Source organism: Phodopus roborovskii, unplaced genomic scaffold (assembly GCF_943737965.1).
Source record: "Phodopus roborovskii unplaced genomic scaffold, PHOROB, whole genome shotgun sequence".
Classification (NCBI taxonomy): domain Eukaryota; kingdom Metazoa; phylum Chordata; class Mammalia; order Rodentia; family Cricetidae; genus Phodopus; species Phodopus roborovskii.
Genome location: NW_026126470.1, coordinates 17,697,222 through 17,769,310, shown reverse-complemented (window position 1 = coordinate 17,769,310; position 72,089 = coordinate 17,697,222).

Below are 72,089 nucleotides of genomic sequence, written 5' to 3'. Positions count from 1 at the left end.
CCAGGTACATATGAACATACAAGATGTTTATTATTTATTTGGTAAATTTTTCTTCACTTTTACTTCTACTAAGTTAAATGTTGACAGGTCCCATCTACATAATTTCTTAACAAATAAAAGAGTAATGAAGTAAATAGTGTGATAACTCCTGGGTTAGAAAGTTTGCCTTAAAGTAGTTTCCACTGTGTGTGTTAGATAGACGATATTAATTTAACAATTATTGTACTTTAGTGTCTCAAGACACTTTTGTGTGTTCTAATGTATTTTCTTTTCTTTTTGGTTTGTGGCCTAGAAAAGACCATCTTTCTGTAATTTATTCCCAAATTCTGTATCTCTTTGTTTAACCATGCTTCTGCGCTGTAGACAAACATCTCCCTTCTTATTTTCTTGCACAATATTTCAGCATATACGACAAGTTTATAATCTATGATAATTTACCATCTAAATTACTAATTTAAATTGTATTTCTCAAAGTTAAGGAAGCATATTATTTCAGGAAAATTACTTGCTTTGCTTTGATATTTTGACACATTTAAAATATATACTAATATTGCACTGAGAATCATTATTGTGTTTCTCTATATGGCACCAAGAGGAAAAAAAAAACAATTAAAATGGCTTCAAAGCATCAATAATTCATGAGGGAAAAGTGTATTCCTACTAGATTACATCTTAAAAAAATCTAAGTGAGACAGGAGGGAGCCCACTGAACCTTTCCCAGGGGAGCGTTGTCGTCTTAGGGAATTCATGCTGCCCTTGGAGCTCGGTATCTTCCATAGGTCTTCAAATACCTTCTCCAGCAATTTAAATGTAGGAATGAGGAGTTCACGAGAAGTCACTTATCAGACACACTCTGCACCTTTCTGATTAGCCCCCACTGCACCTTGCTGGATTCCTTCACACAGAAGGATTCAGCACATCCACTTTCAGATGTCCCAGCCACACCGACTGTTCAGACATTTCAATCCCTCCAGCTTTGCTTCTTAACTCTCCCACCCGCTTGAACCCCGGGGTTTCCTAAATGATTTCCAGGCCTGCTGCCATATCCGATTTTTAATAGGAACCTCTAAAGCGAACTATAATTTGAAAGTACGCAATCAAGGACACTGTGGGATACTCAGCTTTAGGCAATATGTTCTTTCGGGTAGAAGAAAGCCCTGGCAAACGGCGGACCCAGATCCTTGCACCAGCTGTGCCTGGGGCTTTTTTCTAAAATTCCAGTGAAGTCACTCAAGCCTCCATTGTGTGTCTGCTTGACTGTGGAATCTACAGAAGTCCTGCCTGCTGGACTCCTCAACGCCGATCACGTGAGGATTAGTGAGATGAAGGCTGGACAGACAGCTCCCCTTTGGGGAAAGGCACTCTGAAAAGAAAGATTTTAGAGAAAAGCTGCGCTGATGGCTTCCAAGAAGGCAGACTCCCCAGTCTCATGTTGTATGCATGTTTTCTGGGAATTAGGTCATTGTTTCCTTTTCTCTTTGAAATAAAAACAATTTTTAAAAAGTCTTCGTTTGAAATTGAACAAAGCAAGCAAGCTTTTCTTTTGTTTCTTTCATGTACAACGTAATGTTTTCCTTTTTCTTTTTTCTTTCTTTCTTTCTTTCTTTTTTTTTTTTTTGTGTGTAAGCATATTGCATTATAGTACAAATTGGCAGCTTTATCCCCAAATACATTCCCATCTGCTAACTGGACCTCAATCGAACATGCCCAATTGCACATTGTTTAATTGCCCAGCTCAGTTAGTAGCATGAATATATTATAATTTACAAGTGTCTTCGTATTTGCTTCTTTGCACATATAAACATGTGAGTTCTTCCATTGCAAATTAAAAATCATGATCCTATCTATGTATTTTAGCAGTAATAACCATCACAGTTTCTGTTTAAAATCATGCCCTGAGGCATAGACTAACTGCTATGGATTCACCTTCCTGTACTCCAAAAAATGCACACATGTTTGCCATGGGGGAATCGGGGAGCTAGAGAGAAGGGTTAGGAAGGAGATCCCTTGTGGGTTTGAAATGGCCACTGTGTGTTCTTCAGCATCTAAACATTCAGTGCTTTCATACAGTTCTTCAAATTAAAGCGTTGGTTTTGATTGTATTTTATCACGGGCTGATTCGAAAGTAATCACCAAAGACCCCACTCATACTTTTCTCTCATCCATCAATTGTTCTCTCTCAAGCAAAAGGAAAACGTGCTCTTAACTCCACATTAAGGCTGAAGAAAGCTTTTGAAGTTGCAATGTAATGAAAAATAGGATTTAGTGTGAAAAAAATCTTTCCAAACAAACCATCGAATTGTTCTCTGTGGTGATCTGAGATGTGGAAGCCTGTTGGCCATGTGGTTTTCTCAAGAGAGATTCCAATGTCTGCCTCTAAGTTGGGAGAGCTAATTGCTTCAACAACACTCATAAACTCTCAAGCTTAATTGACATAGTAAAATCTCACAAATAAAATCTGTATATAAGAATTCTGTTCCCTTGCAACACCGAGAACAACAAGCAAAGACTGACAGTTTTGAAATCTATAGTAATTCATTACCCTGTAGGGACCCATGCATGACTGATAAAACAGATGCAGCTTATTTGTTTCTGGGATATATTTTCCTGGGGAGAAATACTTAGTTTTCCTCTTTCATCATTTAAAGATTGAAGGTTCAGAAAATGATATTTGCTTTCAGATTGTGATGTATGTTATATTTCAATATTAAATAAGTTTACAGAAGATGTTTATAACACTATAACACAAGTAAGGTATACTTACATAGGAACATTTTTGCAACCCACATTATGATTTTAACACTTGTTGCTATTGTAAAGTTTATTTATTTATCTAGTTTTTTGAGACAGGGTTTCTCTGTATTGCTTTGGAGCCTGTGCTGGAACTAGCTCTGTAGACCAGGCTGGTCTCGATGTCACAGAGATCTGCCTGCTTCTGCCTCACGAGTGCTGGGATTAAAGTTGTGCCCGACTTTGTTTGTAAAGTATTATTGAAAGCTAAAGAGTTGTAATGAAAAATTGCCTCTGAAAAATTAATTGCCTGTGTGCACTCAAAATACCAAAAAGTAGACAATACACCCAAGTATCTGGACAGCTCATTGTTGTTCATAGTCTATGAAATGAATTTAGTTTCTTACTTATCACAAGTCTTTTAGCATTTTTAATACATTGAAAATGGAATTACATAAATTATGTTTCCAAATGAAATTAGGCCAAGTGTACATACTAAAATAGAGTATAGATGATTTACAATGTTTATGTTTATTTTATTCATAGGACATCATGAATCTAGGAGATGACAAATGTAAAAGTAATTTTTTTAATTGCATAAACATTCAGTGGTTTATTTTATGTAACAGTTCCTAAGTTTTGTGATCTACTATTTATCTACTATTTGTTGTATGATGCCAATGAATTGGTAAAGGGTGAGAAGCATTGTGGTGGAAATAAGTCAGTTGTATCAAAGACAATAACACGATTTATCTCAAAGGCAATGAAAACCAGGAATATTTCATTTTAGAAACCTATAAAGAAAATGTGTCATATTCTCTCAGAGTTTGTATTAGTCTGTTGTAGTTGCACAGGCAGTGTTAGATGTTAGGGGCTGGAAAACACCACATAATCTCCCTCTCAAGGATATTACAGAAAATATGACTGGTAATAATTTCTTTAAGTTTCAAAGATTACTATATTTATATCTACATGTCTTCTCATTGTAAAACAGTGTCAAGTTGTTAAATGAGTTTCACAATTTCCTCCAAGAAGATACAGTCTTAGTAGAATTTATACTCCGGGTGGAGTATAGTTTACTGTGGAAAAGGAAGACAATATTTAGGATTTCAATTGTAGAAATCAAACCTCACAATGAGAAGATTAAAAAAAAAAAAAAACAAACTTCCAACTGTCATGTCAGTTCTTAAAACTTTTCACATCCTGTGTTGTTTTCAACACACACACACACACACACACACACACACACACACACACACACGTTGTGAAAAAGTGTCCTTCAATGTGCAGACTTCCACTGGAGCTCGGTTGACTCATCCGATGCTACATTCTTAGACAAAATGACCCATCGTCTCCCAGCAGCTAATATTAACTTATAGTTCTCAGCTAGAGGTGCAAGTGTGTGCCAACTTTTCAATCTATGCAGGCATTGGTCAGGTTGGGCTTGCAGAGGCCATAAGCTTTTTATCCTTTCCAGATAAATTGATCTATATTTCTGGGCTCTGATTTCATGACTTTATTATACTTATTGGTTCACTATTCTTTCTAGTAGGGGAGTGATTAACCCTTGGGAATTTTAGAACTGTGAGAGTTGCATTGTTCTGATGTGCTAAAACATCTGCTCCTGTCTTCTGATCTTCCTGTGTTTCACACATGTTGCATTTTGGGACTATATAGGACTTTATGGATTCTTTGACAGTGTATATGTGAAGGTATGATAATTATGGATTGGAAAAGAAGGCATTTAGTACATTTTTTTTTCAGATCTAGCACATTTCCATCAATCAGATTCCCTTTAAAATATTGTTTGGTACCCTAGTCTATGATATGTTTTGTTTGATTGATTTTGCTGTTGACTGGAATAATTACACTTGTTTCATGTTCTATGGGCCCTTTCACATTAGTGACTTGTTTCGTGCACTCAGTAGCAACATATAAAATAATTCATATTTTAATTGAGTTAGCTTATAAACCTCATGAAAGTGTTATTTATGAATTTTATGAAAATAAATCATGGGTTTCTCTGACATACATTCAATATTAAAGGACTATTTTCCTGTGATCTACTGTTTTCTTTTTTGGTGCTGTTTGGATTTATCCAGTTATTATTTACTGCAGAGTACTGACATTTATATTTTCTTTGTTCCTGAATCATCTTTTTATATCTCATAATAACCAAATGATTCTAGTATTTTCTTACTTCTTTCTCATCTACAGGAAAATTGCTTAAAATACATTTACCATTTGTTGTTTGTAATTAGTAGATAAAAGCTAGTTAGCTGACATTTGATGTATTTTCACACAGTGCCCTGCGTTTAACTTTGTGGATGTCTTTGTGTCCATAACAGAACCTTAATACAGTCATACACATTTGCATGTGTCCAGCCCAAAAAGGGAGGGATAAACAAAAGAAAGTTGCAGGATGGCAACCTCACAGACACGGCCATATCAGATAGTTTGCCAGTGTCATGGGGCTTATGGAAAACAGAAAATCATGCCCAAGTCACATTATCAGTCCTAAAATACTGACAGGTAACTCGTGGTAGAATGAGTAGAAAGAAAAGTTCGGAGTGAATTTTGAAAGTAAATCTTATAGGACACACAAGTCGCTACTATTTGATTACAGATGTTACATTTAGAAACCAAATTCAGTGTGAATTTTGCCAGGATGAATGACAGTGTCAGCCAGCAACCCAGATAAATATTTACTGTGAGAAAAAATATTAAAATCTCATCAATCACCATATTTTATGTCATTTTTGTTAACTGCCACATTTTCTATTTTCTATTCAGTCTTAACTTAAAGAAGAATCTATCTTGTCAGCACCATTAGGTATAGAATTAGTATATGCTTTAACATACCTTATTTAAAAATTGAAAATTAAGAATGGCAGGAATTATTTTCTTGAATTATTTTATCCATATGATGCTGACTTTTACTATATAAAATGTGGGATTATACACACACACACCCCTAAACCTTTTAAGAAATATCTGCTCTGAAAAGTTCCCCTGTAGTCTGCTAGAGAAATCGCCCTACTCTAGGATAATTACAACAACAGATCAAAGCTTTGGCTTTGACACAGCGGCCATCACTCTGTGACATTACTTAACCTCTTCAAGTTTCAGCTTCATCACCTGGACAAAGGAAAACTAAATGGTTGGCTTGCTAGGTGCCATCATTGTGTGTTAGTGAGAGCTTGAGCGCTTTCACATCTGTAGCCATGAGATCATGGGATGGTCCTGTAACACTAAGAAAAAATGAAGATGAAAAAAGTTCAAGAAGAAAATCCATTGAGTAAAAGTACAAAGATAAAAAGGTTGGTCTGTTCTGAAGGAAATGTTACAGCTTCCTGGGTGCCTTGGCCATGGTTTGATTTAGTGATTTTTTTTTTCTAGGCAAATTGTGGATACACACTCCCAAAACTTTTTGATACTTTAGCTTATTGAAATAAAATTATAAAGTGAGAGGCTCCATGGCACAAGCTGGTAATCCATCTCCTCAAACGATTGAGATGAGTGACTGCAAAGTCAGTGTGCATCGGAATGGTAGAGAAGATTCAAGGCCAGTGTGAGACAATCAGCAAGACTTCGTCAAGATACAAAGCAGTAGTAGAAAGTTCCCTAGAAATGGTGATGCCTCAGGTTCAATCCCTGGACGCAAGCAAGCAATAACCAAAAGATCATTCCCTGAAAATCTGATGTCACAGTGTCTGTGACTTTAATGAAAATGTTCAAAAAGATCGGAATCACTGATTTGGGTAACAATATGGATCTCGCCATTACAGTGAAGCTAAATGATCATCAAGAGAAAGCAATGATTCCTGAGGTGTGTGCTTCAGCTTTAATTTCTTTTAAAACTCTTTATCAGGCACAGCACATTGCTTATCTTCATGCCAAGGGTGCTCTCAGTTGGCGCAAGCACTTTTCTTCTTTTAATTTCATTCTTTCAAATTTCATTTTGCATTCCAACCACAATTCTCCCTTCAGCCCCCCTCCTCCAGCCCCTCTTCCCTCCCCCCCAACCCACCCCCAGTCCATTCCTCAAGGGAGGTCAAGATCATGATGGAGAAATCTACAGAGATGGCTCAAGCACTTTTCAACTACAAAGGCCAAGACTTACTCTAGGATAGTTGAGATCTAAAGTTATATTTGCATGTAGCTGCTACAGGAGGAACTCAAAGGATGCTTTGGCTGTTTTCATGCAGAAGAAAACCCTGTATTCCCCCTAAGCCTAAACATGTTTTCTCTAAATGTGCCCTCATGGTTGGTGAGTTTTTGATCTAGCATTGTATTGGAAGCGGAGACTTTGTTTAGACATAGCCTCATGTCCTACTGACCGTTGTTATAAAAATGATGCTTAATCTCTCCACAGTTTCCATTAAAATCTGGTGTTTAGTGCAACACAATTTCATATTGTGCAACATGATAGCCTGAAAGACAGATCAACACAGGCAGCTCAATGGAAACCAGAATTCTGATAATTCCAACAGTCAAAACATTGGCCAAACACCACCAAGAGAGATATGACACTCAGGTAGATGCTGCCGACTTCCCAGGACTCTAAGTCATTTGGTGAATTTCTTTAGTCAATCTGTATATATTGTTTTACTATGGCTGTTGTTGTTGGTATTGTTTGCCTGTGTTTCTGTTACCCATACTGTCCTGGAAGAGACTTCACCATCTGGATGTGGGTTTTGTTTCTGGGAGAGATAAATTTGGTGTCATTGACATATCCCTTGTATAAACATATTCAAAAAAGGAGAAAGAACACAGATCAAGATGATCTAGATTTCCAGGCTAGACAGAAAGAGACAAGTTATTAGACAATTATAGCCAAGCATGAAAGCATGGAAAGCATGTTAATGACAAGAAATATTCCTGGGCAGTTCTAACATAAGCTGACAATACGTTTGGGACAGTCATGTGGCTTCCAGGCAACATGGACATCTGAAAGTTCAAAGAGAGCATGAGTCTCTGCACAGGGTAAACTTGTAAGAATTTTATAGTTGCAGTTCCAAAAAGCTTGAGATGCTTGTTCCATTATGAAGGCAGCTGTGAGTTTAAGGCAGGAAGCTGAAACTTGCAGCAAACTCCATGGCAAACTACAAAGTGACCTACCTACATGATAACTGTTGGCCACCATGTGAAATTTCCCTTCCTCTGCATTTCTTTTGGCATATTTTGTCTTTTTTTATTTAAATTTGAAACAAGCTTGTTTTATATGTCAATCCCTGTTCTCCGACCCTCCCATCCTCCCCTGTTCCCCCCAGCAACTCCCATCCTATCCCATTTCTGTTCCCCAGGGAGGGTGAGGCCTTCCATAGGAGTCTTCAAAGTCTATCACATCATTTGGAGAAGGGCCTAAGCCCTCCCCCCATGTGTCTAGGCTGAGGGAGCATCCCTCTATGTGGAATGGGCTCCCAAAGTCCATTCATATACTAGGGATAAATACTGATCCACTAGGTCCCATAGACTGCCCAGTCCTCCTAACAAACACCCACATTCAGGGAGTTAGAGTCAGTCCTATGCTGGTTTCCCAGCTATCAGACTGGGGTGCATGAGCTCTCTCTTGTTCAAGTCATAGTATTTTCAGTGTCTTATTGAGCAGCAAATCTTGTTTTCTTTTGTGTTCCCATGCTAGTTTATTTTTGTCATCTTGACAGAAACCAGTCTCTTAGGAGAAGTCAACCTTAATTGCCTCTGTTGGATTGGACTGTGAACACATCTGTGGGCCATTTTCTTAGTTGATGAATGATGGGGGATGGTCTAGGATGCCACAGGGGACTATGCCCTGGCAAAGTGGTTCTGGGTTATCTGAGAAAGCAAGCTCAACAAGTCATGGTAACAGGCCAGTAAGTAGTGTTCTCTGGTCTCTGCCTCACTCCCTACTTTCAGGTTGTGTCTTGAGTTTCTGCCTTGGCTTCCCTTTATGATAGACTGTAACCTGTCACCAAATGATCATTTCTTCTTCCAACTTAGAAGTCTATAGTCTTTATTAGAACAATAGGAAAATAACTTATACAGACCTAAACTGAAAGTTAAACAACAAATGAAGTAGATTCTTATCTCATTCAAATGCTCCACACTGATACTTTAATGGAAATGTATACTTTGTCTTATTTAATGAGTGAAATAGAGGCAAGTATCTGGTGTCAACTAAGGTCTTATTTCTTTATCTTTTTTTAAAAAATGGAGGTAAATTACAGTTTCTCTCAGATTTGTACATTATGATTGAAGTTTCAGAAACGATTGGAATTGGGCAACAATCAATGACTACCAGTCTTCCTGCTTTTAAGGCTGGTTCTTTTTTTGTGTTGTTCTTGAGATACAATGCCTTCCTTTCTTTTCTATGAAGATGCCACTAGAATTTGTCCTTGCCATGTGTCTGTGAATGAGACTGTATCTAAAGAGTTGTTGTTGAACACTTTAAGATAACAGAGAGCTATTATTCAGTCAGGGATGATACATAAATAATATTTTTAGTAAACCTTTTAACTGTATAGAATGTTCTATGTCAAATAATATTACATAAAATCTAGTAAATGCATACTGAAAAATTCTTGCAAACATCTTATTTTCAAGGTTATGTATACTTAGAGTCTTTTAAAACTCTACATTGAATTAATGAAATCCTAGTTAGTTCTGTCCTCAAGTGTTGCATCTCTGTTAGCACAGTACCAGACCTTGGAGACTAGGAAGAAAACCAGGTGCTTTGTAGCAGAGGGAGAATCTAGTCTAATCAATGTGCTTGATCACCTGGTCTGGGTAAATAGTCTGCTTATATGATATGCCAGGCACTTTGGAAGTGAAAGCAGATGCTATAATTAGGGTTTATGTGAACTCTACAGGATGAGCAATTAAAAAAAAATGAGTTAGGGAAAAGAGGTTATGTTCCAAGTTCTATAGTCCAAACATCAATATTAGGTATTTGTCATTGGCCTCTTTAAAAGCTACTGCTTTTAAAATATCAGTGGTGATGGATGACTTAAATCCAGATAATAACAGCCCTTAAAAGCAAGATTAACCACAAAGAATTACTTCCTTTCACTTTAAGAAATCTTGGACCTCTTAACAAATCAGTAGATGATATATTGTAATGATTTTTATATTAATATGCTATATCTACCATTAAACTGGTTGCGTTATCCATAAACTAAACAGACAAATAGATTTCTCTAAAGGCAGGTTGTTCAATAGCCTGTTGTTAATGGGGAGTGAGCAGGTCTTCAGGGAAGCGAATGCCACCCAGGGAATGCTCAGGGTCAAACACTGTCTTAACCAGATGTGTTACATATAAATGATGTAATTCACAATAAGACAATACAATTAAAAGCCACTCTAAATTTAGGCCATTTTATTACACATAATCTGTTACTGTGAACATTTGTGCTCTTCTTTAGGAAGCTCTGTTATAACTCATCAGGGCAATTATTACTTAAGCATTGCTGGCTGATATTTTTGTGATGTCATTCTTACACTAGTGGCACAAGGAAATTTTGCATTATAAAAAATATTATGACAGACTTTGAAAACTCCACATGGAAGGCCTCACCCTCCCTGGGGAGCAGAAAGGGGATGGGATGGGGGTTGGTGAGGGAACAAAGGGAGGACAGAAGGGTTTGGGAACTGGGATTAACATGTAAAACAAGCTTATTTCAAATTTAAATGAGAAAAATTATAAAAAAATCCCCAAAACAAAACAAAACAAAAAAATCCCAAACTCAGAAAAGAAGGGTAATACACCTTTAGGGTCAAATAAGTAGGTTATCATAGCATTTTAAAGGAGCATGCCATGTGCTGTGGTTATAATCAACATCTATGTATCTAGAGATGCTATGAGGAATTATATATCTTACTTTTCAAAGTGGCCCTTCTGTCCTTAGACACGTTATGCACAGCAACTTCTATGTCAAAAGAATTTCCAATCTGGATGTTGGACCATATCATAAGAGTTCTTAGTGCAGTAATTACTGTCCTGTGTACAACTATTTTAAAATAATGATAGAAAGTAGTAGGTAGTTGAAGTGAAAAAAGGCAAAGGACCACTTCAGCAATGTGACCCAAGGGAAGAAGAAAGGCCCCCATGCTTTAGGTGTGAATAAGCAGGAAATAAACGGAAGAGATCCGGAACTTCGGGTTGGTATTTGAATTATTTTAAGGAATATAGTCCTTCTATATAGTGGGTTGTATTAGACAGAAGCCCAGTCTGAAGGATTTATAAACAACAGATCTTTTCTTGACGTCAAATATCTAACTATTGACAATGAACACTGTTGTTTAGAGACTCTAAGATAAATATGCATAATACCAGTGACAGAAATAAAACTCTAAGATAATATCATTCACTTTTTCTGTTTCAGTATCTGCCATGTGAGCAAGGAATAGATCTTTCATTGCCTCCAGTCACTTTATTACCTTTCCTGTCTGTTAGTGTAATTATTCACATGTAGACTTTTCTTCAGGCACTGCCTGTTCTGTTCTACACAGTTTGATACATGGTGTGTTGTGTACCACCGTGGTGATGAAGTGGGAAGTAGATAATCAATGGGTGTGCTTCCAGTACTAGACACAGTTTACTATACTTTATAGGTGGGGACTCAGAAAGATTATGAATAAGGTCGAAAAGGTATCTTAGTTTAGAGTCTAAGGATTCTTTCCATGTTGGTCAGGGTCAAAAAAGACATAATAATGATAATTATTATATTCTGCTAGCAGTGTGTCAAAGTGTTTCTTTAAACTTTAGATTTGTGGCAAACTGGTAGGTTAAGAAGTATATAGCTGTATTTTGTAATTATTGTGTGAAAATGGTATCGAGTAACATTTCATGTTTAAAATAATATTTCCTTTGTTTCGTGAATCTTTGTAAGTTTTGTACATTTTCTACTGAATGGTTGAAATTCTTGCTTAGAGTGTTGTAGTACGTTCTTCTATTAATATTTAATCTGATGACGTTCTTTGTGGTGTATTTTCCTGTACACATTTTTAAAAAAGCAAACATAAGTCATATTTTCTTTGACTTATTTGAGACTTTTATTTATTTTTTATTTATTATTTATTTTATATAACCAAGTCCACTTAAATGAAAACAAACATTCATAGACACTATCTGGGGATTTGAGCGTCGTTCTTTCCAAATTACTTCCTGCTGGTAAGGGGTGCTGTCATGGGGGATTCTAAGAAGATGCAAAAATCCTGGCTGTAGTCTGTAAGGCTGCTTTGTCCAGCTGTTTTGAATGTAGGATCACCTGGTACTCTGTTTCAGGTGGTCTGGCTTGATCAAACCACATTAGTCTGGAAGGAATCCACAGCTTTTCATTTTCTGTAGAAACAAAAATAGAAATCCTTTTCCCCAGTAACTTGTCCTTGAACTTAAATTTTGGAGTCAAAGCATTTTTTAAATTTAATTTATTATTTTACATGTCGATCCCTGTTCACTCTCCCTCCCTCCCTCCCTCCTTTCCCGTTTCCCTCCCTCCCTTGCTCCCTCTCTTTTACCCTCTCTGACCTCTCACATGCACCCTAACCACCCTCCCCTTCCCATCCCCCCACCCCAATTACATGATTTATCAGATCTACATGACCCCAACTGGATGACTTTTACTTATTTTATTTCATGTCAGACTTTGAAAAGCTGCTGGCACTTCAGAAATACTGGTTAATGCAAAAAATAAAAACAAAAAACAAAAAATAAAGGGATATTGTAGTGAGATAGTCCTTCTGTGGCACTGACCACGCCCATTGGGGGGTGGAGCCATGGGTGGAAGTGACCTGTAGAAGGAGGTCGGAGAGAGAGCTGGGAAAACTCTCTTGCTGGGGTGACTCGGACAGGAGAGCATCGGGTGGAATTCCCTGGTGTTCATCTGTTTAGGTTGTAAGCTATTTCTCCCTGAATAAACATCTATTCGGCCTATTTGTTTATCCTGATCCTTATTTAACCGCAATAGGATATATTAAAATTCAACAGTTTAGATGAGATTGTAAATTTATTGTCCCATTTGCTGATATTTGCTGATACTAATCATTTATACTTGTTGATTTCTGAAAATATTCAGAAAAACATATAAAATCAATACAACAGAAGCTAAATAAAACATATAGAAGTGAATACGAATAAGCTCAATAAAAAAATTTAAAACACTTTTCAATGAGAGTGTGGGAAGTAAGACATGTCTTAGAGAAAGACATTACACCTATGTGCTTTTAGAGCAAGCCTCAATGTCATAGAGGACTACATCCTGAAACCAATCAAGAAATCTAAAATAATTCCTCTAAACTACTTGATATTGAAATTTTGATTTAAAAGCTTACATTGGAAAAAAGTAATGGGAAGGGTGATTCAAAAATAGAAATATCTGTTAAGTTATAAATTATTTTTATATACTTAACTTGACATAACACTGAGAAAAATGCAATAAAAGTAACAATGTTGTTAAAATTTAAGAGGACAAATGGGAAGGAATTTAAACTGTAAAAAATAGAGCCCCTTCTATGTTAAAATATAATAAACTGTAGTTTCTAGTTAACTTATACCACCAGTGTATCAGTGCTTGTCCAAATCCTTACCTGCATTTGTTGTTTGGTTTTTCAAGGATAGCCCTTCTGAGTAGGATAATATGGGCTCTCAAGTATTGACTCTAATATTTTACTAAACAGACTTCAAAATGTTGAAATAATTAAATTTATGTATACAAACCATAAACGTTCTTGGGGAAAAATCTCTTTAGAATATCAATAAAATAGTAGAGTATGGAAGTAGCAATTTCTAAGAAGCAATAGTATATTTCAGCTTCCATAGGAAGTTGTGCTGAATGATAATCACACAACAGAAAGTGAAAATTCACATTAAAATTTGAAAAATTATACTTGGAATTAGTTGGTATTTTATTAAGAATGAAGAAAAATCCCAACTTCCAGGTTTAAAACAAGCGAGTAAAGATCATGAACAGAAAATTCAGATGGTTTGTAAGTATGACTACAATCTAGCAGTGATTGTCACATGAGAGCTAGAAAATAAATATCATTTGTTGTATCAGAGGAATGTGCTAAAAGTCTCAGCCTTTATTATTTGCTTTGTTGTCACAGAATTAAAAAAAAAGTAGTTCCCATATTATTTGTGTGCTGAGAGCCTTTAATATCTATTATAGAAGTAGCGATGTTTCTAACTAGTTACTAGCAATCTCATTTCTAGACTTTTTGTTACATAAATGTGTAGATTATATAGATTAAAATAGTCTTCCATATTTAGTGAATGACGTTTTGGTAAGCTCCATGAGATTGTGCAGAAAAGAAGTCTCAGCTCCTGGGGAGGCAGAGGCAAGGGAATAAGATAAGAGTGCAGTCTGGGCATCACACTGAGAAACTGACTCAAAAGCAAGCAACAATAATGAAACTTTGAACAGCATACACTCACCGTAAATAGAGCTAAAAGCATTAGTCAGGAAAACATATAAAGCAATAAGACTTACTTTGTTTTTTTTTTTTTTTTTTTTTTTTTTTTGCTATTTTCTTTCCTGTCATTTTATTTTTAAAGTATTTTAGAAGAGACCAGTAGAACTGACAGGGAAATCAGTATGTATGCAATTTTATTTTTATTTTATTTTTCTTATTTTACATATTGATCCCAGTTACCTCTCCCTCCCTCCTTCCCTCCCTTCCTCCCATGTCCCCTAACTACCCTCTGTCCCATTCCCTCACCCCACTCCACTGGTAGGGTGATGCCTTCCAGAAGGGATCATCAAAATCTATCAAGTCATTTGGAGTAAGGACTAGGTCCTCCCTCCTGCTTCTAGGTTAAGGGAGTATCCCTTCATGGGGAATGTGCTCCCAAAGTAGGACTTACTTTGTATACTGATAAAAGCAACATGGTCCATTATGAAATAAGAATGCAACAGAATGAATGGAGTATTTTATTATTTTATCATATTTGTAGAAGTTTTTTTTTTGTTGTTGTTGTTTTAAAGGCGGTGCCTGCAGAGCACTCATCTAACACCCGCAGTCCCCAGTGCTATTGACTAAACCCTCTAAAATATGTGAAGTTCAACTCACAGTTCGAGGTCATAGTTCACAAGCCAGGGAAAGTCAGGACAGCAGTAATGGAAAACAACCAGTCACATCACATTCACAGTCAAGAGCAGAGGGAAACGAATGATTGCATGTTCATTTGGTTGCTTGTTAGTGGTCAGTTTGATTTTATTATTCTTCCATAGTTTCTTTGACTTGGGGATAGTGCTGCCCACAGCAGGATAGGTATTCTTACATCAATTAACTTAAGACAGTTCCCTGCAGATACACCCCAAGCCCATATAATGTAGCAAATAGCACATTAAGACTCTCTTGGACATTGTAGGTTATGTCAAGCTGAGAATTACAGCTAAGCTTTAGAGACTCCAAACTCATATACTTTCCCTCCTCTTCCAAATCCAGACTCTCTACTCACTGAGGCTCAGAGACATTCAGAGATGTTGTGCACCCAACATTTATTTGATTTGCTTATGACATGGCATGAGATGGAATGCAGCTTTAAATTGGCATTATGTATGGGTTTATTGACCAGTCACTCATTTCTTACTTACAAGTAAACACTTCTTCTTTCGTTCTTAGTAATTTTTCGAATATATTGTATATGCATGTTTGTGCATGTATGTATACGGATGTGTGTGGGTGACAGAAGATGATATTCGGTTCCCCTCGGTCCAGTGTGGGTGCTGGGAACTGGATTGATGTTTTACACAAAGCAGCAAATACCTTCTCTCTGGCCCCTTAGGAATATTGTTTTTAAAGAGGAGCTTAAAACATCACTGTCATTCTTTGTTAGGAAAAATTGTTTAAGAATTGTCTATCCCACTGAACAAAGTGCCATTTGAGAATATAATTCTATTCCTTTAGTTCTAGGTCCTGTAACATTTATTAGTTTTTTTGGAAGGTTATCAGTAGTCATAATAGAAGTAGGATATCAATAACTAGTTACCTTCCAGTTCCTCTAGTCTAAGTTTCAGAAGTGTTTCCTCCTCTAATCTATCCATATTTTCATATGCCAGCTCTTTCTGTCAGGTGTTCAGATCTAGACAGATAGGCCAACCTTATATTTTTCTTATTTTTTCCAATTAATTTTCTGATTAGTTTGAAGCCTGTTAGGGAAAAAAAAAAAGAAAGAAAAATGAAACACTTGAAACTATGTCTGATTCAAGCCTTTTAAATACTGAAATATTTATTGTTGTCAACTAAGGATGTAAGAAAAGTCTGTCTTAAAATAGAAAATTGAATGCAGGTAGACGGTATGTACAGCATGCAAGCCTTAAGCAGGGAAGCATAATGCGATTGTGTTGAACCCTTCCAAATGATATACTATTACTTTGAAATGTTATGTATTTCCAAGATACCTCCATGAATAAATACAAAAGAAATCCCCACACTTCAACACTAAATACAAATTATTGCTATTATACACTTTAATTGTCAATAAACTGCAGTAAACTATGTATTATGAAATAATAGGCATATGAACTGCTTTATCTGAAAGCTTATATTATGCCTTAATGTGATCTACAAGTGCTAATTATGTTTTTGCAGTAATAATTAAAATTGTTGTCACCGCAGTCTGTGCTTCAGCATTTATTGAGTTTGTTTTTTTTTTCTTCAGTCTTTTCCCAGGAGCTTTTCTCCTAGAGCAGAAACACTTTTCGAAAAGTTGTCTTGGTAGCATTGATGTAAAAACACTGATATCCAATTCACATGTTCACACATAAACATGTAAAGGCACACTTGAAGATACATTCAAAAGAGAATAAATCGCTGGAGATATGCAGAAAAAAAAAAAAAAGAGTGACATAGCTCCAAAATGAGGAAAATTCATGTGTAAGGTAAAATTTGAGTTATGTTTTGAGAAAGTGATAAATAGAAAACGGGCAAATGAAGGTAGATAGTCAAGACAACAGGGTAAATGATAATAAATCTAGGAATTGGAAGAACATTAATGAGATATGGAATTTGGACTTACCTGAAATGAGACTGTAAAAGGAAACTCTCTTCTTTTCAGGGGATGACAGCTTAATCTGGTCAAAAGTAGTCAGGCATGCTACTGAATACTAAATTTATCCAAAGTTTCTCTGAAGTTCAGTTTCCACTGAATCTTCAGTACAGCTTCATAAAACCTAGTGACATTTACCTTTCCCCTATTATACCTTTCTATACTTACCCTCTACTTAAATTCTGTTTTGTGTTTTAATCACAAGTTAAATAATGGTATATACATTTTAGTTTTTTAAAATTGGAAAGCAGTAAGTCATGAAAATGGTTTTCATTTTAAAAGTTAACATTTATCCTATTTTGGTGCCACGAAAAAAAAAAAATCAAGCAATTTTTACATAATTATGACCAAATAAATAATATTTGATAGCTCAAGTTTTATTTTCAGAATGAAAAGGCCCAGGAAATTAGAGAATACAAAGGGACTGAAATAATACGGAATTATAGAGGATGACCAAAATCCAAAAATACAGTGTTAGGTCTGACTTTGTTCAAAGCCTTGTCTCTTTTTGAATGATGTGGCTATGTGTACATGAGTATGTGAGATTTATAGCTGTGAAACCTGCCTTTCTGAACATTCCACTACTTATAAATTTGTTTAATTTCATGGCTCAAGTTAATAAGGTTGATTTGATTTTTTTTTTTTTTAGTATGAAGACTTTGGATAGTGTGGGATTTTTGTTTATAAACAGTAGAATATTTAGAAAGTGTGGTGAAGTTGACACTCTTACATGTCTTAAAGAAAATTGCCTCTGGATGAATGACACATATCATCATGTACCTGGTGATTCTTCTGTCATTAACCAGTTCAGAGCCAGCTCTGTGTTCCAGTACCCCTTTCAGTGTCTCTATGCAGTGTCACCAGGGACTTATATGCTCCTTAGTTAGCATAGTCCTTTTACACATATTTGTTTTAGTCTAGTAAATTCAAACGTGGGTTAACTGACCCTAGTGTCCTATCTGAAATCAGAGAGGCACACTCTTTACAATTGCTCTTCATTGGGTTCTGTTGTTAAGCATCCTCTCTACGACATGGAAGAAAGGAGAAAACCAGATGAGCCCTATGTGGGCTACTTACGAAAAGCATAAAATTTACACCTTTTAAATAAACTGACCATTTACCTTGAGATATTTAAGGTAAACCAATAAGGAAGGAGGAGGTATTAAATACTTTTGAATGTGGTTTTATTGTTATTTCTCTTTTGCAAAAATAATTACAACCCCAGTTGGACAATGCAGCAGGTCAATCTAGTGAAACTTTTTAGTTTTCTAGGAATATAGACTCAGGCTTTTGTATAAAACCTTAGGGTTTTCACAAACCTGGTATGATTCTCCAGTGCGAGATAAAACACTTTCCTTTGAAATGTCTTCCAAAAATAAGATTCCACAACATCTCAAAATAGTACTACCAGTTAGGGGTTAGTTGTTCAAACACATGAGCTTGTGGGATTGTTCACATTCAGATCATAGTATTCCATTATTGGCTCCCAAAAGTTAATGGCAATCCCATAATGTAAATACATTCAATACAACTTTAATAGTTCTTATAATCTTAACAGTCTCAACATTGTTTAAAAACATATGTTTCATCTCTTCAAGCAATCTAGTAAATATGGTCTTGTATGAAAAAAAATCAAAAGTCAGGTTACATAGCCTCAATAAACAAAGTCACAGAATTAATATTTCCACCACAGAATGATGAAGAGGAATGAAAAGAGCATGTAAAGATGAGACCAAACCCATCAAGATGAACCTCAAACACAGAAGTATCTGGGGGAGGAAGTCACTTGATGTGGTCCGGGGGAGGCTTGGTTCTTCCTGCCTTGCTGTCTATATTACATATTTTACTCTCTTAGGAGTTTTGTAGCTGTTGTTACAGCTTTCCTCATGAAGTGTTCACTTTCCCCATCATTTCTAATATCCTGGGTTCTCTACTTCAACAAAATATTAGACAACAGAGGTTTCTCAGGGCTGCTTAGATTTTTTTTTTTTCCTGGGAATTTGGTGTAAGCCTTCATGATTCCACTCCTCGTATTTAAGATTCTAGAAAAACTAGTTTCAGGCACATAATGAGATGTCTATCACTATCTTCTAGTTGGGCACATATCTAGTTCTCTTTTCATCATAGCTTCAGGTGACTGAGTGTTGGCTTGGCTAAACTAGGAAACTGAATTCTACAGATGCTTCTGTTTAAATCAGGTACCCTTCCCGCTACTTTGTGTTCTCAAATAACTCTCTTTTCAAAGAAAAGTCTTTTGAAATGTCTTTACATTTTTGTGCTTTGGAGTCCTTAATTGGTGACATCTTGCTCTCAAGTCACCTTTCCTATTGTCTCAATGAAAAATTCCATTTCTTTTGAATGGTGTTTATCTCTTTAAAAACCCTTGATGCTTTGTCTGTGTGCCTTGACACAAAAATCCATCAATTCTTTCTTCCTGCGTGCCTTTCCCATAGTTTCACCCCATCCTTTTATTTGAATTCTCTCTGTAATCATAGCTAAAGGCATCCTTTAGCAGCAGTACCACAACAGAATGCTGTAATATCTTGACATTTTCTCACCAAGTAAATTGCTCATTTATTGTGAATTCCATCTCACTCAAATTTCAAAGACAGCTGGGGATAGCTCTCAGTGTTGAGTTACAGCATGCATAGGTCTCTGGATTCAATCCATAGTACTTCATTAAATTGCAAAGACATCATATATCATAGCTAGATTCCTTGCTACAATGTGTCCAAAATGTCTAGTTCCCAATAAAGCACCTGATACCTTCTTATGCTTGATGGACTCACACACACACACACACACACACACACACACACACACACACACACACACAATTTAAATGAAACAATCTTATTTTACTTATCAATTCTAGTTCCCTTTCTCTTCCATCCTCCCACACCCCAAGCAGACCTCCCCCTCATCCACTCTCTCATCTACTCCCCAGAGAGGGTGAGGCCTTCCATGAGGAATCATCAAAATCTGTCAAGTCATTTGGGATAGGGCCTAGGTCCTCCCCGCCAATGTCTCTAGGATAAAGGAGTATCCCTTCTTAGGGAATGGCCTCCCAAAGTCCATTTGTGTACTAGGGTTACATCCTGGTTCTACTGCAGGAGGCACCATAGATTGTACAGCCTTCCTATCTGTCACCCATGTTCAGGGGGCCTGGTTTGTTCCTATGTTGGTTCCTCAGCTGTCAGTCTGGAGTCCATGAATTCCCACTTGCTCAGGCCAGTTGTTATTGTGGTTTTCGCAGTGTGGTCTTGACCCCTTTGTTTGTCATTCCTCCCTGTCTGCAACTGGATTCCAGGAGTTTGGCTCAGTGTTTAGCTATGGGTGTCTGCTTCTGCTTCCATCAGCTACTGGATGAGGGTTCTAGGATGTCGTTTATGGTAGTCATCAATCTCATTATAGGGGAAGGGCATTTAAGGTAGCCTCTCCACTATTGCTTAGATTGTTAGTTGGGGTTATTTTTGTGGATCTCTATACAATTCCCTAGTGCCATATTTCTCTTTAAACATAATGGCTCTCTCTATTGATGTATCTTTTTTCTTGCTCTCTACTATTCATCTCCCCACTCAATCTTCCTGATCCCTCATGTTCTCCTTCCCCTCCTCTTTTCCTATCTTCTTTCTCCTACCTGCCTTCCCCTTACTCCCATGCTCTCAGATTGTTCAGGGGCTCTTTGCCTTTCCCCTTCACCAGCGAACCGTGCAGGTCTCTCTTACGATCCTCCCTGTTTCCTAGCTTCTCTGGATGTGTGGATGACAGTCTGGTAAACCTTTGTTCTATGTCTAATATCCTTATATGAGTGAATACATACCATGTTTGTCTTTCTATGACTTGGTTACCTCACTTAGGATGGTTTCTTCTAGTTCAATCCATTTGCTTGCAAATTTCAAGATTCCATTTGTTTTCTGCTGAGTAGTACTCCATTATCTAAATGTACCACATTTTTTTGTATCCATTCTTCAGTCGAGGGACATCTAGGTTGCTTCCAATTTCTGGCTATTACAAATAATGCTGCTATGAACATAGTTGAATAGATGTCCTTCTTGTATGAATGTGCATCCTTTGGGTATATGCCTAAGTGTAGAATTGCTGGATCTTGAGGTAGACTAGTTCCCATTTTCCAGAGAAACCACTGTACCAATTTCCAAAATGGCTGTGTGAGTTTGTACTCCCACCAGCAATGGAGGAGCATTCTCCTTTCTCCACATTCTGTCCAGCATAAACTGTCCTCATGTTTTTTTTTTTTTTTTTATTTTTGCTATTCTGACAGGAGTAAGATGGTATTTCAGAGTTGTTTTGATTTGCATTTCCCTGATGGCTAAATATGTTGAGCACTTTTTTAAGTTGTCTTTCAGCCATTTTAGATTCCTCTTTTGAGAATTCTCTGCTTAGTTCTGTACCCCACATTTTGATTGAATTTTTTGGTATTTTTTTTTTTTACATGTTTTGGAAATCAGCCCTCTGTCAGATGTGGGGCTGGTGAAGATCTTTCCCCATTCTGTGGGCTGCTGTTTTGTCTTGTTGACTATGTCTTTTGCCTTACAGAAGCTTTTAAATTTCAGGAGGTCCGATTTATTAATTGTTGATCTCAGTGTCTATGCTATTGGTGTTATATTCAGGAAGCAGTCTTCTGTGCCAATTCATTCAAAGGTCCCTCTATGAGGTCCAGTCTGGCTGGATTTATGTTGAGCTCTTTGATCCATTTGGACTTAAGTTTTGTGCATGGCAACAGGCATGGATCTATCTGCAGTCTTCTATTCCTGAAGTTCCTTTATTGTACAGGGTTGTTTTGTCTCTCCTGGGTCTTTTGTTTTTCCATATAAAGTTGAGAATTATCCTTTCAAGATCTGTGAAGAATTGTGCTGGAATTTTGATGGGGATTGCATTGAATCTACAGATTGCTTTGGTAAGATTGCTATTTTTACTATGTTGATTCTACTATTCAAGAGCATCGTCTTTATTTCCTTCCTTTAATGACTCAAAGTTCTTGTTATACAGGTCTTTCACTTGTTTGGTTACAGTTACCTCAAGATATTTTATGTTGTTTGTGGCTATTGTAAAGAGTGATTTTTTTGTGATTTCTTTCTCAGCCCCTTTATTGTCTATATATAGTAGGATATAGTAGGGCTACTGATTTTTTTTTTTTTAATCTTGTATTCTGCCACTTTGCTGAAGCTTTTTTTTTTTTTTTAAATCAGCTATAGGAGTTCTCTAGTAGAATTCTTTGGATTACTTATGTAAACTATCATATCATCTTCAAATAGTGAAAGTTTTACTTCTTCCTTTCCATTTGTATCCCCATGTTCTTCTTTTGTCTTATTGCTGTAGCAAGAACTTTGAGTATATTATTTAAGAGATATGGAGAGAATGGACAGCCTTGTCTTGTTCCTGATTTTAGAGGAATCACATTGAGTTTCTATTCATTTAGTTTAATGTTGGCTGACAGTTTGCTGTATTTTGCCTTTACTATATTTAGGTATGTTTCCGTTATCCCTGATCTTTCTAAGATGTTTATCATGAAGGGATGTTGAATTTTATTGAAGGATTTTTAAGCATCTAGTAAGATGATCATGTGGTTTTTCTCTTTCAGTTTGCTTAAGTAGTTGATTACATTGATTGATTTTTGTATGTTGAACCATCCCTGCATCTTTGGGATGAAGCCTACTTGATCATAGTAGATGATTTTTTCTGATGTGTTATTGGAATTCAATTTGCCAGTATTGAGTATTTTTATATCGAAGTTCATGAAGGAGAATGGTTTGTAGTTCTCTATCTCAGTGTGTCTTTGTGTGGTTTGGGTACCAAGGTACTTGTAGCCTCATAAAAAGATTTTGGAAATGATCCTTCTGCTTTTAGTTTGTGGAAAAAATTGAGGAGTATTGATTGGTATTAGATATTCTTTGAATTTCTGGTCGAATTCTGCATTGAAACCATCTGATGCTGTTTTTTTTTTTTTTTTTTTTTTTTTTTTTTTGTTGGGAGACTTTTGATGACTGCTTCTATTTTGTTAGGGGTATAGATCTACTTAAATTGCTTATCTGTTCTTAGTTTAATTTTGGTAAGATATCTATCCAGAAAATTTCTCATTTCCTTTAAATTTTCAAAATTTGTGGAGTATAGGTTTTCAAAGTATGACCTGACAATTCTCTGGGTTTCTTCAGTGTCTGTTGTTATGTCCCCCTTTTCATGTCTGATTTTGTTAATTTGCATGTTCTCGCTCTGACTTTTGGTTAGGTTGGATAAAAGTTTGTCTATCCTGCAGATTTTCTCAAAGAACTGACTCTTTGTATCACTGAGTCTTTGTAATGTTTTCTTTGTTACTACTTTATTGATTTCAGCTTTCAATTTGATTATTTCCTGGTGTTTACTTCTCCTGGGTGAGTTTGCTTCTTCTTCTTCTTTTTTCCCATAGCTTTCAGGTGTTCTGTTAATTCTCTAGTGTTGGCTAGTCTCCAGTTTCTTCATGTGGACACTTAGTGCTATGAACTTTCCTTTTAGCACTGATTTTAGAGTGTCCCATAGGTTTGGGTATGTTGTGCCTTCATTTTCATTGAATTCTAGGAAGTCTTTGATTTCTTTATTCCTTCCTTTACCCAATTCTAATTGTAAGCCATGGTGGTCTGATAAGATACCAGGGGTTATTCCATTGCATTTTTTTTATCTGTTGAGGTTTGCTTTATTGTTGAGTATGTTATTGACTTTAGAGAAGATTCTATGTGGTGCTGAGAAAAAAAGTATATTATTTTGTGTTTGAATGGATAGTTCTCTAGATGCCTACTAAGTCCACTTGGGTCATAACTTCTGTTAGTTCTTTTGTTATATTTCTGTCTGCTAATACTGTCCAATGTTGAGAGTGGGGTGCTGAAATCTCCCAGTTTAAGTATATGGGTTTAATCCTACTGCCTTTATCCAGTAGCTTATGGAAGCAGAAGCAGACACCCACAGGTAAACATTGACAAGAACTCCTTAGGAGTGATGAGCAAAGGGGTCAAGACCAGGCTGGAGAAACCTAAAGAAACTGCTGACCTGAGCAAGTGGGAGTTCATGGACTCCAGTCTGATAGCTCGGAAACCAGCATAGGACTGATCCAGATTCCCTGGATGTGGTGTCAGTTAGGAGGACTACTCAATCTATGGAGCCTCTGGTAGTGGATCAGTATTTATCCCTAGTTTGTGAGCAGACTTTGAGAGCCCATTCCATATAGAGGGAATATTCTGTCAGCCTAGACATATGGTGTAAGGAGTAAGGTTTTTTCCTCCTGCCACTGGTCTTGTTCGCCGCCACGCCAGCCCCAATTAACACACTAAGACTCTGTATTTGATATAATGCTGTTGGCCAGTTACTTGTTTCTTATCGGCTAGCTCTGTCTTAAGTATTATCCCATTTCTGTTAATCTATGTGGCATGTTTAATACCCAACTTATAATTAATTTTCTCTAAATTTTCATTTGGTTTTGAAATATCCAATTTGAAAATTTCAAGTTATATAAATAAATACAAATTTTATTAGCATTTTAAACAGCATTTAATGACTCCAAATGTTATTGAAATCATAGGCAGTACTGAATAAGACAGTGAAAGAGTAAAGAGAACTGAATGGGGCTACATCTTATCGATACTGTTGATTTGGAAATTCTAGAAAGAAAAGAGCAAGAAAATAAGACAAAGGACTCAGTTGAAGAAAGAATGTTAAAATCAAACCAAATACAAAAAAAGAAACAGACAGATTTAGAATTATGTTGCATATGTCCAAATGACACTAAATCCAATGTAAAAAAAAAAAAAAAAACTGGCTAAGGCTAAGGACAAAGAAAATCGTCTTGTAGCAAGAGAAAGTGGTTGTCCATGTACAAGGACAGCAGTATTTGTAATAAACAAGAAAGAGGGGCAAACTAAGTAGTCAAGTACCATGTTTTTAACAATATCACAGATAGGTCAGACTGGCCTTTGATTCTCAATCATCCTGCCTTCCTTCATCTTTGGAATCCAGTGATCACAGACATATACCATGACATTTAGGTTTGGTCTTAACATTTACTATGATTGAATACTATAATGTTTATGTATGGATTTGGTTATCATATGTCCCTGAAGGGATATGTATCTGAGAACTTTAGATATTCTAAAGGTCTTTAGGGGGATCACAGAGATTCTGGTTTGTTGCTATAAATCCAGGAAAATTCACATTTTAGTTTGGTAGCCATTTTAAATATCAGTTATTAGGGTAATTTGACCTTATTTTCCAAGGTGCTATGAAGTGAATGGATAGTTTAAGACTGACTTTACTCATAATACATGCTATCATTCCAGGGCATGTGGGGAGACCAGAGTACTTTTATTTCTCTTGCTTGCCATTTATTTTATGTTATACTGTTTCTATAAATCTTGTAATATTAAACCTCATCTTTATAAATTTCCAGAAAAATGCAATGGAATTGAATTGTTCCCTGAGCTATTGTAACATAACTAGAGTGCTCTATGTAATTCTATGTACTTCTCCTCTGAGGCTACAATGTTCACCTACAATCTTTTGAAATGGTTTCCAGATTCTCAAGTTTTAAGATATTATCCTTTGGGAAGATCGAGTCTCCATTTTACATCTGCTCCTTTCATTTTCCAGTCATTTGTAGGTTAGACATGTCTTACATCTCCCAGGCAAACCAACAGGCCTATGAAATAGAATCCCTCCCAAGGCAGAGTTTCCCTGTATATAGCACAATTCCAAGCTCCAATTTTTCAACCCTTTGCAATTGATCACCTTCTCAGGATCAGGCAGTGTTACAAAAAAGAGCAGTATATACAATGGCCTCAGTTCTCCTTTCATATCATGGTGGGGCTTGATGAAACGAGAGAAGAAAACAGAAAACAATACTGCAGTTTGTACATTAGTTCCCATCTGGTGTTACTATTCCTTGACTCTTGCATGAATCAGCAAATTGCAATGGAAAATAGTATCAACCCTGATTTCATGGAAAAACTAGGTTCATTTCAGCCATAGTTGTTTTATAAATACTATAAATATATTTATAAACATAGTTATTTTATAAATATATATTTATAATTACATCAGTTATAGTATGAGAATATCATAACCTTTCATATATATTTACAAATAACTTATTGAACACTATTGTTAATGGGCATAAAACATCAAAAATTATCCAGGTTCTGAACTTTATGGCCATAAATACCTGTGGTTCTATTCCTTTATCAGCTCAGGTACAGAGTAACACAAGTGTATTCAGGTAGAACAGAATTATATAACTAGTTTATACTTAGATTTACTCAAAAAGTAAAAGTTGACCAAATTAGATTCTGGTTCCCTTATTTACTTAAGTAAGGGAGTTGATCATAGTATTAGTGATAAAGAAAACTTGCCCTGAGGCTCTATATCTCTTGTCTATCTATCCATCTACTCATCCATCCATCCACCTACCTATTATCTTTCATCATCATCCCTGTCTTTGTGAGTGCAATTTCTGTTTACTATATTTAGGTACTGTTTGAACCGATAATATTTAACGTGCTGTAGCACATACTGACTTCACCACCACTTTACAGATGAAACTAATTCCTAGAAATGGTAAGTAATTTACTTAGGTTTAGAAATCTAGGACGTGGGAAACTATAATCAAAGCACAGACCACAGCATTGCAGTCCTGGTGTGTGTCTGTCTGTGTGTGTGTGTGTATGTGTGTGTGTGTGTGTGTGTGTGTGTGTGTGTGTGTGTGTTTAAAGTGGTGCTAATGTGTTACCAACAGTTAGAGGTGATGGGTGTTTTGATTCACTCATGCGCAGATTTCAAGATGTCTCCATCTTCTGATTTGTGCCTATTCTATATCTCTTGTTAACTCATGGATAGAATTTCTTCTCCAGCTTAGGTTTCACAATGTATGTGGCATGTCTTTAGTAGACTGACAGCTCTGACTCTAAGCCCTGACATCTGTGACACAGTGTATTTAGTGTAAGAAACAGGAGTTAATTATTTTTCTTCTACTTCTCCCATGACCAAAGGCAGGAAGCCTGCACAGCTTTGCCCTACTGTGTTCTAACATATGGCTTCTGAAATTGTGGGTCACTACTTCATGTAGGGCCACACCATTTAATGTGGAGAATGTGAAAAGCTTGACAACAAAAATATTTGTGAAGATTACAAAAACTTGGCCTGCAAACAACCAAAAATTACTTTTAAAATGCACAATACATCTGAGATATTTCTCGCAATGTTACCCATGATGTATTGCAGAATACACTATAGTCTTGGTTCTTGGTTCTGAACCTATGAAATGTGCACTGCATATCATGTATGCCATCACTTCACCCAATGCCAGTGACCACTGCCTGAAATAACAGATATTAGACTTTTGTATATTGTGAACTGTGCTATTTTTACTCCATATAAAAAGTTTTCTGTTCTTACTGAAACGACTTAGAGAAATTAGATTTTAATACTGTCTTACTACAGTTCTTCAATATCTCAGCATCAAGTCAGTATATTTTTAGAATCTACAGAGTTAATACTCAATTAAATATTTTCTGTTTGAGGTGCTATCATGGGCTTATTTAAAAAGCCATTGAATAAATTTGGGCTTGGGATGAGAACAAAATTTCCAACAGTTTCTTACATAGCCCTAAACATACTTCTGCCATTTTATATTGAGTATTTATATAAAGAGGCATTCTCAGTGTTGATGAGTATAAGTCAAATGTTAGTCAGCTCCATGGAAGTACTGAAGATATTTTATATCCTGCATTATTAAATAAATATTCATCTAAGATTTGTCTTGATGCCACCATACGTGAGAATATCCACCTCCTTAGCATACAAATTTGCTTTCATCTTTAATAAATGGTAAAATTTAGATGCATACCAAAGAATTATTTTAAGGTAAATTCTCTATGACAATTTGTTTTGATTATGTATTTTATACACCTTCACACTTTAATTACCTAGAATCACATAACATTTTTTTTTTAGGCAAAAGAGTTTCAAGTGGAAATAATTGATGGAGTGTTGCTCTAACCATTCCTCCTCTTTCAAAACATTTTTCTAGTTCATTTCTTTTTTCATTTGAGAATTATGTTTTGATACAGTTACTCTTTCCTCTTCCTTCCTCCCTTATATCTCCCTCTGCTTTTTCATCCTAACTTTGCTGTTTTTATTTTATTTTCTCCTTGTTTTTTTTTTTTTTCATTTTTACTTTATAACCCACCATGTCCACTGGGTGTCATTTATGTTTAGGTGCAGGGCCTTCTTCTGGAACACATTCATCCTATTTGGGGCAACATTCCTGCCAAAAAAACAAACTCTTAGTCTGCCAGTAGCTGCCAAGTGCCAATGACTTTCTGGCTAGGGGAGGAACTGCATGAGCTGCTCCCCTATCCAGGCTGAATTTCACTCAGCTGGAGCCCATGCAAGTTTTGTGCTTGCTGACACACCTGCTGTGAGTTTGTGTGTACAATTGTGTCATTATGCTCACCAAATTCTATTTTGCTACAGATGTCTACTACTTCTGACCCTTATAGTCTTTCCATTCCGTCTTCCTCCAAGTTCCCTAAGTCCTAGTGAAAGGGGATGTGATATACCTGTTCATTTAGGGCTGTGGGAGCTTCTCTTTTTAAATGATTTAATGTAATTTATATATGTATTTATTCTATATCCTGACCACAGCCTTGCCTCCTCTCTTCCCTCTCCTACTACTCCCACCCCCACCTCTCCAAATATATATATTATTTGGGCTTACCATAAGATGAAGGAATAGTGGTTCCCCAGGTAACACAGATGAGCAAATAAGAATCCCAGTGAAAGTATGAGTTATCTCTTTTTGAGCTGTCCATCACTGGGGTACCATAGACACTGTCCCAAACATTACAGGCTCTTCCCATTACTCTTGTTTACCCTCTAGAATCACATGGTAAGGTACTATTGATGAAGATATCACATGCTTGAATCATAGGTCTTGGAGAAATCAGGCTGGCACCAACCTGGATGCTTCATTCTTGCTAGTTATTTTTTATCATACTGGAAGGTGCTATGCATCCTACGAGGGAAACAAAACACTCAATATTTGCATTTATTCTTCCTATTTTTATTGATTTTCCTTTTATTGAAAATAGATTATTTTCTTATGTAATATGTCCTGATGACAGCTTCCCTTCCCCTAATCCTCCCAGTTCCTCCCCAACTTCCCCTCCAATCTGGATCCAATCCCTTTCTGTCTCTCATTAGAAAAGAAAAACTGTCTTCTAAGAGATAACAACCAAACTTGGCAATATAGATAAAGCAAAAAACCCATTATACTGAGACTAGAGAAGGCAACCCAAAAGAAGAAGAAGAGCCCCACTCTTCCTCTTAAAACATTAATCTGACTTGCTTTTTCTTCAGAGTGTGTTTTCTCAAATGTGGATTAAAAAAAAAAAAGACAGCAAAAACTGCTTACATCTCACATTAAGCCTAAGAAGGGCATATAGAGAACAGAAAGAGGCAGGCAACAAACCCCAAACTTTTTTGAAATTTCACTTTGGCTGTTTCCTGTCTGGAGATGATGGCCTTCATAGCTCAACTGTGGTACTTCTCTATTCATATGGACAGCTGTTACATATGTGAAAGGAATTTATCTTTCAAATATATAACCATAGCAGTGCCTCAAGGTTGTACTAATGAGGCAAACAGGACAAGTGAACAGATAACAGCTTACAAGGGAAATCAAGAATGTCAGGAGATATAATTTAAAGCGTATTTCTTGTTTCTACTGGAGTAGTACCTACCTTCCAATGATGATATTCTTAGCTCAACTACCTGCACCATACTATCTTAGGAACAGTGTACAGGAACTATAAATATACTGGAAAAATTAGATATTTAAGAATAGACCATTCAGGATTCTGAATTAAAATAGAGCTCATGCATAAGGTTCTGGGGAATGGTAATGAGAAACTTGTTACAATATTCAAACACTGACTAAGGCACCTAGCATGGAGCAGGAAGAAAGGCAGTGTGGTGAGGGGAAAAAGTGGCTAAGGTGCAATTTAAAGATTTCCACAATGAGGCATCATAGTGAACAGCACCTCTTTTACAGAACACAGGCTAAAGAAAGATTTTTTTTCATTTTTTCTATCCTCATTTTTCTTTATCTCCATCCAGCAACTCTTTTTATTTTAGTGGACGTTACTATTTAAAGAGGGATATAGTTTTGAGGCATTCTCAAGGTTCTCCCATTATTCTTGGATGAGTCCTTCGGAACTATTTCATCACTGATGGTGTATTTGATCTCTGAAAACAATTTCAAGGACTGAAAGTATTTGAGAACCCTTTCACAAAAGTGTGAAAGTAGCTTTGCAGGCTAATTGTTTCCAGGAATTCAACTCTTTTTACAGTGGAAGTATGTATAAGTATGTTTTCAAGACAGGGTTTCTCTGTGGCTTTGGGGGCTGTCCTGGAACTAGCTCTCATAGATCAGGCTGGTCTTGAACTCACAGAGATCTGCTTGCCTCTGCCTTCTGAGTGCTGGGATTAAAGGTGTGCACACCCCTGCCTGGTGGGAAATGTGATTCTTGTAAGATATTTTATTTTTAATGTTTAAGATCAGTTGAGTAATTGAAATGATGAAGGAAGTTGCTTATCTCTCTTAAGATGAGGAGCTTGTGTTTGATTTTTTTTCAGCAACCATGTGAGATTATGGATGACTGACACAGCCAAGATTCAGTTATTGCCTATTAGTGTCTTAGTTTTAAATTCACCAAGTCAAAAATAGAAGTACTTCAGCAATTTTATAGCAATGAAAGAACGCTATATTATTTTCACATCCATTTACTTATGCTCGGAGCATTTTTTTCAGGATGATGCAAACAAGGAAAAGACATACTGCTTACCTTTTTAAATAAATATATATTATAACTTCTATATTGCAATGTCTTTCTCAATACTGCCCCCAGAACTTTATGAGTGAGCCCATTTTTTTTAGTCTTACTTTAAGAAAAAATTGAGTAAGGCTACTGTAACGGGAAGGAACATAACCTTGAAATATTCCCAGTGTGGTCTCATAAAGGAGGGAGTCAGTAGCGGATGGCAGTTGGAAATCTTATGGCTCAGTCAGGGCCACATTTCTTTTGAAGATTTTTGTTTTGCTTATTTATTTTAATAAATCGTAATTTTTAGGCTATGTACAAGTGTTCGTTAGTTTCATGTTCAACTTGACACAAGATAGAGTTGTCTTGTCTGTTGCTAAATCTGTGGAACATTTTCTCTATAGAATGGCATAACTACTGAGGGCTGTGTCACCACTGGGTAGGTGGCTCTGGAAAGTACAAGAAAGGTTGCTAAATACAAGCCTGGAGAAAAAGGGAGCAAACAGAACTTCTCCATGTTTTTGTCTTTTTATTCCGTTTCTGCCTTTAGCTTATTGTCTTAACTTCTTTTTGTGATGGATTATAAGTTAGAAGGTAAAAATACTCTCTCCTTCCAAAGTTGCTTTCAGTCATGGTGTTTTATCATAACAATAGAAACCTGAATAGGACAGTAGATGAAATAGAATATTGATCATGCTAAATAAAATTGGTGTCACAGAGGGAGGGAGGGAGGCGGAACACTAAAATGGAATAATGGGAATTAGCTAATGAAGAAACTATTTACAGTCTTCAGGGAGCATTCAGGGTTAATGTTGACTTAAGATGAAGGTAATGGTTAGTAGTAATAGGATAGCTTTCTCACTCAAACCCAGTGGGATGAAGAAGTGAAACATTTATCATGAGGCTATGAAATTGCTAGCTATAAGATAAATAAATAAATCTCCTAAGGCATGCCTGTTTTGAGTAGTTTTTCCCCGCCACCAGTCCCACAGCCATGCCTGCCCCAAATAATACACAGAGACTCTGTATTTGATATAACTCTGTTGGCCAGGTACTAATTTCTTATCGGCTAGCTCTGTCTTAAGTATAAACCCATTTCTATTAATCTAAGTATTTCCACATGGTCTCATCTTACTGGAGAGTGGGGCTGGCACCTGCTCTCTCCAGTCTCTACATACTGACTCCTCCTTACTACTTCCTCTCTCCTCCTTGTCTCCTAGTCCCTCCTATCTTGCTTTCCTATTGGCCAACAGTGCTTTACTCATTAACCAATACGAGAAACATATTTACAGAATGACATCTCCCATCACATGCCTTATGGTTATTTTGCTATTTCTAAGTAAGAAGAGGTCTGAGGAAATACTTTTAATTCCTTTTTCCCATTGCCTCTAATAGAGACAGTTAATGCAGAGGAACTGAACTGGTATAACAACATCTCTGAGGCCAGCTTTTAGAGAGAGTATCACATTTAGGTAGATGAATGATCTCCAGAAGGGCAACCTAACCTAAAATACACAGAATGAGATGGAAGCTTGGAAGCAAAAGGCTTCAGTGACATTTTTTGGATAACTTCTGCTGGAGGTAAAGCTTCTAAATGAAGGATCTATCTAAGAGTAGAGTTTACTAACAATATGCATAGTAATATCAGGAGGAAATTAACTTTTTATTTCTGTTCGGCTTGAGTATAAGATTTTGTTTTGAGTTCTACATTGAAGACTTCTACAATTTCCTAAAGAAACATAATATTTTATTATTTATTTTCTCATGTAGGTTTTGTGGTGTGTGTGTGTGTGAGTGTGTGTGTGTGTGTGTGTGTGTGTATGTGTTTGAGTACTTGTACATACTCTTGTCTATTATTTAGGACATAGATTGTCATTAGGCTACAATTATCCACTACCTTATGTAATTTGCTAAGTAAGTTTCTCATACAAATTTATCAAACATGCAACTATAAAACCAAACACCCTCCCATTGAGGTTTAAGCATTCTAGAGCTCACAGATAAGAAATAGCAATTGTGATGAGCTGTTTTCAGTTAGAGATGACTGGAAGGAATTTTAAACGTCATATCTGTCTTGGAACTATAGAGGCAATTATGAAGTGAGAAGCTAAAGGTGGATTGTTCAGAAAATGCAACACATGCTTTTAGAACATTGAGGAAGTAATTTAGAATATTGAGGAAGAACAGGATGAGTAGTCAGCCTCAGGAAGGAGCATACAAGGCTACAGATCATGACCAAGTTGGAGTGCTGTGGGTGTTGGTATCTAATTGTTCAACTGGATTATTTCAGAATAGTACTTATTAACTAGCAAGTCTAAAAGAACCAGGAGTCATTTGCAAATAGAGGCACACTGCTAGCCCTCAGGTGAGAGGGTAAGCAATGGGAGGAAGGGTTGTAAAGTTGTTTTTAAGCTATCTTGGTTAATGTTCTGTAGGCAACTTTTCTAAGAGAAAAACATTTGATTGGGGCTTGCTTATAGTTTCAGAGATTTAGTCCATTATCATCTTGGTAGAGATCACAGTAGTAGGCTGGCAGGCAGGCATGGCACTGTAGAAAAGCTAAGAGTTCTATGTTCTGATCCACAGGAAACAAGAGTAGGGAGCCACTGAGCCAGTTTGGGCTTTTGAAATCCCAAAGCCCATCCTCAGTGACATACTTCCTCTAACAAGGCCTCACCCCCAAATCTGTTCAAATAGTGCAGTCCCCGGGGATCAAGCATTCAAATATATGAGCTTTTGGTCTCATATATATTGAATATATTCTTATTCAGGCCACCACATAGACTTTTCCTTGAATCAGACTTTAGCAGATTAGGACGTCTAAGTAGGACAAAGAGGTCTGCTCCATGATATTCTTTAGAGAAGTTAAGGAGAAATTGAATTAGCCTTATAGGTAGATACTCAACCATCCAAATAGAGTCATGGGTCTATTCTATAGACTTTAAGCTGTGATAGAACTTAAGCTGAGAAAGGAATTATGAATAGAGATATTCTAGAGGAGAGCAAAGGAAACTGACATGTTGAAGACAGTGTTGGACACATTTATTTTCCTGCTGAAGTAGAAAATGATCAGAGATTAAATTTCCCATTTAGGAAGATTGTATTTATTGTAGTAACCCAGTTGATGGTATAGACTCTAATTAATTCTTTATGTATTGGACACACTTCCCCCAGTGGTCCTTACTTCCTTGTTTATTTTCTAGGATGTTTCTGTGGAAGAATTCAAATGTTGACAATTGGTGCATCAGGTTCACAGTCCAGATTCTTTGACCTTATGCCAGTGACAAGTAGCGATTTCACTTAGATGTAAAACTGTGAGTAGATTGGCCCATGGTTATTTTATCTCAATAATTGCTCTTCTATCTAGGACTAAGAAAGAAAGGGACACAATGACATGGGTAACAGGGCACGTGGAACTGTAGAGATAAAGAGGATAGAGGATAGGAAAACATGCTCACTAAGGCAATGGTCTGTTTTCTAGGTAGCTACCAAGAAATGGAACCATTCCCTGGAAATTTGTCTTCAGGAGTACACACCTATCTGTTCTGTTCCCAGTTCCATGCAACATAGACTCTTGGGGATTCTTAAGCTTTCAAGTCTAGTGATTACTAGTAAATTCTTTCAAATTGTCAATGATTACCCTCCTTTTGTGGCTTTCAAATATTTTTTCTCCCATTTTATGTTCTTTGTCTAAATCTCTTATAATCAATGAATAAAAATCCAAGATTTTTTCCTCACTCCATCCAATCATCTGATGACTTCTTTGCTTACATATTTTCCTCTCTCTCTCTCTCTCTCTCTCTCTCTCTCTCTCTCTCACACACACACACACACACACACACACACACACACGTTTAGTCTGTGAAAGAGTCCCTTTCCAACTCTGCAATGTGCCTATGTACAATTGGTCACCAGTTCACCTTAAACAGCTCTCAGAAATGTGGATAAACTCTCTCTTATTATTTTTTGCCTTCCAATACCTGTTCTTCCTTCCTTCCTTCCTTCCTTCCTTTCTTTCTTTCTTCCTTTCTTTCTTTTACAAACTTTAGTGCCCATTTAATAGACCTATTCTGAATATGATTTTCAAGATATGCATGACATGTAATTGTTCTTTGTTGTTTGTTTTTAGCATTTATGAATAATTTCATTGTTGGTTTTCTTAAAAAAACATTCTTGGGCTTGGCAGTTATTTTTGATATCCGTATTTGTTGATGCACTCTTCTTTGATAGTAAAGGTTCATAGTACACTTTAACACATAAAATGTGTAGTAAATGTGTGTTCTCTTAGAGAAAGTCATGGATTCTAGATGAACCAATGTAGATTCTTATTCTGACTCATCAGTCATTTTCCAATAGCTTAATACATGTACATCTCTATAAAATGGGCATGGCATGGCTGCTTTTATACATTGTAACTTTTAATTATTTTGTGCTTTTGAGTAATGTGCATTCATAAATGGAAAGGTTAATAATACATGTTACCAATGTACTTGGTTGAAGTATACCATATCCTATCGAAAAGAATGTAAGATGTTTTTTTGAGACAAGCGTTATTTCAGAACAAATTAAAAGGAGCTAATAACACAACACATTTATTACACTGCATTGAATAATGTATTGATTATCCTACATTTGAGTTATAACTCTACTTCCATATTGAAATGTGAGCACAGAGTTTCTGGAACATTTCTATTCATTACAGGAGGATCCCTGAAAGAAGCTATTCATTTAAGAACCAAGAGTACTAATAAGCTACATACTGCTTGAGACAAGAACTATTAGAAGAAAATGACCTCTCAAAATGTCACCATTTTTGCCAGTGTTCATGGCTATATATTGTAGACAATGTCTGCCCAGCAAACCCGACGAACAAATGGACACTATATTCAGCTCTTTTGACATAAGAAATCATGTGTGTGTGTGTGTGTGTGTGTGTGTGTGTGTGTGTGTGTGTGTGTATTGATAACTGAATCCAGAAAGGGCATTTGCACCTGATGGAAAATGAACATTCTGTAGCCAGCTTTGTGGCTGTGTTCAGAACCTTCACTGTCTGAATAACCCCCGAGGTTAAATAGCTGGTAGACAGCTGTAGGGAGAAGTAAGAGAAATGAGATCATCAAGGAACGATATTGTGCTTACAACATGTGGCGAAATGAGTGTCTCTTCCCCATCTGTTATTTGTGTGTGTATTTTATTATGTAAATGCTCGTACACACTGCATTCTAAACAAAGGAACATTACTTCCACTTTGCTGGTGCTGCCAAGCTTGCGTATGCGTCCTGGAAAAAGAAAGTGGCAGACAGAAAATTCAGAGTTCATCTGGCTACTTGTGTCCCTTTCCTCTCACCGCGAGGGTGAGAGACTGAGTAGGTTTGACTCCTTTCCTACATCCTGTTAGCGAATACAAAGCTTGACTGTGAATGAAAAACAGTGTCTTAAATACTACAGTTATGGTCTAAAGCCTCTTTTGCTGGCATCTGCTGAAAGAAAGATACTAGAAGCTAGGATGCCCTGGGATGGTTCCAATGTACACTAGCGATAAATCTAGGCTAGAAGATGAATTTGGATGAAGAAAACAGTCTCTGTTCAAGTTTTTGCTCATCTGTTTAATTCCTGGCACATATCTCTGGGTCATGGGAAGGTTCTGGTGGACTGCTGTCATTATCTCTCTCACCAAACAAGAGGAGTGTGTGTGTGTGTGAGTGTGTGTGTGTGTGTGAGTGTGTATGTGTGTGTGTGTGTGTGTGTGTGCATGTTTGGGAGGAATAAAAGTAAGGAGATTTGGGTGACACATATTCTGGTTTAAATTTTCATAAAATTACCAATTTAAATTGAAATGTAATTATCCTAACTGGCATCTTTTTGGCAGCAACATAAAAAAAAAAAAAAGAAAGAAAGAAAGAAAAAAAAAAATCCCCGGGCTTTACTGTACCAAGCAAAAGCCCCGAGGAGTCCTGACACTGGCCTTTAATCAAAAGCTGAAAAGACACAAAAGCTTTCAGATAATCTATGCCAAGCTATCTTGGACAGCATGGAATCGCCTGGAGCACCCTTCTGGTGGCATTTAAAACACCTGGTGCCCTCAGAAAAAAAAAGTACATCTTTGTCTGGGATTTCTCCTTCTGTAATTTCCTTAAACCTTTCTATCGAAACCCATTCTCCTATCTTTTAAAAGTGAGGATGCTTCAATGACAGCAAAAATAAACCAATTTTATTTACCAAGAGAATGGTACTTGTCATTGGTGATGCCTGGAGGTGTCAGACACCGGTGGCCATCTGCACAAACACTTCCTCACTGTTTATTTCATGTGGCTTTAATATAATTAAACCGTCATTGTGCTCATTGATTCAGCTCAAATTTTAATTTGATAATTGGGGGAAAGGTGTGCATTTGAAATGAAGGCAATTAATTGACACTTTAAATGCACTTGAACAGAAATAATTTAAGTTACACCGTACTTAGTGGTGACTTACGCTGTCATGTTTACTAGGATTCTTCCATTTAGCTTGTATCATTATCAGGCAGAGGTAAATAACGTTTCTCACTTTAAATCCCATCAATACTGGCAGTCTAATTCTGAAATTTGGATTTTTTCCCCTGCCTATAAAAATCCCATTCATTTCACAGTGATTGGCTTTTCTAAAATACAGACATTCTGAACAACAATCTTATCATTCACAACTAAGCTAACATATATGCAACAGAACTATGCAGATTGTCACAAATTCTGTAAACAGGTAGTTTGATTCTTCTAGCAAATACCTTGCACAAAGAAATAATGAGAATAAGATGCAGATTTCTGATTAGTAGTAGCAGCTCTACTTGATTTGAATAAAAGGAAGGAAAACAATTGGTTACGCCTTATGTAACACACACACACACACACACACACACACACACACACACACACACACCCGCCTCAGTACCAGGTTTACTGTAATTTGTTCCAAGGGAATTCAATACATATTTTGGTGAACTTACTAAAGTTTCAAAAGGAACCATATTTATGGATAAGCGGTTTTTTTGTGTGTTAATTAACCTTCCATCTGGAAACAAATATGCTCTCTTATTTTTTTTTTTCAGACACCAAGAACAAAATCTCATACATCTTAGAGACTTAGAAGACCATCACCATTTTCTACTAGGGTTGTTTGACTCACAGAGCATGAAACTTGTCTCATCAAAAGGGCCTTGGAAAATTCAATTTCATAAAAATGTTAACTATCTCAAATTATAACTATAGTAAATGCTGCCTAATAAGAAATGGCTGCTGTTTCTACATATGCCCTGAGAGGTTCTGTTCCTAATGTGATGGTTGGAGCTAAAGCTCTGTTTCACATATGAAACTTCATACTATTGTTTCAATGTATTAATCAATACTTTAAATATTCAGTCTCACCATGGACAAACATTGGAAAGTTTTGTCAGGTCATTTCAATGATGTGACCAAACTCTTTTTTATTACAGTTAGGAAACTTATTAAAATAGACCCTGTGAAAATTTTAGAAACTCTAGCTTCAAATCAAGTTTGGCAACAATGCTCCTAAAATACTTTCATATAAATGTGGTTCTCTTAGTAGTTGAAAATGTATGGCAGTAAGAATCCCAGCCCTCACAAAAAGCAAAATATTAAAAAACAAAAACAAAGAAAGGAACACACAAAAGACTCATGAAGTGTGTCACACTCTTAGTCAAAATAGTTTTTTATATATATTCTTTCTACTATTTACACGCAGACACAATTCTGTACAAAGAAACCTATTTCTGATAAACCAACTAAAATCATTGTTTTATGAAAGAAAATTATGATGCAAACATAACTGTCAATCATTCTTAAGCATCAAAATATCACGTAGTACTCCATAAATGTGTGTAATTAAAATAGTAATAATAATGAGTGAGCCTTCATTCCTGAGGAGAATCGTGGTTTGGAAAAACATAATTTTCAGCATGGATGGAAACTGACAGTCAAGCTGGACCAAAAGCTCAGACACATAAGTAGACAATGGTCTGGTACTTAAAATTCTGCAAATTCAACAACTAGTTAGTGATATGACCAGGACTAGAAAAAGAAAAATCTCAGAGGCTTGAATTACAACAAATTTTTTTTCTATATCTAGTTGCTTGTAATTTCAAAAATATTGGCTGGAATGATAACAGTTTTCCCCACAATCTGATATCCAATTTAATAAAGTCACCTTTGATACAATTTTCATTATTTTATATTGTGTTTTGCAGAAAACTCAAATTTGTTGAATCTAGGAACAAATGATTACTTTTACCCTTTGTTTACACTTAGACACTGACATTATCATGGCATTTCTTCTTAGAACACCACTGATCCTGTTCTTTGTGTAGGTTACTTGATAATCAGTTTTCACAGAGACTCCCTCCTTCCTCCAGTCTTGAAGGTATTTACAATAGATTATCGACCATGTGGAAGTTCTTAGCTAGGTGAAGACAAAACCCTTAATTCCTGACTTGATGACTGGCAATTTTTCAAAGATTCACTTCTATATCTCATTAAAACAATTTCTGAATGGAAGGGTAACATATATTCTGTTGATGCCAACTTATGTACCTCAGGCTTTGTTCCTCCCCCCTCACTCCCTCCTTCTTTCTGTCCCTCCCTCTTTCCCTTCTTCCCATGCCCCCACTGACCACCCTCCCATCCCATTCCCTCCCCCAACACTCCACAGGGAGGGTGATACCTTCCAGGAGGGGTCAACAAAATCTGTCAAACAAAATCTAGGTCCTCCTTCCTGTCTCTAGGTTAAGGGAGTATCCCTCCATGGGGAATGTGCTCCCAAAGTCCTTTCCTCCACCAGGGATACATCCTGGTTCCACTGTCAAGGTCCCTTAAACTGCCCAGGTCTTCTAACTGAGACCCATGTTCAGGGTGTCTGAGTCCAATTATATCCAAGTTTCCTAACTCAGGTCTCCCTAATGAATCAGGCTTGGTGGGACATTGGATCTTTTTTTTGAGAAGACTTTTTTTTTTTTTTTGAAGTTAAAAGCATAAAAAACCGAAACCTTGGAACTTAAATTTCATTCCTAAAGAGTTTTGTGTGTTTGATTCTGAAGGGTTGAGTAGTCTGAGATAAAAGCTATTGTTTTGCGTATTAATAAGCAGAAGAATGGGTACTCTGTGGCTGATAGCACTGCTATCAATTACTATCTTATTTATAGTAGAGAAATGTCATGGATACTATATTTCATCAGCAATGACGCCTTGGCTGTGTTCTGCGAATAATTATAGCATCTTTCCCTCTCCCTTTTGTTATAAGTTTTATAGTAAAAGCTTTTTAAATATACAGTGGGAGTGTGTAATCCAAGTTATCAAGTCTAATACTAAATTATTTTGGCAAGTTCAGAGCCCTCTCAGAATTCATGGGTTTGGAGTTTCATATATAATTGGAACCATTTATCGTTGGAATAGTTTTGTGCTAAGAAAACAGTGCAGTGCATTTGAACTGGGATTGGAAGACAGCTTTAAGAAATTCTTAGGAGGTTTGTGATACTTAAATTGTGTTTATTTAACAATAGAAATTCCTATGTGCTGAAATTTTAAAACACAGGCAAAAAAATGAGAATTGAATTATAGTAGTAACTACAAGAATCAAAAGGCTTTAAAGTGATTTCTATAAAAATTTTATATAGGGCCGCATTATTGAAAAATACCATGAAATGTCAGAGATCCTGTTTAACGTATCATTTACTATTTTTTTTCCCATGAAGTGCTTAGGCCAGTGATGCAGAGACCTAACTCAGGTGTTGATCTAAGGTTGACTGTCTCTCAAATGAATAGGGTTTCTAGGGAGTACAGCATCATCTATAACTTTCTGAAAGTATTTTCCACTCCTCACTGCTGAGTTTCTCATTTGAATAGCAAGGTTTGCATATTAATCATGTACTCAAGTTAAAACAACTATAAGTTTCATATTTGAATCTTATTGCAATGCCTATGCCTCGAAGAAAAGAATCCCACCTGGACTAAACTTTGTCAGAATGTTATATGCATTACACAGAAAGCAGCCTTTACTTTTTGAGTTTTAAGTTTTTCTTTTGATAAAATTTCATATATTCTGTTTTGAAAAGTGAGTTAAACATTTTGTACTGTAATGAAGGTATGACATCTCAAAAGTCACAAGTCACAGATTTTTTTTTTACTGTATTTAACTTACTTTTATAAAATAGTTACTACTTAGGCATGGAACTTTGTTGATGCTAATGTTGTGTTCAGTCTTTGTTTCCGTGCAAATATCTAGTTAATAAAACATTGTTTTAGGAAAGACCATTTTATCACTCATTTAAAAGAGATTTAAGTTTTTGAGTAATAATTCAATTAATTATATTTGAGTTTATTTCTATACATAATTCTCCATCTATCTATAGTTTTTCTAATCCAGTATCTTCTGATTCGTGTGTGTGTGTGTGTGTGTGTGTATATATATATATTCATGAGATCATATCACTTATGAAATGCATTGTATTCTTTTAAAATTGCTTGGCTATTCTTCATTTACAATATTTTTTATTTAAATATATTTTAATATCCTTACATATCGATCCCAGGTCCCTTGCCCTCCCTCCCTCCCATGACCCTCGATGCCCCCCAACCTTTTGTCCCATTCACCACCCACTACACAGGGAGGATGATACCTTCCAGGAGGGATCATCAAAATCTGTCAAGTCATTTGGAGTAGGGACTAGGTCCTCCCTCCTACCTCTAGGTTAAGGGAATATCCTTCCATGGGGAATGTGCTCCCAAAGTCCTTTTGTGCACCAGGGTTACATCCTGGTTCCACTGTAAGAAATCCCTTAGATTGTCCAGGCCTTCTAACTGAGACTCATGTTCAGGGGGCCTGAGTTGGTCCAATGCTGGTTTCCCAGCTATCAATCTGGGTTACATGAGCTCCCGCTTGTTCAGGTCAGCTGTCTCTGTGGGTTTCTGTAGCCTGGTCTTAACTTTCCTTATCCTGCCTCCTTCTCTGCAACTAGATTCTAGGAGTTCGTCTCAGTGCTTAGTGGTGGGTGTCTGCTTCTGTTTCTAACAGATACTATATGAAGGTTCTAGGATGGCATATAAGTTAGTTATCAATCTCATAATCAAGGAAGGGCATTTAAGGTAGCCTCTCCACTATTGCTTAATTTGTTAGTTCAGTTCATTCTTGTAGGGCTCTGAACATTTATCTAGAATCAGTTTTCTCTTTTCTCTTCAAACCTACAGTGGCTGGCTCCCTCTATTAGTACCTCTCTCTCTCTCTCTCTCTCTCTCTCTCTCTCTCTCTCTCTCTCTCTCTCTCTCTCTCTCTCTCTCTCTTTGCTGTCGTCTATTTTGTCCCTGACTCAATCTTCCTGGTCCCACATATTCTCCTCTCTTCCCCTTCTTTTTCTCCTAACTCCATCTCTACTCACTGACACCCCCCATATGCTCAGTAGATCTTGTCCCTTTCCCCTTCTGTGAGGGAACTTGTATGAATTTTTTAGGTTCCTCCTTGTATCCTAGTTTCTCTGGCGGTGTGACTTATAGGTTGGTGATCCTTTGCTCTAGGTCTAAAATCCATATATGAGTGAGTACATATCATGTTCCTCTTTTTTATGACTGGGTTACCTCACTCAGGATGGTTTCTTTCAGTTCCAACCATTTTCCTGCGAATTTCAAGATTCCACCCCCCCCCCACAGAGTATTATTCCATTGTGTAGATATGCCACATCTTCTTTATCCATTCTTCAGTTGAGGGGCATCTACATTGTTTCCAGGTTCTTTCTATTACAAACAATGCTGCTACAAACATGGTTGAACACATGTCTTTGTTGCATGGATCATTGGGGTATATGCCTAAGAGGGATTGCCGGGTCCTGTGGTAGACTGATTCCCATTTTCTTGAGGAACTGCCATATTGATCTCCACAATGGCTGTACAAGTTTGCACTTCCACCAGCAGTGGAGGAGTGTTCCTTTTTATCCACATCCTCTCTAGCATAAGCTGTCATTGGTGTTTCTGATTTTAGCCATTCTGATAGGAGTAAGATGGTATCTCAAATTTGTTTTGATTTGCATTTCCCTGATAGCTAAGGATGTTGAACACTTTCTTAAGGGTCTTTCAGTCATTTTGGATTCCTCTATTGATAATTCTCTATTCAGTTCTGTATCCCACTTTTTAATAGGGTTATTTGGTGTTTTCATGACTGGTTATTTGAGTTCTTTGTACATTTTGTAGATCAGCCCTCAGTCAGATGTGGGGTTGGTGAAGATCTTTTCCCAATCTATGGGCTGCTGTTTGGTCTTGTTGACTGTGTCCTTTGCCTTAGAAAAGCTTCTTGGCTTCATTTCTGTTTTATATCTTTAGTATTTTTCATATTTTATTCTTGTTTGCAAAACCATGCTTTCTTTTGTCTTTGATTGCATTGAAACCAGAAATCCACTTGCAAAAAAAATTGATTTGCTTATTTCATTTATTACCCAATTACTGTCTTTGTCCTATACCATGATTTGTTCTAGTGTCATATACTGAAATTCATGGCAGGCCATGGTGAATCTTTAATCCCATCACTTAGTAGGCAGAGGCAGGTGGATCTCTGTGAGTTGAGGCCAGCCTGGTCTACAAAGGGAGTTCTAGGACAGCAAGGAGTATAGAGAAAAACACTGTCTTGAAAAAAATAAAAAGAAAAGAAAGAAAAAGCAAAGAAAGAAATTCACTGTTGTCATATCTCTAATCTTGTATTATGTCTCCTATCTTTTATCCTGTAAGTTATAACCTTGACACACTTGAAGATTCTCAGATTTTTCCTCATGTTAAATTTATGTCACCCAGTTTTGGAAAGAATATTATAAAATGACCCTGCCCCATTTCCATTATAATACGCAAGTGCTACCTTGTCACTTTACTCACTGTTGAATTCAATCATTTGATTAAGGAGGTATATACAATTTTTCTATCATTCTTTTAAATTAGGAAGTATATCATGGGATCACTGTTTTTTACAAATATACTTTCAAATTTCCTAGCTTGTTTATCTTCATTTTCAGTGACTGCTCTAGTCAACCCTGTAAACTTTCATTGTAAATATTAATTCTTTTGATTCTAAGGTTTCCAGTATTTGAGTTTCAGATAGATATCCTTTCAGTCAACATACATTTGATTTCCTTTATGTCATTGCATATTACTATAATGTCTTCTTTGATACCCTTATCCGATAACTCAAGGCCCCACTAATCTCATTGGTTTTGTCCACTTATAGTCTTTTCCTTTGGCATATCACCCTTTTAATGATAGTTTGCATGTAAATTATGTATTGGACATTTTAAATACTACATGGTGAAGAATCTGAATTCTAATATATTTCACTGGAAAGTGTTGAAGCCTTCATTTGAGTAGATATCTAACTTAATTAGACCCAGACTAGAAATGGGTTTCCCTATGGTGGGCATTTGTTCTTTCCCTTGAGTCACACGGTGAGCCACTTCCCGTGGATGTTTTTTATTTCTTATTGACTTATTGCTGCCTTGAGCTGGTGATACTGATGTTCTCTGGATGTCTCCTTTCTAATGTCCTCCCAGTCTCCAGCCACCGACAGCACCTGTTCCTCTTGCCTTGTTTCCTTTCCGTAGTAAGCTGGTGGGATACCTCTTCCACTATGAGTTTGAATCATTTCTACACCAATACCCTGTCAGTGTGATATATTTCTGCACTTCATGTGAAAATAAAAAGAACAGGAAAAACAAAAAAAAAAAAAAAAAAAAAAAAAAAAACCCACATGGACATTCTGTTTTGATTTTGTGATTTCCTTGAGTCTCAGATCTATTCCAAAATATCACCTTTGTGCTTCAGTTTTCAGAATTGACTTAACTATATTAATAGTTTTCCATGCTGTATCTGTGTATAATAGGATGGCTTTGTTGTATTATAATTTATCTTTAACAGGACTTAAAGATGGGTTGTAAACTGAGTATTTTTTAATGGCACTCTGCCCCTAAAACTATTGAATATGAAGCCTAAAATTGTTGAGAAGAAAACTTTAGTCAAACATTTTTAATATCCTATAGTGATCTCTGTTGGATATCATTCGACCCACTGACTTAGTCCTATACCCTTCTGACCTGCCAATAGTCATAGTGTATTAGAACTTAGTGCTCACATTTGTACAGATCACCTCAATTTTTTTTAAATGGAGTTCATTGTAAATAATGAAGCACTAACTAGACGGGATCCAAGTTTCTTTCTTGAAAATTAAGCATTAGTATTAAGGGAGTCTGTCTCTCAGTATGGTTTGAATCCCATTACACAAAGATGTATCCTTCAACTTCTAGCATCATGTGACTTGAGTAGAAGACAAGACCAGTAGCAGTGTACTGAAAGCAGTGTTGGAGTGCACGAGCAGAGAGAGACGCAATTAAGACCTGGGGCAGAAGTGATTCAGTTAAGTCTACTCCTATACCATCCCACCCTGTCTAACATCTGCCAGCATCGTTCGGTAAGCAATTGTTAGAAATATTCTTATCCTAATGCAGAGTCCCTTTTTTCCCCCTTTAAACAGGCTTTTCTTATTTGCAACTTTAAAAGTCCCAAATACTCCAAACTCATATCAGTGGCATTGTGAGTACGTTTATTATATAACCATAACGTATGTGGCAGGCACTGCTAAAACCTCAGGTGGCCAAAATAGTTTGTTATTTAAAGTGAGATAATTTCTAAGTAATTATGTTAAAGTCGCCATAAAGTTAATTAGACCCAGGCCCTATCTGTTAATTTGAATGCAATCAGAAGAAATGGAGACAAAATGTATTAGAGGCAATGGATTTTTCTTACTTAAATAATGCTAAATAAGATAATGTGTAGGCGAAGCCCTCTAAATGCAGCATGTCTGTCCTCTCAGGGTGCTCATTCTCCATTGCTGGGTCAATTCCATTACTATAATTAAATTTCTGCCTAATCAATTTCATTTCTGTACTTAATAAAAAGATGCAATTTTTCTAGATGCTCTGGTTTTCCAATTATAGACCCACTAAGAAATCAATTGCTTAACCAAAGTTAAAGTAATATGATTTGAGTATGAATCACTTACCAACAGAAGGACATAATGAATGAGCCAGATGAAAAATAAGAACCTGTCTCCCCATCCCCCAAACAAATAAATAAATCTCGGCAAAGGCAAAGCTTGGGATATCTTGGATTTGTCAAACATTTCATGGATCTTCCAAAACATTTTGGCAGGATAATTCCCTAGAGTGATTCATTATCCATCAATTCATATTTCAATGTCACTTAATATTTGTTGAATATTCACAACATGAAGCTTTGCACAGCTGCTGGGACCATGCTTCTCTGTCTCTCACTCTCACACTGCATGCTTTTTAAAAGATGAAAAAGTAACATATATTTCAAATTTTGCTAAGAGGGTAGGAGAAAATTGACCTAAAAACAAATCAACACATACACCCTCCAAGAATAAATTTTCGTATTCTTTAGAAATGATCATAGCCCCCATTTTCATTTTTGTATTTATATATGAAAAATACATTAGACCATATTTGTATATGTATATGAATGCATAGACCCATGGATATCTTTTAGAAAGAAGCATCTAATTCTCATTCAATTCTGATATACATTTTATTTTAGTAGGTATATTTTAATTCTAGTATTCCATAGTTTAAATGTTAAATGTTACTGTCAATGATATCTTAATTTTTAAGTTTTTGTTGAGATATATATGGACATGTCTATAACTGATAGAAGTTGAAAGTTTTAACTGTTCTTTATTTGTATTTCAACCATAGTATGAAGATTATCACATGTATAGTTTTATATTACTTTGCTTAAAAAGGAGTCCTATTTTCGTTTGCCTTATAAATAAACAAATAGCACTCCTTCACTTCATTGAACAAGGCCTTTTCAGACCATAGGATCTTCAATCCGTAAGGTTCTTCTGAGAGATGGGGACAACGGAGGATTCGGTAGAATGACTTACAATTGATGGGGCTTGGGCAGTTCAAAAATGGCTCTCAGGCTAGAGAGGCTGAGAATCCAGTATGTGCTAAATACACGATGCTGGATATCTCAGCAGTCTCGATCTCGCACTGAAGGCCTGGAGGGTTTGCAGAGAGCCCCTGGTCCTGTGTCCACACTGGGAGGCCAAAGAATCTGGGTTTTGAGGACAGTAAAGGATAGCAGTGGCAGCAGCAGCAGCTGTGGGACGAATACTTTTGCCCACAAGAAATGGAATCCGACAATGCTCATTTCTAAGACTTCCTTATATCTGAGCTCCCCCCGCCGCCCTCCCCCCAGATGGTGCCACTCACTCTGGAGGAAGGCAGAATTGTTTCATATAATCTTTCTTGGAAGCACCCTTGCAGACCTCAGACCTTCCTAGAACTGCGTCTTAATTTATTCTAGTCCCCATAAAGTCCACAATAAAATATAGCCACCATGCTACCAAATATAACATTAATACATTTTTGAGTCATATACCGAATTCCTAGACTTTGATCTTTTTTTTCCTTCCTCACATTGAACTGTTTAAAAGTTGTTAACTATAGCTTTCTGCCTACTATATTACAAAACTCATAAAAGAGGGATTTGTCGGTTCTTTTAAAAAGCCCTTTACTTGTATAGCTATAGAACAGTGTGTGGTATGTGTGTGTGGTTCACAGATACTGTTGAATAATAAATGACTCCTCTAAGAATTAATATTATTTTATTCTCCATTCAAATTTCATTTAAAAATGGAACTGAACTTTCAGATTGGAGTTGTTTCTCTTTACCCTAATTTAATATTTATTCCTTTTATGCAATAGTCCCTACCTTTCTTGAGCCATATCAGTTCTGGATAGGACATTTCCTAACTATAGTCTGGTGAAATTTTTCTTACCCAATCGATTTGCCTTATACTTAATTCATTACTTGGAACACACACACACACACACACACACACACACACACACACACACACACACAATTGAGTTTAAAATACAAATGAAAAACTCCCCAAAATTATATATACCAAGGTGTTTAAATTCTCATATAGTTATAGTCAGTGTCATTCTCAATATATTTTCATAGACTCTAGCCATTTTCAATTGAGATGAAATATAATAACCAAAAGTTTTAGGGATATTCAAATTTTGTGTTTAAAAGAATGTTAATATTTCATTATATTTCATTTGTCTGTAAGAGAAGGAGATATAATTATTACCTATCATATGGTGTAAGCCACAATTATTACTTCATAATAAGAGCAGAGGGTGGTAAAGAGCATGAAGCTGCAAGAATCCTAAGATGTTGGCGTTGGAGAAAAATACTGCTTGTGATAATTATTTGAGGGAATATCACTGTTTTTTGCATGGCTCGAGACACTTCACTACTTTTATAGAGTAGTCTAGAAACATGGACTGCTTCTCCACCAAAAATAAAAGGGTAAAATAAAATGATGGCATCTGTTTGCTTCATTTGATTCCTTCCAAATGAAAACTTATGCACTCAGCCTAAAGCTTTCTGAAAATGCTAGATTCACCAGTGTATTTTACAGAGCCAAACATATTTCAAATTAATATTTAAAAGGCATGCCAGTGCTCAGTGTTGTAACTATTGAGTAACAACCCAAACAGCTGCCTGCCTTTCTGTTTTGTTTTGTTGGTTGTGTCTTCTGAAGGCTGAAGGATAAATCTTACTACCTGGCGGCATAGAACACCCTTAGCTCTTAGCTCAAGGTAGTATAGGATACATGGCAGGCTGGAGCTATTCTTGCTGCTTTGAGAGTAGAGTATTCCTTCCCAGTGTTCCTATTAGCAGTTAGAAATAGTTTAAGGTAATGGTAGAATTTTATTGCTACCTTAAAAATTAGCATATTCTAATTGCTTTCTTAAGCAAAAAATCGACATAATTTATTATAACTAAAATTCGGCGAAACACACCAAACATTGGTACCTTTTACTGCCATTATACTGTATGCATACTCATAACTCAGGGCTGTTTTCATTGAATTCTGTTGATATTTTCTTTGGGGATTCTCTGAGAAGTCTCATAGTTACACATCACCAAGTACAAAACTAGAAACTGATTTGTATAATCCTAGTCACTAAAACATTATCCAGGATGAGGCTGTTATGTTTCCACCTAGGGACCTAGCAATGGGATGCGTTGAAGGAGAAGTTGCATCCCAGACATTTAAACAGAGGATCACAGTCTTTGCAATGATATTTACGTGGGAAGGATGTCTACAATCATATTTAACAATTACATAACTTTGTCATGATAGTACAAAAATAACCTTGGCTTTTCTTTTTATTTGAATTTATTTGGATAAATGTTTTCTATTCCAAGCCCTCTTGCTATAAGATAATCACATAACTCATGATGAATTTTATCTCCACTTGCTCCTAAGGAAGATCCTAGTGATAGGAGTTAAGAAAAGCTGGTTTTCCCTTTGCTAATCTGCTATGTTGTTTATCAAAATCCGTTAAGTCTTCAAGACTCAATCTTTATAGCATATATAAGGATAAAGGTTATGTTGCCTGTTTAATTTGAGAATTGTCATTTACAATTATCAGTTGTTGGCCGGAAAGTGATGTATTTGAACTCAATTACTTCACTGAATTCATAGTGGAAACTCTAGCATAAATTTACTCTCAGAAACCACTGACTTCTAAGGTTAATAATAAAAGTAACATAACTAGTTTTGTTCCTATGACCCACACTTAGCTGGATTTACACAATTAAACTATATAATTATATATAATTATAGCAAAGACCCCAAACAGATCAATTTTAATGCTTTCAGTGGCTTCCCTTTAAGTCTTCATGTGGGTCTCACCCACATGATAGCCAGTTTGATGCCGTCATTGGCATTCCTAGTTGCAGAGTTGGGAAGATATACTATGTTTATGGATTAGAAAAATAAATGTTAAAATCTCCATATTAACCAAAGTGGTCTATATATTCAATGTAACAACTATCAAAACTGCAAAATTCCTTCTTCACAGAAGATCTCTGGGGCTTGCTGGCCAGTTAGTCAACCCTAACCAACAAGTTTCAAATTCAGTGAGAGACTTGCATTTCTCAAAAAACTAAGGAGGAAAAGTGGTTAAAGAAGACACTTAACATTTCCTTCTGCCCTCTACTTCCACATTCACACATACAAGTGGACACATACATATATAGACACAAACATACAAACATACACACATACATGCTCACAGAAAACTTACCAATTTTACGTATGCAATAGCAAGTATGATGCACTGATGAATTTTCAGGGTTGCAAAAAGTACCAAATAGTTTTATATATGTTCCAAAATATCCATTCAAAGCATTTTAGTGTAATTATTTACTTATAATTTTTTTTCATTCAGAAGTTTGTGTCAGTGATATTCTATACCTACAATGATATAACTACTAAAGATTCCATAAAATCCAAGGGAAGCACCACTGGCTGGGAGCTAAGCATTCAAACACATGAACCTGTGAGTGATATTTCACAGTCAAACTTCAGGATGGTTCCAACAAGGCTTTAATTCTGTTTTGCTCTATTCTGATATATAAATATTCTATTATGGACCTTTAGGGATAATTTATTTGTCCTTAAACATAACATAAACAATAAGAGAATTGTCCCCATATACCTTTATTGGTAAAGTATGCCATTCCACCCTCATAATATAGGATAAGGTCAAAGTTATGCACTGCACACTTGGTTGGGTAGTATTCAGTTACATTTATGGGGTAGTATCATTTTTTTTTCAGCCTAAATAGTAATCAACACAATACTAGGGTTATCTGCTTATTTGTCTACAATTTTCCTGAGATATAACGCTCTCAAGCTTTTTAAGCATCTGGGCAATCGTTTTTAGGTAATCTAGCCTATAGCAATATATTGGCTCAAGTTCATGTGCTTACTGAAACACTGATTTCATTATTAACATAGTTGATTACTTGTGCTTGGTCTTTTGCCATTTTAATATTAATTTTCAGAACAAGATCTGTGGACCAGTGATGTTGCTCTGATAGTTTATTACTGGTCCACAATTAGGTAGAGAAACTGAAAGGAAATGAACCGAGTAATTTTATGACTATAAAACCTCATGTAAGAAATGTACTGACATTTTATATATCCTAATTTTATTTTCATGGTAATTAATCACTTAATAATTCAATAAAACTGACTATCACCTTAGAGAATTTGAGAAATATTGTAGGATAGGACTCTTAAGAGTAGAAAAAGAACAATAAAGAGCACAGAAAACAAAGAGCATGACCCACAGATGATGTGTGAAGTTCTTTTACCCCCTCCTTCACGCCTGAGAAGCCTTTCACCTTTGGTACCCCAGGTAGGTCCTGTAGCAGGCCTATTAGCGTCTATACATGACAACTGTCATCTCAGTACTGCAGAATTGAAGACAGGAGGCTCCTGGAAGATCACAGGTAGCCAGTCCAGTCAATCAATAAGTTCTAGGTTCAGAAAAAGTGTTTGTCTTCAAAATAAGCCAGGAACATGCTAGAAAATAATACCCAGCCTTGGCCTCTGGCTTCCACATGCATACATATGAATGCATACCCATTAAATACTCCCATACACCACACACACATACATATACACACACAAACACACATTCACGCACGCGCACGCGTACACACACACACACACACACACAATTGGATGACTAAGACATGCATATCTCTTTTCAGGAATAATTCAAGCTAGCCTAATTTTTCAGCTTTGTTGAAAGTAAGATTAAAGTAAGATTAGTTCTATTAGTATGTACAGGTGACATTTAAAACTCAAATTCAAATAAACCTTTAACTTAGAATACTTGAATTCTCTTAATGAATTTTTTGATTATTCCAGCAATCATTCTATCAATCCAAGAACTACTTTTCTTCCTGTTTTGGCTTTTGTAGTATTTAGATAAAGAGCCTGGAACTTAAAAAATTCATAGTATTGCCTCAAGGTTTTATTAATATGAATTTGGGAGGGTTAGCTCTCCTAGGTTGTTCCTTGATTTACTGATATTACTATTTTTTTTACACTATATCCTAGTTGGCATAAGCAGACCATATATATATATATATATATATATATATATATATGGTTATGGTCAGTAAGAAAGTAGGCCCATTCTTCAATGGAGCAAACAAGCAAACAAACAAACAAACAAACAAACAAAAAATCCCAAAAGACCCCAAAGAGAAAGTTGATGGAAATATAGGATGAACAAAAATCAGATGGCAGTATGCAAGAGACTGTTGGGTGGCATGGGGAGTTGGGGAAATATTCTTTGACTATAAAGTCTTTCAAATAATCTTGTCATAAATTCTGTCAGCAACAGGAAGATTGCTGTTTGCAGTTGAGTCAGGGTACCTATTTTCAAAAAGAGCAGAAAATAGAAAGAGTGTTGAGTATAAACTACAGAGTTGACACTAAAGATAACAAAGATAGAACTTGTACGTTTTCAAAATGATGGATAAGTTTTTAGAGTGTAATGAGCAAAGGGCCAAAGTCTAGACCCTACGAGTAGAAAAAAGAAATTCTACTCAAGGTGACAAGAAGACCAGAGGGAAATGCAGGAGACTAAGGTGACTTAAATTGTCCCAAGGTCAAAAAACATTAACAAAATAAACAAAATGATTCAAAAGTATTGTGCACACATTTAACTGCCAAGTCCACACAAAGTCCATTTGCCACTTGTCTTTTCTATTCCTTTTCAAGTAAGGATCCCACACAGTTTCCCTCTATTTCTTTTCAACTGATGATCCCACACACAACTTCCATATATCCAGCAAATACATCTGCTAACCCAGGGTGTTATAACTCTTCCTCTAATGCACATGATGTCAACTCCCAGACAAGAAGGAGCCTAGCCAATGCAAGCTGGCCTGACAAACAGTAATGTTGGAGTCTCGGTTAAGATTGGGAATGACACCACACTAGGAGGTTTAAGTAAATCAAACTAAAGGAACTTCCCAGGGATGTAATTTATAGCTAAGTCACAGAGTGGCCAACTGTGTCACTGTTCAGCGAGTACCATGAACAGAGAACAAAAAGCCAGAGGAAAAGGGGATTCTCAAAGGTGATGCTCTCTCGTGAACGTAAGGGAAATAAGAAGGAACAGTTGTTTGTAAGGAGAATTTTAGACCTGTATCCTCACTTGCAAGGGCAATTGTTTAAAGGCCAGACTGGAGTTGCTTCTTTTGCTGTGTCTCTACACACGGTGTTTTCTTTACAGTTTTATCCCCAAGGCACCTGCCAATAACTCAGGTTTGTATTAAGAAAAACGTTGCCATATCAGATATGAATTTATATTAGACTTCACCTCCCTAAGGAGTAATTTGTAAGTTTCAGGAGCCTCTCCCCACTGAAAGCCCTGATCACCCTCTAATCAGTAGAATGTGTTTGACATACTCAGGCTGAAGTCTGTTTTGATTGTCAGTCAACTGGACCTATTAGCTGGTGGTTTCAATTTAGCTGTGTTTGGCTCAGAAATCTATATTTTATTTGGGTAAGTCTCTTCTAATTATGTGATTTTTTATACTCTCTTACTATTTTTGACTAGTTTTTTTAACCTCCTCTTCCAAATTTTATCTTTCCTTCTCAAGCAATAGTCAAGATGAGAAAAAGATTTTTGAATTTGTTCATTTCTGGGATCTGTGGTATAGGACAATTTTATGCAGGCTGTGGAAAGGGAACAATTAAGAAAATCAAGAAGAAAATACAAGCCCTGGGAAGGGAAATTATATATCTATCTAGTTTTGCTCATGACAATCCCTCCATAGGCTGTTCTCTTTCCCCCATGTGTGAATTAATATATTCCATCATAAAACAATAATAGCACAAAACAAGAAGTAGAATTATATTTCAGAAAGCTATTCAGAATTATGGCTCTCTATAATAATATTTTAAGAATCTGCTAACACTGCTCAAATTTGCCTAATTTTCCAGTTCTTTCAAGATGTTTCTCCATTAGAAAGCAATGCACAAAGTTAGTCAAGGAAAACCCTACTCTGAATTAGTCTTGTTTTGTGTTTGATCCTGTGTTCCAATGAAACTCTGAGCACAGGCAAAATTCAACTTTAGGAACTGAAGCCTTCAGACCTCTCCTGCCAAAGTTTTCTCCATAACTGTTTTATCAGTGTTAGAAGAAAATGTTTGACATTTCCCTTCGAATTAATTTCCCAACAATAATGATAAAGGCAGCATTAAATTCAAGATTATAAATTGACCAGCCAGATATGATCCCCAGCAAAACAGATGTAAGAAACCCAAGGTGGCATGGCCCACTATGTATGCAGTGCATGATAGCTGTAGCCTGACAAGGGACAGAGGAAGAGAATACATATTTAAATGTGTGGAAACCACAGTTAATACATAGTTTGGCTGTAACTTCCTGAAATGCTGCCATGTGCATCTCCTGAGTAGCTTTCTACTTCCTATTTTTGTGCTATTATTATTTTATAATAGGCTATATTAACTCATACAGTGTTTATGACAAATACATGAGCTTTAGAATATGAAGAAAATACATTTCTATTTTCCATTGATTTTCCCCCCATTTTCCCACAATTTTTCTGCTTAAAGCAACTGTTGCTTGATTGTTGGCATGCTAATTTGTTTAATTTTATCCTACAGATTCATATAAATAGGATATTTCTTAAATAAACCATGCTTTTCACATATGAGTACTTGATTCTTTTAAAAAAAAAAGGAACTTTGTTGTGTGCTTAAAAATGTGTTTGTAGTGAAATCCAGTATAAAACCCAGTGTGAAGCTTCAGAGCTGCATAATGGCATATAAAGAATACATATTCATTACTCTCATGTCAGTGGAAAGTTCAGTATTAATGAACGAAGAGATTCAGTTCTTGTGAGCTTGCTTCCTGGTTTACAAATAGCACCTTGGTCTTGCCATATTGTGAAAGGTGCAAAGGAATTCTCTGGGGTCTCTTTCATAAAGCCATCAATCTTATTCAAGAAGGGACATCCCTTACAATGTAGTCACCTTTGAAAGGCCTAACATCATTATGTTGATTACATCTCAAAATACTCACCATGGGGAGACACAAATATTCAAGCCACAGCACTTCAAGTAACCACAATTGCAGGTATTCAGTAGTTTAAACATGACCATTTTCATGAATGTGAAGTGATACCTCTTTGTGCCTTAATTTGTATCTCCTTAGTCACTAATGATACATGCTATTTTGGTCAGGCTTATTTAACTTTTGCACATTTTCCTTTGTGAGGTCTCCATACAAATAATATGTCCATTCAAATAATTTGGATTCCGTTGCTTGTACTAAATTGTAAAAATATTTATATGTCCTGGTGATGATTTTTTTTTTAACCAGATAACATGATGATCATCAACCAGTACCAGAGAGCCGGGGATGAACTATTTTAGTTTTCAGTAGGATGCATTGCTTTCTTTCTGCTTTTACCCTTTTTGTAGTTGATGCTTCCTTGTGCTCTAAGATACTTCAAAGGTTTGTAAATGTTCTTGAACACTTTCTTAGAAAAGTTTCATGATTCTGTTGTGCATGATTAGGCCCAAGAACTATCTTGACTGCTTTGTATATTTTGGTAGAGTGCAGTGCTTAGCCTCTTCCTCTATGAATGTTTACTGTTGGCATCATTTGGTGGGAATATTTGTGTTTCCAGTAAATGCAGCTTAGTGTTTTCCCCCCTCCAATGAACTGATTGTATGTTGTAGCTCCATCTCTCAAGTCTGTCATTATACCAAATCTATTTGTCCTCAAACTATCCTAAATTATTTTGATTAATGATCTTATTCTGTCTTAAGTAGATTAAATCCTGAAAATAAATCATTGTCAAATGTATTTGAGATAAGCTAGAAACTTATTTCCATAAATAATGTATAATCTGCTTGTCAAAATCCACAAAAAAGTTCAAAATTAGAAAAAGGTAATTAATGTTAAGGATGCTTGAGGGAATACCGGTCATCAGAGCAGTATTGAACTTCATACCTTTTACCACACCGTCCCATTTATTTGGACACTCCTTAATTCCTTTTCAGGGAAGAATTTAACAGTGTTCCCTGACGTTGTGTTGCATATCAGACTACAAGGCAGACTGGCTTGTAGGTTAGATATTGCAGATTGCTCTTTTGACGCAAATGGTGAAAGCTACCCAGGTGCTATGCCCAAGAAGGGGAAACTGGCCTGACAGACCTTGTAACAAACTATTCACTGAACTTTTGGGCACCACTCCTAGATCGAGTGGATAAGTCTTCAGTATTAAAGGAATGTGGTGCTAGAATGCTAGGCTGCGCAGGGCTGACTGCCACGCTGTGTGTCATGCTTACGTCACTTGGGGTACTTAACTCACAGTCCTTCTGGGAAAATGTTTATGAGGATGCTAAAGGTCCTTCTTCCACAGCTGAAGTCTATCAAAGGGAGTTTAGTTTAGAGACCACTGATAATAAATGATAATTACTGCTTTATCAAAGTGACTCCTGTCCCCACTGGGTTCTTGTTGTGAGGTCCATGGTGCTTAATCTTGACTGTAACTGTGTGGGACTTAGAATCAGTGTGGTGACAAATCTTTAGGAATGGATACGAGTGATTTTCTGAACTAGTTTGAGATGGAAAGATCCACCTTAAATGGAGGCAGTTCCATTCCATGAGCCAGGATCCCAGATTGAAAAAAAGAGAGAAGGATAGCTAAGCTGAGACATTCCTTTACCTTTGCTTCCTATCTGTGGATGCAATATGATCAGTTACCTTAAATCCCTGTTGTCCTAAAGTGGTGAACCTTATCTCCTTGGATTGTAAAGCAAAATAAATCCTTCCTCACTTACATTAGCTCTTCACACACACACACACACGCACGCACACGCACACACACTCACACACACACACACACCACACTTACATATACACACATATTATACAGATAATTGAACATGTTGGTTTGGACCTCCAAAATACTGTGAGCATCCAGATAATGAGTTCAAGGAAGTGATCCTAACTGGACTTAGAATAGTACTTCTCTAAAATAAGTTCTCCAGAGATCTAAATGAAACCATTATAATTACATTTTAATTAAACAAAAACATTAAAAGAGAGAGGTTATGATTTTCAATGAGATCATTTTATCTAAATGGTTGTAACTCTTGGAGTCTCAACCTTACAAAATCTCCAGTCAATTCAGTTGGCATTCAGTGTCTATTCACTTCTTTTTTCGGGCTCCAAAATGTCTCATCCAGTGGAAGTACAACTATTATTTATTTATGAGGGAACCATTCAGATTTCTGGTTTCTTTCTTTATTGTGTAATAGTCTGCTCTAGTTTTCTACCATAATTTTTTTCACACCAGCAGTCCATGGCCCTCATATTTCAGACAGTCTATTCAGTAATACTATTGCTCTCGGTTTTTCTCTACTTCTCTATCATTCACTTTAAGGGATGTGCTCAGAGGAAAATAGCCCAAGTTGTCATATTTTCCTGGTTTAAGAATAACAGTTGTATATTTTCTGTGCATGTTGTCACCATCTTGTAGCTATTAATGGTAAGAGTAATTTGAATAATCATCTTTTCCATTATGGAAAGCTATCATTTCTTTTTTTCTGCAAAAAGACACATTCCGCACCTTCTTCATTTTAAATAATTTTATTTGCTGCTTTTTTTTTTCCTTTAAAAAAATTAAGTTTGTTTTTCTTGTGTGACTCATGTTTTACTTGCATGTACATACACGCACCACACATGTATCTGGTGCCCCTGATGGTTTAGATGAAAACGTAGCTGTCCTGGATTTGAACAACTTATGGCTGGTTTTAAGCCACTGTTTTGGTGCTGAGAACCAAGCTGGGTTCTCTGATAAGAACAAGTGCTCATGGCTGGTGAATCATCTCTCCAGCTCCCATCATTTTTTCCCATCATAGAACAAATTAGTACTTGTGATGAGAGGAACAGAAAAAAAAATAGGTCTATATTTCTGATTTTCATCAACAAGGAAGGAGAGAGAGAGAAGTGGGAGCAGAGAAGGTATATGGGGAGAAACAACTAAAACTAAGAGGTATTTGACAGGTGGTATGGAAACATAACAGCTTCCTATATTATACACATCATCAAACAACAGGGGAGATAGAGTACCCTCCTTTTCCCTCCCCTCTACCTTTGTCCTTTCTTCTTATTTCAATCAAAAATATATTTTTTCATACAATATAGTCTGATTATGGCTTTTTCTACTCCTCCTCCCAGTTCCTTCCAACCTCCCCTCCTATTCAGATCAATGTGTCATCACCAAACGAAGGTTCCAGTACTGGGAAGGGTTTATATCTCATATATTTGTTTGCCCCCCCCCCCCAAACCACACCAGGCTATTGATGACTCTCTTCAAACTGACAGTAAGACACTAGTTGAAGACAATTCCTACGCATCTCACTGAAAGTGGAAAAGCCAAGCTGATGGGAAATGCCATTATGTATATATGCTTCTCATACTGGTTAATGAATAAAGCACTGTTGGCCAACAGGAAAGCAAGATAGGAGGGACTAGGAGATAAGAAGGAAAGAGGAAGTAGTAAGGAGGAGTCAAGAATGAGAGTCTGGAGAAAGCAGTATGCCAGCCGGCTCCCAGGTAAGAAAAATACAGAGATCAGCAGAAATGGGTTAATAATTAAGACAGTGCTAGCCAATAAGAAACTAGTAATGGGCCAACAGATTATATCAAATACAGAGTCTCTGTGTGTTAATTGTGGCTGGCGCGGCGGGACAAGACCAGGCGGCGGCAGGCAGAAAAACTGTACTCGTTACACCAAGCAGATACCTCCCTAGAGCCTTTACCCATACGGACTAAAATTCACAGTACTGGAAGGTACCCTGCAAGATACTAAATGAGAAGGTTGAACACAAACCCAGATGCAAATCAGCAGGTACAGTGGTACAATTGTAGCACAAAGCCTGTGGACATAACAAACCAGTATATGGTTTGAGATAAGGCCCACTCCACAAGATGGAACCTATATTATACGCTGCTTGTGTGGCCAAGAACCAGAGAATAGACAGCCTGGAGACCTAAGGAAAACCAAATGCTACTGTGCTGCTAAAGCAATGTAGCAATAAGAGGGCTTCTAATGACAATATGCTATGATTATAGATCAGTGCCTTGCCCAGCTATCATCAGAGATGCTTCCTCCTTCAGTGGGTGGGCACAAAATACTGAGATCCTCAGTTAGACAACCCGCAGAGAGTGAGAGACCTTTTGGCATTTGGCCCTAAATGGATGTCTCCATCAGATCTCTTCTCAGAGCTCAGGGAGTTCTTTGGAAATGGGACTGGAAGGACTGGAAGAGCCAGACAGGATGCTGAATATTAAGGAAACAAGCTTTCTTAGCACAGCAGGTTTGATTCACATAGAAACTCAGAGACTGAGGCAGCATTCACAGGGTCTACATAGGTCTGGACAAGAAGATGTCCTAGAACTTTAAGGAGAAATGAATACATGCCCCCCCAACCCCTAAGCCAGGACCTATCATTAATTGATGACCACATACAAATGAAAACTTAGTTTTTTTTCAAGGGAGCCTCGCTGGGGTGGGTAACCCTTTAGAATTGGCCTCATGTCCAGCAATAGATGGCCAACACAAACTGAACTCTATGGCATCTTTGCCTTATGATGTTAAGTCAGGGCCTTTTGTTTTTCAGGGGTGGTCGTGGTGTGTGTGTGTGTGTGTGTGTGTGTGTGTGTGTGTGTTCTTACAGGTATTCTGCTTTAGTATTATGGCTCCCTGTTTCAGGTTTTATAGGATTCCTCAGTGTGCAAACATGTGTGTCTCTGCATCAATATAGGGTTGTTTTGTTTTGTTTTGTTTTTTTCTCTCATGTGCTTTTACTTTTTCTTGTTTGGTTGTTTTGTTATATTCTGATCTGGTTTTTTTATTGACTTATTATTAAATTTTGTTTCTTAGATGCCTGTTTTCTAAGAAGAAACAGAAAAGGCATTGATCTGAATAGGAGGGGAGGTTGGAAGGAACTGGGAGGAGGAGGAGGAAAAGCCATAATTAGACTATATTGTATGAGAAAAATATATTTTCGATTGAAATAAGAAGAAAGGACAAAGGTAGAGGGGAGGGAAAAGGAGGGGAGGAGAAGAGAGAAGAGAGGAGAAGAAACAGATATATATGTTGAGTAGAAAATAAACATTTCGCATTTTTATCTGCTTCAACCTAGAAATGAAGATGTTACCCTCAAAAAGTTGATTAGCTTGCTTGTACTGTGACCTGCCTCCTACAAATCAAATGTTTTAAACACGCCAGGATCCCCAAGGCATTTAAACTAATAAAGAAAAATGTTAAGCCGTAGAAGTAACTGCTAGAGCTTAGTTAAGTAGGTGTTAGGTAGGTAGGTGAAGTGATAACAAGAGGGAGTAGCTAAAGACAAAGAAACCGAAGGCCCTCCCAGATCGGTTCCATGCAACTGAACAGGGGCTAAAAATGAGAATGGAGCATACAAGGGAAAGACAAACAGAGTCACCCACCATATAAAATGTAAAGGTTGGATGAGGCGACTACATCCCAAACTAACAGAACTACTCCAGAGAAAAGAGAAACATCCCAGATAACATCTCCACATTTCACAACCCCAGGTGAATCTGCACGTTCTACTCTAGAGTGGCCATTTCCTTGTCAAGCAATGTCGAGATGTTACACGACTTTCATGTGTCTTAATTACTTATTGTGGTGCAGTAGGAATAATTTAATTGAGTGGCTTATGAAGTGAGCATTAAAGGAATTAATCTTTATAAAGTCTGTATGCTGTGACTAGCATATGAAAAATGTTTAGCCCAAACCATTCATCACTTTCATTATAAATATCATTAAGTTTGCATCCCTTCCCTGAATTCCTAAATGCTTGATTACAGATTTGCTGGCTCCATTATAAAACAACATGCCAAACCATTCACCAGGGATTCTGCACCTATCTGCAACTGTAAGATGAATAAATAATTAAGGCAGTATTTTTTACTTATTGACATTGGTGTCTATTCGATTATCTTGGTTCTATGAAAATATGCATTTGGCTTTCAGGAGAGAACTTTAAAAGTTTGAAGGGCAAAAGAAAGCTTTGATGTAATTATCAAACATTGACTTTTCCAAATTGTTTGCTTTATTCCTCAATGTATTTTACTTTTCTACCTTCATTCACTGCAATTTGCTTTAAAATTTTTATTCCTATTCCCCGTAACAACCCATACCTACTTGTCATTAGCCCTATTTTATAATATGGTACATTTGTCTGTATGTATGTGGAGGACTTCTTGTTGTTGACATGAGCAAATTCTAAGGTGACGCTTGATGCATTGCTCATGGATATCTTGAAGACTTCCTTTCTGATATGTGATGGACATAGCAGTGCCTTGTTTAAAAGAGAAAAAATCTGTACAATAACTCACCTGTAATATTAAACAGATAGTGATTGCAAAGATAGCACAGTCACTGGATCTGAGAAAGACAGACATAAGAAAATTGAAGTATCTAACTTAAATTTAGCTAATGATATTTCACGGCTCCTGAATGGTTTTTTTTTTTCAATAATTGTGTAGGTGATTAAATAAGCCAGGCTGAATCCAAAGTCAGGCTGAGGTAGAAAATGAAATATTGTAAAATATTCTCTTTTAATTTTAAGGATTGTGAAAGGTAAATGTCAACTAAATTTTTGTTGTAAGCAAAATTTAGTCTAACCCCATTATAAAGAACGGTTATTGAAGTAAGAAGGGATTCCTGTAGAAGGAGGATGATAGATAGATAATTATTGGGATTTGGTAGTGACTAATCTGTATAACATGAAGCATAGTAATTAATATTCAGCAGTGACATTTATGTTAGAAAAATATATTCATTTTATACCACCTCTTTTTCTAGATATTAACATTAGCCATGCAGTTTTGTTTGAGTCTATTTAAATTATCTTATTTATTTACATGAATTCTTAGCCTCCTCTTATTTTTCTTTTGAGTTCCACTCAAACGTGTTGCATGTCTATGAATTATACCCCAAGTGTGACAGACGATGACTATTTGGAGGATGCCAAGCAGCAGTTACCCTGGCAACAATAACCAGGGGATGCTTCTCAGAACTCCTGCCTTCTCTCGTACCCATCCTTTCTCCTGTTTGAAGATAACATCATTACTAGAATTATCCGAAGCTGGTTTTTATCCCTGGCATAATGAAAAAGATAAGCCTTATAAATGACTGCCTTTTACTTGCTATCTGGGGAATTTAGTGTGTCTCTACAGTCAAGACTGAATGGAAGGGGACTCTTTCTAAGGGAAAGAGCTGTGTGCTCTTTGATGGGACCATTAATTGTGTCAACTACTACCACAAGCACATGTGGGGGATGAATGAAATTGTTGCATTATCACATGTAGGTTAAAAGTATGCAAATTCCATTGTCTGATACTATGAGAAAGTTTTGGTTTGACCTAGTGAATCTGAAATGACAGATTTAGTTTCACCTTCTCAAATGCAGAAAAAAAATATCTAATACGTGGGATTGTAATCTAAGTACTGAAAAGCAAAACTTTTTTTAGAATTACCTATTCCTCTATGGAGCTGTTTGTCTTTTCTATATCTCAAATAACTGTTCGGGAAAATGTTCTTACCAAACGAAGCAGAGTAAGTGAACATCAAGGAAGCGCACTAGGGTTCATGAACCTTTCTTGGAAGAATTGCTTTTCAGGCTCTGTACTTAGACCAGTATTTGCGTTGTTGGCATCCTCACCTTGTGGTCCCCAAGGAAGCTAGAAGCTCTACAGATTCTAGGTCTTACTCTGAAGACAACAGGAAGTACGAACACATCGGATGACATGTTACTGCTTTTGTTCTCTTTCTGGCATCCAAACCTCCAACTTTGTATGTCTTTCTTGAAATTTTATGTTTGCTTTTCTTTCTTTCATTTGGGGAGAGTACTTAATTTTCTATCCATTTTAGGTTGATGCATATCAGAACAACCCTAGGAAAAATAGGCCGTGTTCCTTAAAAACCAACCAATGGCATCATTGTCTGAGGAAACAGCAGATAATAGGAAAGGGTGGTAATTGATTTTTTTTCTCTCTCCTTTCTCTTCCTTTTATTTTATTCCCTTACTTCCTCCAACCATCTTTCTCCTCCCTCAAGCCCCTTTTCTACTTTTTCTTTCCTCTATACATTCTGTGCCCTTCCCTTCCTCCCCCTTCCCTCCCCTCCCACCCCCCCTCTCCCCCTTCCATTCTTCTCTCCCCCGTGCCTTGAGAAGAGTTATTTTAAAATAGTTCATTTAGTATATGCCTGATGGCGATATGATGATCTGGAGGGTATTCTATATGATTTTCCAGATAAATATGAGATTTCTGTGGCAAGGAAGATTTAGTATAATAAATAGATAGTGTAAATGAACATTAGTTTTATCAAATAAGTGTTTAATGGAGGTTTCTTCAGGATTATCTTGCAATAATCTGTTAAAAGACTTTTATGTGATACATGCCAGTGATAGTTGAAGTCTGTACTCAGTAATGTGTTATGGATTTGCATAAGATAATTTAGAGTTTGCAAACAAGATGTTTGAAGATTTTGTTCATTATGTAAATCCAGGTTTTTTCTTGGAATGATGAAATAATTTTGAAATATATTAGACCTTGGCTGTATTAATGGCATTAATCACAGTTCATCTTTAATATAAAAGCATCTGATTCATTCATTGGATATAGGCCTTTATTTTAATTGTGTTATCTCAATTTGATGGAATCAATGAATATTTCAAGAACTATCCTGTCAAAACCTACATATCATAAAGGTGGTAGTGAGGATCTTAGATTAGATTCAACTGGAAAATTTATCTTTATCAAAAGGTGTATCTTAAAATATTAAATATGAATATATTAATAAGTTATAGAAAATAAATATTTTAAAAGATAGCATAATTACATAATTCCAGATATTAAATGAAAAAAATAAATGTGCATTGAAAAACATCTATCCTGCTTTTTCAATGGTTATTTTAAACATATACAAACAAAATATTTAAATGTCTTTTGCAATATATGTGAACTCCATATCAATTGTTTTTAACTTAATGTTGTCTTATTGATGAAATCATATTATTAGAAAACAAAGAATAATCATTTTGAATTATGGCTATAGTGACTTTTATTTTGTATTTATAGTATAATTATCGGACTGTTTTCTAACTGAAGGATGTTTAGAGTTATAATTTATACCCTTTTGTGTAAGAATTTTTTTCCAAGAATAGACTTATATGCAAAATCCCCATTTCTTAGTTGAGTGCTCAACATCCTTAGCTATCAGGGAAATGCAAGTCAAAATGACTATAAGCTAATATTTCATACAATGTGCTCTGATCATATTCACTCCATCTTTTAATAACTTCATTGTCCTTGCCACTTTTCTCTATTTTATTCATCCATGTTTTTGTCACCATTATCTTTTTAGCTTATCAGGTCCAATATCTGCATTTATAGCCTTCCATTCAGGGAACATATTCATAAAAATAACAGCCTATTCTTCCCCTAGAAGCTATCAGTCACCTATACCTTCTCTGGTAGGGATGGGATTCAGTGTTCACCTATTCTCTCCATACTAGTATTCTCTAGCATTCTATCTGACTTGAGTGTTAGGCATGTGTCACAAATATTTGAATCTATATGTGAAAAAACTACCTAGATATTTATGAAAACATAAACCTCAAAAGTAGACTGATAACTTTGAGCAAAATTATTAGCATTTGATATTTAACAAAACACCAACATTTTTCTTCCAAACAACCTTCTTCTCAAAATATTAGATACTTTTAATGGATTAAAGTTCATAATATCTGCAGATAACAGGTGCCACAAATAGCATTTCTTTTTAATAGTCAGAACTACTGTGATGAAGCGGGAGAGAGAAAAAGATGCAGTGTGCCCATCACCTCTTCCATAATGAGCATGGTTGGATAGGTTACAGATGCTGCCTGTCCCAACTTGTGGGCTGAGATGACAAAGTCCAGGAAGGATGGGCATGTGCTTTGCACTCCGTATGATAGTCAAGTGTAGCACAGGTAGTGTGTCTAATAGGAGCTATTTTAGGTAGCTGGTCATTGTTTTAATTGCTAGATTGGTAGTTGAGAAAAGCAGGGAGGGAGAAAAAGAAGGAGAGGGATGGGAGAGGTGAAGGAGGGAAGGAGTAAAGGAGGGAGGGAGGGAGAGAGAGAGAGAGAGAGAGAGAGAGAGAGAGAGAGAGAGAGAGAGAGAGAGAGAGAGAGAAGTACAGTGGAAAGGGAAGGTAAGGCTTGGCTGTTCCCTCTGCTCTTGCTTCTGCCTGTGCACAGCATGTCCCCAAGCCTGCCCAGCTGACATTTAGCAGATTTGGAGTTTTTGTTCAGGTCTGGTTTTCATCTGCAGTACTCAGGAATGAGTAGTTCCTTTCAAACTATTTGCCAGCCTTGTCAAAGCCTGACTGCAGCATGACATTGATGGCAGACTGATGATTACTTGTTTCCGAAAGCAGCGTGAGAACATACAGGCTTCCCTGTAAACATCCAGCTTGTCGTTAGCGTACAGTGAAAATGGGAATGGTTTCCTCCCAAAGTCCTGGAAGGAGAAAGGAGAAGAGTCATGTCTGCCTCTACAGACCCCGGGAAGGTTTCAATAGAATTTTAGGGGCAATATTTGTCAGGTCAAATTCCACAACACCCAGAATAAGGACCTTATTTTAAAACTTCACAATTTAAGAGGCATATATTAAAAGAGACTAGATGAAAAAATTTAAAAAGACATATAAAATACTACTGAAATGTCAATAAATACATTTCAAAGCCAAGCAAAATTTTAGCTGCTTAGATGCAAACTCCGTTGTGAAGCTTTTCTTCTGGGGGAAATACAAAGTACTGTGTTGTTCATTTCTCAAGCATTAGAGCAAAATCCAGCAAGGTGAATTAACCAGCATCTTTAGATATGAATTGCCCCTTGAAGTGGGTACTTATTTTTTCCAATCAGAGAGAGTTAATTGCATTAAAGAAACATATGTCTTCTTAAACAGTTTTCATGAATTAAAACGCAATGGCATTAATTGTATTCAGAGCCATAAATGTGTCATAAATCATGTCTTTGATTCTTACAAAACAAGTTAACAGCTTACACCTAGAGGTAGCTATAGTATTTGATGGCTTCCTCATTCATGCTGGGCCATTTCTTGCTTCCATTGGTGGAGGGGTAAGAAGACCACCTTATTAGACCAGAACTACCCATTCTGGGATGAATAATGGTACAATTTAACTTTATTTGCCGGGATCTTAAATATAAACATAGTATGTTTTTACAGAAAAGAATCAACAAGTATTTAAGAAGGAAACTTTCCTTAATTTTTATGTAGATTAACCTCACTATAGTTTTCCTAACCATGCTTAATTCTCTTAACAGTTCAGAAGCTGCGGGCTTAGATACCCAGTACTGCTCCATTCAGCAATGAATTCTGACTACTACCAAACACATGTGAAGAAAGCTTCCCTGCATGTAATAACAATTGATGAACAAAGAGGCCATGGATTTGAAGGAGTATGACGAAGAGTATGAAGGGGCTTGCAGAGAGGAAAGAGATGGGAGAAATGGTGTAATTAAAATGCAATAATAAAATAGATTCAAACAGGAAGCAGAATGGTTATCCATAGCAAGACAACTAAATCATGAATTATGGCATATTATATAATATTTATTTTTTTAGTTAATACATATTCACTCACATATATATTCCATGTACTCATCAGCAAGATATACAAAGGATACCAAAATAATAATAAATAATTGAACAAAATATTAAGAATCACTTAAACAAATCAATACCAAGATGGCCAGTAATCAAATGAAACCTTGGTCAGATTAATTTTCTTCAATTCAGTATAAGCTTAAGCCTTATAATAGAATATTGTACCCCCAGAAGAATAACATCAACTCTATTTTTAATATTTTAATTTTTTTACTTAGTGTGGATATGTGTATGTGCACACATGATTTGTATGGGAACTTGTACAACAGTGCATGTGTGAAAGTCAGAAAGTTTTATGAAATGGTTCTCTCTAACTTAACTCAAACCATTAAGGCATTGGCAGCAAGGCTAAGTCATCTTTCTGCTCTTAACCTCAGTTTTATTCTTTTAATTTATTTAATTTAGGAAAAAAATCTCATTTTACATATCAATCCCAGTTCCCTCTCCTTCACACATCTTCCCATGCGCCCCCCCCCCCCACCTCACCCTCCACTCCCTAGGGAGGGTGAGGCCTTCCATGAGGGATCGTCAAAGTCTGTCTCATTGTTTAGGGGTGGTTATGCCCTCTTCCATGTATCTGGACTGAGAGAGTATACCTCCACGGTGAATGGGTTTCCAAAATCTGTTTGTGCACTATAACCTCAATTTTAAAAGGCTGAAAATACTAAGTATTAGTAAAGGCATGAATCAAAAAGATAATTCAAAAATTACAGAAATTATTTCAATGGTAAGTTGATTCAACAATCAAATTAATTCAATGATCTTTAGAATAATTAGTGGTATTATCAATACATGTGTACATGATTGGTCTGCTCATATTTACACAAATAATAGAAATTAAGGCTTGTCGAAACAAAAATCATGTATAAAAAAGTTCATTTCTCCAATAACTTTGCTTTAACATTTTAAACTCGAAACAACTCAACTGTTCATAATCAATATGATGAATATATTGGACTTTATAATGGAAGATTTAGCAACAGGGAATGTCAGTGATAGTGAAAGTTGCTACAATAGGGTGTAAAAAAAATGACTTGACAATAGTTGAAGGTCATTAAGAAGGAATAGAAGGAAATTTCAGAGTTCTATTGTTTCATTAACACATACGGGGGCAAAGTCAGTGGTGGCACATGCCTTTGATCCCAGCACTTGGGAGGCAGAGGCAGGTAGGTCTCTGTGAGTTTGAGGCCAGCCTGGTCTACAGAGCAAAGTCAACATCATTTATGTTGATTGCTAAATAAAAGAGATCTGTGGGAAGTATTGTGTTTGAACAAGAAAAGAACTGAATATGTGAGTGTTTTATACCTTTACTTCTTATTTTTTAAAGAATATTGTGTGTGTTTCAAAACTTAAAAATTAGAAAATAAATTTCATATTTGATGTTATTGAATGTGAATTAAGGGTGTCAGGACATCCATTTCGTTAAATGGTCATGCACACACAACAAGATTTACCTTAGAAATGTAGCAGAGGACAAAACCTACACAGCTCTGGAACTCTGCTGCTTTGCTAGGATGTCTCCTCTCTCTGCGGGCCTCAGTGAAGACCAGTGCCTAGAGTCTTATAACACAAGCATATGCATTAGTCAGCGTTTGCGAGTCAGCGGAGAAGACTTGGCAGCAAGACAAAAAAAGAGTCTCCAACTTCTTTTTGGGAGTGTTTTGCCTCTTATCCTAAAGCTATAACTGCCAACTGGAGTCAGTGGGCTATTATATATTTATATATGCGTTTAATCTGCCTAGAGAGTTTTTTTACTTATATGGTGCATCAACATTTCAAAACAACCTTTGAAGATGCAGAACCTTCCAAGACGAAGCATCTTTACATGTGAGAGGCAGCTTTCCCTCTGAGGGACAGCAATGACTGGTTTGTTTGAGTACAAAACTGACAGTTGGGAAAGTCTGAAACCAAATGCTGGCTTTTCTACTTGCAGAGGTTGGTCATACAGAATAAAACCGAACCTGGGTTAGGAAACAGAACTTTCGATGAGTGTAGCCCCTTAGCTATAATCTGTTCCACGAATTGGGCAAAGGCCTAGAGATTTAAATGAAAGACAAGACAGTAGGTCATTTGTGTAACAGGATTGCCCGAATGCCATTTATTGAGGGGAAGGGGTGGGCTTATAAACTGACTCACAGCACAGTGGAAAACAATCAAGGGTCAAAAGTGAAAGCTCTCAGGCTCAGCTCCTCCCAGCAGATGTGTGTTAGCAAATCAGGAAGAGTACCACCAACTACTCTGGTGCAAGATGTTCCAGCCAACAGCCTCTGGCTTGCTCAAGGGGCCTCAGGGGCCCATTCAGTGCCCTACAGACAAGATGCATAAACATATTAAGGAAGAGGGAGAAAGTCTACTATAATTATCTGGGGAAATCCTTTGAGCATTGGTGTAGATCTGGCTGAAAACCAATATCAAAAACCCTCCTTTCTTTTCAACTCTCAATTCAAAATCATCCTTGCATCAAAAGCGGTATGTCTTTTCTTTTTACAAATTTCTTTTTTCTAAAAACTTTTTATTGATTCCTTGTGAATTTCATATCATGCACACCCCAGTTCCACTCATCTCCACATCCCTCCATATTTACTTCTGCCCTTGCAACCTCCCCTCAAAAGAAACAAAACAATGAAAGTGACAGAAAGGTGAAATTGAAAATGATTAAAAAAAAAAAAAAAAAAAAAACCCAGAACCTAAAAAGCCAAACAAAACAACACAAATCTCGCTGTGAAAGCTATGGTGTGTCACCCAGTCTACCCTTTTGCCCAAAGAGTTTTACTGGGAAATGTTCGCTGTAATGAGTCATTGGTCTGTTTTGAGGCCTTTGGGTTCTGCTACACCATCAATACTGGATCTCCCCAGAATTTCTGTTGCATATCCTTTTGTTGCCATGTGTTTTGGAGATTTGCAAGCCCGACCCTTCACATGCTCCAGAAGTTCTTAGATGAGGTAAATGTTGGTGTGGGCAAACTCTAAGCCACGAGTCTGTGTCTGGGTAGTAGCTCACCTGCTCTCCTACACCTGTGCCTTGAGGGCCAACTCTTCTGGTTTGCCCCCGTGAGGAGAGGGACCAGCTCTCCTGCCTGTGGTAGCTGTTAAGGGGCAGGGGTGTCTCTTCCACTCTCGCCATTGGGATCATCCTTCCTGTACCCACACCACCAGGGCCAGCCCTGCTGCAATGCCCTGGCCAGGGGCAGGACCAGCTAGCTCACCTGAGTGCCAAAGCTAGAAATGGGCAGGGCCGGTTGTCCTGTTCTCACACCCTCTCCCACACCAATGATACCTCTTCCACGCTCATGTCATCAGGGTCAGCTCTACTGCGTTCCCCAGGAGAGGTGCACCACTTGCTCTCCTGGATGCTGTAGCTGTCAAGGGGCAGGGCCAGCTCTCCCTTACCACCCTAGAAACAGGTGGGGCCTATTCTCCTTCATCCACACCTCCAGGGCCAGCTTTCCCATGCTGCCCTGGCAGGCAGTGTCTGCTCTCCTGTACCCCACACAAAGTGGCAAGTCTTGATGTAACATATTCTCCCAGGTTTGAAGGGTATCTGAAAGGTTTTGCCATGCTGAAGTTGTCAGTTTTCTCTTTCTAAATAAGATTCAGTTTCTGAGAGGGATGAGGTTTGAAGATTCTAAAATGTTCTGTTACTCATCAAATTTTTACCCATGGGAGTGAACAATCCACTGGTTATTTATGATATGTTTTTACCTGCATTCTATTATTACCCTGTGTTTCGCTATAAGGAAGAACTAATTTGTTTTATATTTTCTTTCTTTCATTCTCTCTGTTTTTCTCTCTGTCTAATTTCATATAAACTCATAGTCCTCTTTTTTCAATGATTTATACATAAATATCATTGCATATTTTAAGCTCAAAATGACCAAATTTGGTCAAGAAAGAAACAGTGGTGAATGGTTGCATTCAAATAACTTTCTCCTTCTTATTTAGTCCAGAGCCACAGCCCATAACATATTACCACCCACATTTATGGTGAGTCTTTTTCTCACCTTATCCTAATCTAGATCATTCCTCATAGACACATCCAGAGTTTAACCTAACCTAGTCACTCCCAGGCATGTCTCCCAGGTGATTCTAGGTTCTGTTGCCCAACAAACAGTATTATCCATCACACCTACCAAAGCCTTTTTCTGTTCATTATCTTAGATGATTGGTATCCTTCTAGAACATTTTTATGATAACACAAATATCTCCTCTCTCCCACCTTCTTGTTCTTCCTGTGTCCTCTTCTCCTTTAATGAGTTGTTTCCTGAAGCTAACCTGAAACTCATGGGGTCCAGACTTCTCTTGAACTCATGGCCCTCCTCTCTTAGCTTCTCAGTGGCTAGAATTCTTATGTGCTCAATTCTTATGTGCTCTTGACACATTCAAAATCTTTTTCAGGGCTTACTTATTCATTGTACAAAAACAATATCCTATATAGCCTGTCATTTGACTATATGTTCTGGAATTAGTCTTCCTTGGTATTTTAAATAAAAGATGAATGCCTTGGATCTTGCCCGTTTCCTTCCTCATTGCCTTCAGTATGCCACAGTCAGGAGAATCACAATTATGTTCTTCATGCCTCCATCAACACGAAACCCCATCTATTCAGTCTAGCAGGTTCTTCAGCTTATTGACACAATAAGTACTATACATTCTTGTAAATCTTTCTGCCTTTGCATGGGGGTTAAGGAGGAGGCACTTAGAGAGCCTTGGCCATAATGGTCTTTGTAGCGAAAGTCTATTAGAATCAGTCTGTAACTATCCATTGGCTTATTTTACTAGGGTGACTATTTACTAGGAGAAAAGAAGAGGCCAGGCATAGTAACACTTGTTTGTAATTCTAGCCACTGAGAAGCTAAGAGAGGAGGGCCATGAGTTCAAGAGAAGTCTGGACCCCATGAGTTTCAGGTTAGCTTCAGGAAACAACTCATTAAAGGAGAAGAGGACACAGGAAGAACAAGAAGGTGGGAGAGAGGAGATATTTGTGTTATCATAAAAATGTTCTAGAAGGATACCAATCATCTAAGATAATGAACAGAAAAAGGCTTTGGTAGGTGTGATGGATAATACTGTTTGTTGGGCAACAGAACCTAGAATCACTTGGGAGACATGCCTGGGAGTGACTAGGTTAGGTTAAACTCTGGATGTGTCTATGAGGAATGATCTAGATTAGGATAAGGTGAGAAAAAGACTCACCATAAATGTGGGTGGTAATATGTTATGGGCTGTGGCTCTGGACTAAATAAGAAGGAAGAAAGTTATTTGAATGCAACCATTCACCACTGTTTCTTTCTTGTTTGATTCAATGTGACTGTCTGCCTCAAGCTGTGGCTGAGTTGGGTTACATGCCAAAATGGACTATTACCTAGAACTATGAGGCAAATCAAACCATTTATCTCTTAAATTGCTTTAGTTAGTGTGTTTTCTTACAGCAATGAGAGAGAGAGAGAGAGGCAGAGACAGAGACAGGGACAAAGATATCTAGGAAGAATCAAAGATTAAGTATGAGTTGATACAATACCCAGTTGCCACAGTTAAAAATACGTGGCCCCCTTAATGGCCAAAAATACATGGGGAAAATAGAGTGATGCTGGACCTCTAGAATGAGGCCCATAGTGGAAGACTCATCAAAACAGTCGTAGAGGGATACATTCACTGTCACCTTTGTGACATCAAGCCAGAAGGAAAAGGAGAGTTAAAACAGATTATTGTGCCTACCAACTC